The sequence below is a fragment of the Arachis hypogaea genome, chromosome 5 (assembly GCF_003086295.3).
Source record: "Arachis hypogaea cultivar Tifrunner chromosome 5, arahy.Tifrunner.gnm2.J5K5, whole genome shotgun sequence".
Classification (NCBI taxonomy): domain Eukaryota; kingdom Viridiplantae; phylum Streptophyta; class Magnoliopsida; order Fabales; family Fabaceae; genus Arachis; species Arachis hypogaea.
Genome location: NC_092040.1, coordinates 38,714,456 through 38,775,403, shown reverse-complemented (window position 1 = coordinate 38,775,403; position 60,948 = coordinate 38,714,456). Strand labels below are relative to the sequence as shown.

Below are 60,948 nucleotides of genomic sequence, written 5' to 3'. Positions count from 1 at the left end.
TTTTTCCAATATTTCTTAAATTTGTTCATCATCTTTTCTCCCATGCTCCTTAGAAGCTCATCTTCACTTCTCAAACTTCCCATCAAAACACATTGAATTTGATAGACTTGTAGAAAATACAAATTTAAAGTAAGGTAAGATGTGCCAGAAATCAAATTAGTAGTTTCATAAAAGGGGTATAAAAATTCACATATCTTTTCAGCTCTCCCCCATTCATCAACCGAAGGACAATATTTATAAGCATGGTCGGTTGCCTTCAAATACTCAAAGGCCTTCCGATACTTGATAGCATTTTCGAGCATAATGTACGTAGAATTCCATCGAGTAGTAACATCTAGATGCAACCCACTTGTAAAAGTCAAACCCTGAATCGCTGAAACACATTTTTTAAACCTTATCATTCTACTCTCTGATCCCCTCACATATTTCACACTTTCCCTAATCTTATCCAGTGCATCATGAGCAATTTTTAATCCATCTTGCACAATAAGATTCAAGATATGAGCAGAACATCGGATATGAAAGAACTCCCCATCACACAACAACCAATCATGCATATTTAATGTACTTTTCAGATGATCTTGGCATGTATCATTAGCAGATGCGTTATCTAGTGTAAGAGTCATAATCTTCTTTTCAATTCCCCATTCATTTAAAAGCTCAAAAATCTTGGAAGACAATTCAAATCCCGTGTGAGGAGGAGGCATATGACAAAAACTCAAAATTTTACTTTGCAATTTCCAATTTAAATCAACAAAGTGAGCAGTTAGGCATAAATAACCCTCTGTAGTGATGGATGTCCACAAATCAGAAGTCAAACAAACTCTATTAGGAATGGCTAATAAAGTACTTTTAAGCTTATCTTTTTCCCTTAAGTAAATTTTCAGCACATCCTCCTTAAGAGTATTTCTAGTAATTAGGCCTAGAGTTGGACTGATGTATTTTACCCAATTCCTAAATTTCTGATTATCAACAATAGAAAAGGGAACATCACAATCAATCACAAAGGCAGCAAACATCTCACGCGATACATGATTATCTATCTTGAGAGCCCCCATTTTATTTTGCATTTCTATCAAAGTTTGACCAATATCCTCGAAGTCTATTTTCACGCACCTGTCCAAATGACGCTTAAGTGTCGATGTCCCATATTGTTTACCACCAGCCTTAAACTTCTGTTTGCATCCATCACATTGAGCACGATCTATTCCATCATCACCAGGTCCAAGCTTTGTGAAATATCTCCACACATCAGATGTTGTTGCCTTCGCCTTTTTCTTTTTAATATCTTCAGTCGTTTCAGATATTTCCATATTTTCAGGATTTTGTGTTGTATTCCCACCATCAACTTCCATAGAGACAGAATTATCCATTGCAGAATCAACAGCTCAATCTAAATAATCTCAATACATAAAAATGTTTAAATCAGTCAAAAATATTCAAACAATAATCAAACATAATTAATAAGTAATTTAGCACTAACTAAATAATACCCAGTTGTAGAAACATAATCAAATCAGGCAGAAAAACAATATTCAAACATAATCAAACAATAATACCCAGTTGCAGAAACATAATCAAATCAGGCAGAAAAACAATATTCAAAGTTTCAAACATAATCAAACAATAATACCCAGTTGCAGAAAACTCAAATTAGGCAGAAAAACAATATTCAAACATAATCAAACAATAATACCCAGTTGCAGAAACATAATCAAATCAGGTAGAAAAACAATATTCAAAGTTTCAAACATAATCAAACAATAATACCCAATTGCAGAAAACTCAAATCAGGCAGAAAAACAATATTCAAACATAATCAAACAACTCAAATCAGGCAGAAAAACAATATTCAAACATAATCAAACAATAATACCCAGTTGCAGAAAACTCAAATCAGGCTGAACAAATTGACATGGAAAATGTAAATCACTTACTGTAATGGCAGAGCCGTCGAGCAGGAAGAGGAGGAGAGAGGAGCGATTCCAGGAGTCCGCCAGTCACAGAACCGCCAAGCAGAGGCACCGACGAGACAAAGCTGCCGACGGCGACAGAAGGAGAGAAAGGAAGGCGAAAGGCAGAGGCGCCAGAGAGGAGCGAGTGAGGAAAGGCCGCCGCAGGGAGGAGCGAGTGAGGAGGGAGCCGAGCTGCTGAGGAGTGAGGAGGAGCGAGTGAGGAGGGAGTGGGTCAGCGAAAGGTCTGGCCGGCGGGGATGTGGGTGTGGCTGAACTGAGTGACCGGCGTTACTGCGTTAGGTCGGGTGTGGCCGTGTGGATGTGCCATCTGCCGTGTGGGTGTGGCTGACAGGCTGAGCAGGAGGCACCGAGGCGAGGCAGCTCTGCAGTCCACAGTAGCACCGTGTGGGTGTGGGTGTCACGGGTGTGGGTCTGACGAGGAGTCGATGAGTGAGGGAGCTGAGCTGTTGAAGGATGAAGCCGGGGGTCAAGGTTCGTCGGTCTGAGGTCTCACCGTCTCTGGCATCTCAGGGAGTCAGGGTCGCCGGTCAGGGAAAGGATCAAAGGAGTAACTAGTAAGGCTGTAAGGGAAAGGGACGAAGGGTTAGGGGGCTAGGGCCGGCTGTTTGTGGGAAGGAGGAGAAGGAAAACCTAATTTTCCTATTTATATATCACTTGCAAATTTACGAAATTACCCTTAAACAAAAAAATATGTCAGCCCGCCGGGCCAGCCCGCCACGTCCCGCCTTGGCCCGCGGTTTTGGCGGTGCGGTTTTGGCGGGTTTTTAAATTTTGGCGGGTTCAAAATCTCGTCCCGACCCGTCGTTTTTGGCGGTTTTGGCGGTTTGACCCGGCGGGTTCAACCCGTTTCGCCACCCCTACTCGTGGTGACGTGTGAAGATATTTTTCTAGAAGTGCTAAGGACAAAAATATCTTAAATCTGTCTTCATTTGTATCTAGTAGTTTTTAGCCTTTATCTTTCTGCAAGTACTAATCTCATGCTGCAGTATTCTTCCGAGATCACTCGCATAAAGTTACAAGGTGATGAAAGTCAACGAAATGAAGGGGTGAAGCATTTATGCCTCATAGTCATAGTGTCATAGTTTAAGCTTTCTAATTGTCTTTGGTATACTATGCATTTTAAAATAAGAATAACTCAATTTTTGTTTCTAGTGTTTTCTTCTGTCTATCCCATGTTTACCCTTTTGTGGAAACATGATAGTTTAAGGTAAATCTGGAATCACAAATTGGATGAAATAGAGCACATGGGACCTTGAGCATGGGCCAAAACCTTGAATTGAAACTACCATGAAACGTAGCACTTGCAAACTTATTTTTTTTTTGTTAGATGGATTGAACAACACCCGATCCTAAGTACCATACAACAAACCCAAACACTTCACATTTAATCTCACGGTACGGGTTTTCTTCGGAAATCACTCTCATAAAGTTAAGGCGGCGACTGGCGATACTTTCGAGATCACTCGCATAAAGTTAAAGTCAATCTCATAAAGTTAAGACGGCGACTGGTGATACTTTCGAGATCACTCGTATAAAGTTAAGGTGGCGACGGCCGATAATCAACTTGTCCAATAGGACAAAAAGGTGACATATAGGCACAAAAACATTAGAGCCTCGGAATCATTCCTCAATGGTTAGTGACTTGCCTCACTCTTCACTTGGACTAGGGTTCTGAATACCTTCCGTTTGGTATTTTGGTTTCTAGATGACCACATTTAAAAGACTTCATCTTGTTATCTCTGAAATAAATATCGATGACAAAATCAAGTTTTCTTTTTAATGTATGATTTCAAAAGCACTTAATAAAAAAATCACTTGTGATCTATTCTTTCAATTTCTTTTCATTTTTAGTTTTGTTACAAATAAAGTATCATTTTCTAACTTCAAGAAGTCAGCAATTATTTTTTATATATTATATCTTCTAATATTAGATAGGAAGGAAAATTTAGAAGATAGACTTTGGGATAATTTTGTCTTTATCTTTTGATTGTTTATACTTTCAATAAAATATAATAATTGTCTTAATACTTGTGTAAAATTAGAATGAGACACTTAATATGAAATGAAAATATCTAATAATTATTTATCATTTGTCCCTCAATAAATCTTAATTAAGTAGTCACCTAATCTTATGTTTAATGCACTCTTCTCTACATGAAAAAATAAGTAGGCGGAATACAACTCAATAAGATTTGGTCCTTTCTCATCATTTGTTTACTAATCGTATCATATGATAATACATGTAAATCTACAGTAAAGTACAATCAAATTATTCAAGACATAAAATCTACCAAGTAACAAACTATGACTAAAAGAAAAAGTTCTGAAATCTACAAGTAACAAACTATGACTAAAAGAAATCCTTCGATGACCACAATGGCAACTCCAAATGAAATGGACTCAAATCAGATTTCTGATATCCAGGGATGTAGGTAAATTTCATTGTCTCAAGATTTGTAACATAAATTCCTTCATTAAAAGAGTACAAGTACACAGTCTCCCCTTCATGTGGGTGAAAACCCCCCACACGCTTATAGTAATCAGCACAAAACTCATTTGGCAAAAGTCCGGAGAAATCAACATGGTGTAATAATTCCCAGTCATTCGACACCAACTCCCAAACCTTAATATAATTGTGTCCAATTTCAGCAATCCTCAAGTCTCCACAAGAAGTTCCAAGAAAACCAAAGCTCATAATGTTCATTGGGTCAGAATCATAAGGGTAATCAAGTGTCTCACCATTAAGTCCATAAGGATCATAAACAAATATACTAGTCCTACCCATGAAATACAATCCTCCTTCATATGCAAAACTCATTGACCAGTGAGGAGCAAAAGCAAAACCATCATCTAATATCACAGTCTTTTGTCTCCAGTTCCCTGTCTTTGAGGACCAAACATCAACCTCGAATTCATAGCGTATTGCAATGAAGGAATTGATTCTTACCACCCTGAAACACTTCCTAGGATCAAGATAGTTTCTCCTTGAATCCTCTTTAGGGTCATTACAATAATATGGATCACATGTAAAGCCAATAGCATGAAGACACTCCTTCTTCACCTCGAGCGAAGGGAGCTTGAAGGATTCCTTGTTAATGGGGTCATGGAGGAAATAACCATAGCCACTTGTGTACCTGTTGTCACTACACAAGAAAACATTCATGGAACAACCACACACTGTCCCTTTGATGAAAACCTCAGGGGAAATTAGAATCCTTTTGTTCTGATGATCATGTTCTAAATCATCATCGTTATCACTATCATCGTAAGGGCCTGGAGGAAAAGTTAGCATGAGTTGATGTGGTGATAGAAAAACCAAGCTAGCACCATAGAACTTTTGTTGTGTCGCCATGAACTGGCCAATGAAGTAAGAAGTTGAAATCAATTCGAGCCAGCTCTTTAAGACGCATTTGCATATTGTTGTTGATCGAAAAGGGAGCCTTGTGAAGATTTCTGAGAGCAAATCGTTGCATAAATGGGAGATGCTGCTGCTGCTAACAAGTGTTGTTGTGCAACAACTCTTCTTATTATTATGATTGTTGTTGTTGTTGTTGTTGTTGCTGACCAAAAATGATAATGATGATGATGATGATGATGATGATGATGATGATGATGATGATGATGATGATGATGATGATGTTGTGATCTGAGACATATTGGTGATAGTGTTCTACATAGAGATAACAAGGATGTTTTACCAGTTCAAATTCAACAGTGGGTTTCCTCAAAGAACACCGAACCATGGAGTCTGATGGAGCAACACTGAAAACAAGGAGTCTTTGGATCATCTCAAACTCAACGATTATATATATATGAATCATTTATTACGATTATGTTACCTCTTAAAAAGTGTTGTTAAAATTAAAATAACGTTTTTTATAAAATTATTATAAAATATAGTTTTTTAAGGTACTGTATAAGTTAAATAACTCTAAATTTTAACTTTTATATTATTTTAGAGTAAACTACCATTTGTACTCACAAAAGTTGAAAACGCTGGCACATCTATCCATAAAAAAAGTAAATTATTATTTGTACCTATAAAATATGAGTTTCATATAACAAAATTATCCAAACACTAAAAAATCACATAAAACCCCAAATTATCCTTATCATCATCTGCATCATCTTTTTCCATCCACCACCACCACCACCACTAACCCCATTCTCTCTCTCTCCTTTCATTTTCTGAGTTCGTCGCCGCCGCCAGAGTCCGTCAACTAGTGGTTGTCTTCTATCCATTTTGAACATTCTCTCTCTCTCTCTCTCTCTCTCTCTCTCTCTCTCTCTTTCTCTCTCTTCCCTTCTGTGTTTTGCTTCTCTCTGTCTTCTACTTCTTCGAATGGTTGCGTGATGTAGGTTCAGTGGTCTCTAGGTTTGCAGATTGGGAAAGAACGAGTGGAACCGCGGACTAGACAGGGGTTGAATCGGAGCTCTGTGTCAACGAGAGATGGAGGGCTAGCTGGAACGAGTTGAGGCAGCGGTAGCAATCAGGCAGCGGCGGCGGCTCTAGGGTTGCGAAAGGCGGCGAAAACAGAAGGCGACGGTGGTCCTAGGCTCGCGGAGATGAGGCGAGGGAAAGAAGAAGAAAGAGAGAGAGAAAGGGTGGAAGAGGAAAGAAAGGGGGAAAGGACGCGGGTGGCAGCGAGTAGAGGTTAGGTGGGACTTGACAGCGCTAGTGACTGTTGAGTGCCGCGGCGGTGGTTATGCAGAGGAGCAGAGAAGGGAATATGGGTGAGAAGGGGTGAGAGAGAGGAAGAAGAGAGGAAATCGAGTGAGGGGTGACAGCTTGGTGGTCACCGGTGGTGGTGCGGTGGTCTGAGACAAATTACTTTTTCTATTGTTGTTGTTGTTGTTGCTTTATGTGAAGAAGATGATAATAGAGGTATAGTGGTGGTAGTGGTGAAGGTAATGATGAAGGAAATGAGGTGGTGGTGCCTTTGTTATATATATTATATACATAAAATTATAAATATAAAATTAAACAATATCATTTTTTATTATTGTTTTACTAACATCAGGAGAACCATAAAAGGTTGAAAATTTTCCTTCAATCTAATTAATATTATAGCAATCAATGATAATTATCCGTTGGCTTAATCTAAGTATGATTGTAGAAATATTATTTTACTAGGAAATAAATCTTTGCAATCTATTCAGAATTTCAAAACCAACCATTATTTAGTTTGCTTTTAATATACATTATTAAATTTAATAGGTAGGATCTCTTTTTATGCAACATTCATTGAATATATATGTTATTTATTAAAACTAATTTGTGGTTAACATAATAATAAAAGAAAAACAGATTCTTTTGATATGCCTTTTGTCCATGAGGAATACTACACATACAAGTCATTTGGTTTATAAGTCATACAAGTTGGGAGAAACTTAATAAAAAGCACGCTGACCCATATACGATTTCTATGGCGTGCTTCGCGTTCCTCCTTTTCCTCCTCCTCCTCTTCCTTCTTCTTCTCCTTCTTCTTCTCCTACTCTTCTTCTTCTTCCTCCATAAAAACGAGTTTCTTGCCAAATTTAATCTCCTTCGTGCGTTCTCTCTTTGCCTTTTCATTCATTGTTTTATCTGCATTTATCACCAATATTCTTGCTTCGTTTTTTTTCGATTTTCATGGTTTCTGAAATCAAGTTTTGAAATCGTTTTGAAGATAATGGAACTTCAGAAATACACCCAAACGATTACATAAATACACCCAAAGGATTACAGAAATACACCAAAACGGTTACAGAAATTTACCAAAACGATTATAGAAATACATCGAAAGGGTTACAGAAATATACCCAAAGGATTACGAAAATACACCCAAAGGATTTAAGAAATACACCCAAAATTCGTTGAAGTACACCTTATGCATAATTCAGAACTCTTTCTCTTTCTCCTCCTCATCTTCTACTGCTTCTTCTTCTTCAAAAACGATTTTGGAGCTTGATGTCAAAAAACAATGGAAATTGAGAATAACGAAGAAAGAAAACAGAGAGAAAAGCACGTAAATGAAGGAAAAAGAGAAGGCAAGAAATGAAAGAAAAGAAGAAGAAGAGGAAGAGGAAGAAGAACGTGCAGCAAGAAGAAGAAGAAGAAGGTGCAGAAGATGAGGAGGAAGATGAAAAACGTGCAGTCAAGAAGAACGAGGAGAAACACGACGATGAAGATGAAACACTTCAAAAACGAAGAAGAAGAAGAAAAGGAAGAAGAAGAAGAAGAGGAGGCATGGAGAAAGAAGAAAAAATAAATGACTTGTATGACTTGTATGGGAAAACGCTTGTATGTGGAGAATTTCTCTTTGTCCATAGTAGTCAAATTATCTGAATTGAAATTAATAAATATACGTAAATAAAAAAGGAAAAGGCCGCTGAAAACAAAAAGGTTTTGGTAATGAGAATAACTAAATTCGGTCCAAAAGAATAAAAGTGAAATGGATTGTGTTGATACGTGTTTTCTCATGAATCATAATAGTTAAAATATTTGTATTCAAATTAAAAATGTATATAATTAAAAACAAGAAAAAGGTCATGGTAATTAATAAAAGAGGATTTTCTTCTTTCTTTCGTTTTATAATTACGTTAAAAAAAACTACATTTTTTATTTAGTAAAATATTATCTATCTAAATCAAGGTATGATTTAGTTCACTTATTCTTGATTTGAATTTTTTATAATTTAAGCTACTTGTATTAGACACTTTAGGAGCAACCTTTCTCCAAACCTTACATTAACAGAAAATGCTCATGCACTGGAATCTAGATTATCCTTTTTTAAGTTTTATCTCCATAATAAATTCTCCTACCCAATTCAATGCTTTGCTTACACTCACTCAAAAGTCAAAACTCTGCCTTATCCTTCGTATAAAAGGTAATAAATTTAGGAGTTACTCTTTAAGAGATTAACCCAATCAAAGCATCCATTAAACAAAAGAACTGAGATGACATTATTAGTACATAGTATCTCAAAGTTGAACTTATTGGTAGGCTCTGAAATGAAAAATAACAAAGCCACATCAAACAATTGCCTGTTCTTAGTGGGTGAAAAACAGGATACATATATCAAAATTTCTACTGGGGTAGTAGTAACACCCCATCTCTATAGTTAAACATAAATTAAAAAATGTGCTCCTCCAAGCAATAATTACTTATCTAGATGTTGTAAAAGCCTCAGCTTAATTCAGCTGATATGGGGTAGTACACCCATTGCTTCATTTGTTTCTAAATAGGTGAGTGACATTGGGTTTGGAACACATTTGCCCATAACTTTGATACAACACTCCTCTGTTTGACGCATAACACCTTACCAGGAGTCACGACCGAACGGATTCTGAGTAGAATCCTGAGGGTTCCCTTCTATGTTTCTATGCATCCCTGCTTGTCCACCTTGTTCTCCAGGGCCTCTTTGATTGGTGTTAGGAGGCCTTGAGTATCGTGATCCTGCAGGAGGAATATATTGCTGCATCCCTTGTTCCAGGACCTCTATTGTTGAAACCTGTATTATTCGATGATGTTTGTTGGTATCAGTTTCTTAGCTCGGCTCTTTGGTATCTATTCTCAGTTGCAGCAGGAGGTGCTTGTGCATGAGATTGAACCTTGTTACCGTCAGCTCTCTTATACCTATTTTCTGGCTCAGGCGGAGACACCGAATCACTTGTGGTAATGTTTTGGTAATCAGAAGGACAAGCATTATTCCAGTCTCTGCTATTTTTCTCTGATCCTCCCACCTCCTCTGCAGCTTCAAACCCATATTTAGTAGAACTGTGCTTCCCATGTTCGATAGAATCACTAGAACTAGTTGTTAATGATTCCGCATTATCTTCCTGAGCCTTAAGAGCCATCTCCAAAGCATCTTGAAATTTTCGTGGAGCACCACCACCTTTTTTAGGCCCATATTTGGCATGTCTAACAATCATAAATACATCTTTTTTTGCCACACTTGGTCCACTTTCCACAACAATGACATCTTCTATCTGCAAAGATCGTTATGATTTATGAATATAGAATGGAAGGACAAAAAAATAGGAGAGAAATATACATAGTATCTTGTAAAAAAATAATTCAGATTGGAAGTCCCAGAATAAAGCCTGCACCATCATACCAGAGCATTTAGACGGGATAACGCTCCTGTTGTTTCCTGCGTATCACTGCCTGTTGCCCTGTACTGTTTTAAATGGACAAATAAAAAGGTATCATAAATTTATTCTGTCACATCATCGTTTTTGTTTTGTGATAATATGAGTGCAATAAATATATCTAAAAATTCTGTATTGCACTCTAGAACTAAGCACATTGAAATTAGATATCATTTTATTAGAGAACATGTGCAAAAGGGAACTATTGACATTCAATTTGTGAAATCCGAAGAACAACTTGTTGATATTTTCACAAAACCTCTGTGTGAGGACATATTCTGTTCATTAAGGAACAGCTTGGGAATGATAGATTTAAATGCTGTTGAGAAATTGTGAATTTTCTGATTCTGTTTGTTTTGTCTCGTAGGAAATCAGGAGACAAAATTAAGGACGTAATGAACTAGCATTGATACAAGGGGGAGACTCACTCTAATATTAATGATCATGGGCCCAACCAAATCTTCCTTGACCATCCATAACTCTAGCCCGTTCTTGTCCTTTTTGAGTTCCTCAAATATTTAATCATACTTTTGGGAAGTTGTCATATTAAATCTTGTAGAAAGGAGTTGTTGTCACATCAAAATCTTTTTCCTTCCCTCATCCCTTGATTCTAGGAGCTAACCTCTCAAGTTTTAATTTTAAAAATTCTTTCCTTGGATAACCGTGCCACTTAATGCCCATTACTCACTTAATCTTCCCTCTCCACTCAACATTAAATGTCCTCATAACCTCTCATCTCTCTTCACTCACTTCGGCCTCTCTTCATCTTCCCTCTCCATTCTCTATTTTTCATAACATGAAAAAGAAGGTTGCATCAAAGAGAAGTAGCCGAACCCCTCTCACAAAAAATCCTCCATTATCTTCTACCCTTCAAACACATACCCACATCCACATACACTCTACATCTTCCTCATCCCCTTCCTCCTACTCAACCGAAACCATGAGAAGAAAGGTTATTGCCCAGAGAACTTCATCTTGAAAGAAGATTGGAAAGGATAAAGAACCAATTGTGGAAGAAGAAGAAGAGGAGTCTTAATCATCTCTGCCTCATTCACCACCAAAGAAAGCAACCCCTCATGCTTCTGGTCATAGCTCTCAGCGTACCAAAGGCTACGTGCTTCGTAACACCAGGGAACCACCAAATCTGGAATCACTTGATTTCAAGAATAAATTCAACAAAGGTCACTCACACTTTGATCCAAGCAGATTTAATTCATGTGCTTCATATGAGTTTTATAATGAAGTCCTGAAGAAGCATCACTTATGTGCATCCCACATAGTGAACTTGGAATCCCTTGCTGCAAAAGGAATCAACTTGGTCACTCTCTTTGAAAATTTGAAATGGACTCCCTTGTTCACCATTCAAAAACCTGTGTACCCTGCCCTGGTTCACAAGTTCTATGGGAACATGAGTTTTATTGATAGCGCAATCCATTCGTATGTCAAGCGGGTTCACATGTCTCTGAACAGAGAAACAATCAATGCTGCCTTGGGATATGTTGATGAAGGCGCAGCTGCTTATATGACCAAAAAATGGGACTCGCAATTGGGGGTCACGTACCAGATTGCCTTGAATCAAACTTGCGAAAACTTCTCTGCTTTGGATGGCACAATTCTGACTCACAAGGCTCTTGGTCCTGAAAGAGCGCTTCTTCACAGAATCATCACTCACATTCTAATGCCTCAGAGCGGTTCATACCACAGAGTAACTGTTTCTGATACTTTAGTGCTTTTTGATATTATTACTTCATCTCCTATCTCTTTTGCATATCTCATGGTGAGACACATGTGGGAGTGTGTTAGAAGTAACAAAAAGGCTAATCTTCCCTATGGAATCTTTCTTACATGCATATTTGAATATTTTAATGTTGATTTAACAAATGAGGATGTAGAAAATAAAGTTTCCACAATTAAAGGAGGAGGAGTTTCGGGTTCTATGAAAGGCAACAAAAGAAAATGCTCTGTGCCAACTGCATATTCTGATAGTGATCTTGAAAGCCGCCCAGCCGAGCCAGCAAAGGTTGCAGAATCCATCAAGGAGGTCCTCACTGAGTTCTCCAATATGTCAAAATTGATGGTGCAATCCTACAAGGCTGCTCGAAAGCAAGCATATGAAAATGAAAAAGTATGGACCAAATGCAAAAAAGAGTAAATATGATGCTTCAAAATCTTGAAAAAGAAATGGGGCTGCCGATGAGGATGATGCATCTGGCTCTAAGTATAACATGTCTGATGATTGATCTATTTGTCTCTTGTTGAATTCTGGTTCTGTTTGGATTATTTTGGTATTTTGTAGGCTGTTGGATACTCTAGACCAATACTCTGGACCATTGTTGTTTTGTTAAAACCTTGGATATTCTGGTTCTGGTTCTGTTTATTGTACACCATTGTCATTTGTTCTTTGCAGGTTCCCCATTGATGACAAAAGGAGGAGGAAAAGTTAGAAAAATTGAAAAAAACAGGGGCCGAAATCATTTGTGATTCACGATCACCCATGAGCATAAACTCTATGTTCCAATGATTATGATCTGTTTTTTTGAAATATTTGCTATATTTGGAACTTAGTTATGTTTTGATAATTTCCTTGTGCTCTGATATGTTGAATGAATAATTTTGTTTGATTGAAAATTTTTTTGCTATGTTAAATGATAATTTTTTGTGCTCTGATATGTTTTCCTTGCTATAAACTGATAATTTTTGCTTTCATATGATGGCTGGAAAATGTTGTTTATTTAATCAAATGATTTGGCAGCAAATTTTTGGGAATTATCAAATGTGTTTTTGATTGTTATGTACTCTGTACTCAAGCATTTTGTTATTGAGCAGAAAATCATTTATATGATAACAAATTAGTTTTGTTTATCACTTCACTTCTGTTCATAAATCAAGCTGTTCAACATAATTTAAATATTTCATATATTAAATACATAGTTGCCTTAAACTTGATTTTAATAGTTACAGGTAAAGCTTTCCTTGGTAAAATGGCATATATTTAGGGGGAGATAGGTAACATTTGAAAAGGGGGAGGAATCCTAATCCTAAAAGGGAGTACTTTTTAATCCTTACTCTTTCCATTTCAATTTTTAATAATGTTTGTCATTAAGGAGGAGATTGATGAGTTTGGAAAACTCCAAATTAAATTGATGATGATCAAACATTATTAATATAATTAATTACAAAATTATTAATTTGAGATTTAATTTCATATTTGCTAATTAATAATTTTGATTATTTGCAGATTTTGTTTTGGGCCAAAAAAAAAGAAAAATTAGCAAGCCCAATGTGAATCTAATATTCAGCCTTGGTTCAAAAATGTTTAAGGTGTTATGGCTGAATCAATATTCTATTAATTGGGCCAGAATGAATGCAAACAAGCCCAAAATAAAGTCTTGGTACAATACCAAATATGCTTGGTCCGAAAATTGAAAGAAAAGAAAGCAAAGATTGCAATGCTTACAACGGATACCCACTTTCATCATATGGTGGATTTCAAAATTCATTTAACTTGTATTAATTGCCTTGATAACATGAAAGAGAAAAAGCAAAGTGATTTGATGGCATTAATTGAAGTTTACACGTTACTAGGCAAAAGCATGAGAAGTTGGTTTTAGTTGATTTTATTTTGTAACACTCATTACTTCTATAGCTTTGTTTTTCTTTCTACTCTCTTTTCTCTCTCTTCAGAATTCGGTCACATCCATCAGGAAAGATGGAAGCACAAACAAGCTATCAGAAGAAAGAAGAAGAAGCTAGGAGCAAGCATGAAGCCATTGTGATGATGGCATCAAGAAAAATAAAATCTGAAGTATGTTGTAGCTGAGATCTTTACCACAAAAGGAAAGATGTGGTGAAGTAATCTCAAGCTCTCCATACCCAAAAATGGAAGAGATCAACTTCGGTCAGAGGAAGAAGATCCCTTGGAAGCATGGCTCGTCTCTACTTTTGATCAACCATCAGAGGAGGTAGCTACTGTGGCTACGTGGAGGAGAAGGCAGAAGATTAGAGCAGGAGGAGCTGTCAAGCATCAAGGACGCATCAAGGGCTAGGAATCCGTCTTGGGGAGCAAGTCAAGATAGAAGTCCCGGATTGATGAAGCTTGGTATGAAGGGAAGACATAGAGGTAATTGCATGTTGGGTTTTACATTCGGTTTCCTCTCCTCTCTCTCTGGCCGAACCGATTTTTGGGTTGAAGAAGAAGAAGATTAGCTTGGTCCATTCAACCGTGAAGGCTTCTCCTTCTATAAATAAGGGAGAACAGCCAGGGCTTGAAGTAAGGAAAAGAGTGAAAGCACAGAGTTCTCATAGCTACTCAAGCTAATAGAAGTTCTTCTCCTTCAATGTGTTTCAAGTTGTATTTTTCTATTTAGTTTTGTCTGTCTTGAGTCTCATGGAAAAAGGCAAACAGTGAGGTTTGTATGAAAAAGTCATAAAGTGGAAAAAGGTAGAGTATACAAAATTAAAAGAAAAAGCCATACATGTCCTTAGAGGTCATTTATACATCTGTATTGTGTTTCATGATTTTGTGGAAATCCCTTTACAAGTTGGGTTAGCACTTAGCAGTTGAAAGCTTGGTGGGTTACCAAGTCAAGTTCAGGATTGGGTTAGATTCTGGACTTGTCCCAGATAGGAAGGGTAGTTCCTAGAGAGAATTGGTGTATGTAATCATGGTGATTATAGTGAAATTCCATCATTGTTGTGATGGAGACTAGATGTAGGCTGCATTGCACTTAGCAGCTGAACCAGGATACATCTTGGTGTGATTCTCTCTCTCTCTCTTCTACTTCATTTCTAATTCTGCTGCGTAGGAGACAAAACTGAAAAAATATCTCTTAGCTGGTTACGAGACAAAAAAAAAGTCTCTTGACTAGGCACGAGACAAAAACAAGAAATGTCTCCTCAAGTGTTCTAAAAGACAGCAAGTGTTACTAAGCGAAAAAAGGGGCTAAGATTCAACCCCCCTTCTCTTAGCTACTGAAAACCATTAGTAGATAATGAAAATACTAAACAATGTGAACAATGAATATATTGGATGTTCAATTCAATAGGTATGCAGATGCTTATCCTAATATTAAGATTTAGGTGGATAATTTGGAGGTGTAGTGTGTTTTTACTTTATTGGACCAATTTTAAAATTCATTGTTCACATTATTCACAAAAGCCATTGTTACCTAGCAAAATTCATAAAAAAATATGTAAAATTTTGTTAGGAACTTAAGATAATAAAATGATTACATTTTAATAACAAAGTATTTTATCATAAAGATTAAACGAAGTAAAAATAATATATACTTTTAGCATTGATGATTGTAGATTTGTAGTTTCTTTTTCTCTCTGTAATAATAATTTAAATTCTTAACTTTGTTTCGCTAATTCTTAATTGAAAAATATTATTTATAAATGAGTATATATAGAAATGAATGATCGAATTAGCAAACATAAGAGAAATGAACAATGTTGATTGGGAGGATGTCTGTACACGTAGTAAGTGCCATGTGTGAAGTCATGCAAGAGGGTTGGTAACAATCTAAGCCAGTGATTTTATTAAGGGTACGAATAGTACTATTACCGATTATTTGGTAAAAATTAGAAATCTAGTTGACTCACTTTTTGCAATTGGTTATGAGTTACAAGAAAATGATCATATTTAAGCAATTATTGATGAATTGCCTAAAAATTACAGTGGTTATATCACATTTGTTATGCTTTGAATGGGTACTTTTTTCGGTTAGTGAAGCAGAATCTTTCCATTTTACTAATGATGCCTCAAATTTGCTGTTCTCCTCACAAAGCAACTCAGATTTAGATAAACTATTTGTAGGTAATGGTAAAGGTATCTCTATTCAAAATCAAGGCTTCTCTATTTTAGTTGATAAAAATAATCTTGTTTCTTTTAAATTGTCGAATCTTTTACATGAAATAATTCAAAATCTTCTAAGTGTTTCAAGATTTGCCGAAGATAACCCTGTCTTTTTTTAGTTTTGGCCTAAACACTGTATTGTTTGTGATCAAGATTCCAGGGACATTCTGCTATAAGGCAAATCTAACAATGAAATTTATGTCCTTGATTAACTGACTATTCCAAAATCTGTTTCTACTAAAAATGATGATAAGAAATGTTTGTTGTTTTTTGTAAATTCTAATAATTGTAATTCTTCATTTTCTTTTGTGAATTATAGTACTTGTGCACAACAAAATGACAATAAACTATTTTAGCGGCCTCTTGTAATAAAGACCAAATTGTGAAATGCAATAATAGCAATTCTGACAAGAACATTACTTCTTTAATTTCTTACAAATCTAACTTGAATTCTCTTAATTCCAAATGTATTTATAATTGTGTTCAATTTGTGAATTTAACTGATAAGCACCCATTATGTCTTAATTCTGATTCTGCTATTTCTAAATACAATCATATTACTCCATCATGTTTAGAATCTGACTCTAGTACTCATTCTTTAAATCATTGCAAATCCAAATTTAATTCTCGTAATTCCAAAGCTATATACAATTGTGATCAGCATGTGAATTTCAATAATAATAATAATAACTCATTATGTCTTGTGTCTAAATGTGTTACTACTAGTCTAACTCTTTGCAAGTCTGATTCTGGTTTACCTAATATTGATTATTCATCTAAATATGCCTTATTATCTAATAAACAAAATTATAACCCAATTGAACTATGACATAAAAGACTTGGTCACACAGCTGTACGTAATGTTATAAGAGTTCTTAATGCATGTGGGAAGTCTGAATATGCCAAAGCTATACTTTTGAACTTGTGTGAATCATGTTCTATATCTAAAATACATGCTATCCTTTCTTGGTCAAATTATGTTTATACATCACCATTAGAACTTTTTTTTATATTTGGGGACCCTCTCCCAGCTCCCATCACTTCAAGGTCTGAGTATAGATATATATTTTATTAGCTTTATTGATGCAAGAGAGTGTCCCCAAATATTTGGACACTCACCTAATATTTTGGGAGAAAGTTGAAGCACCTCGAAACTCAAAAACCAAATTTGGTTTTATATACTTGTCTGCAATCCACACACAGCACACACGTCAATGGCAGTCATGGAAGAAGCATCTCCTCCTCCTCCAATACACATAGCCATATTTCCATGGTTTGCCATTGCTTCACTTCGAGAGGCCACAGAATCTCCTTCTTCGTCCCGAGAACAACAATCTCAAAGCTTCAACACCTAAACCTTCATCCCCATCACTGTTCCTCACGTCCATGGCCTTCCTCGTGAAGCTGAAACTACTTCTGACGTCCCCTTCTCTCTTTTTCCTCTGATCGCCACAGCCATGGATCAAACAGAGAACTTCAAGAGCTAAACCCGCAGATCTTGTTCTTCGATTTCCAACACTGGCTACCCAACAATCAACATAACTCGAAAACTCGGCATCAAATCCATGCAATACTGGATCCTCTATCCGTTTGCAATGGCCTACTTTGATAAAGGACCAAGACAGAGACAGAGTCAAGGGAATGATTTAACGGAATCTGATCTCATGAAACCTCCACCAGGGTTTCCCGCTTCATCGGTGAAGCTTCATGCACACGAGCTTCGCTTCGTAGCTTCCACAATGAAATGGGAATTCGGAAGCGGTGTTCCGATATATGATCGGTTCAGAATTGGAAGAGAGTTAGCAGATGCAATTGGGTTCAAAGGTTGCAGAGAAATCGATGGTCCGTACACTGATTTCTTGGAGAATTTTTACAAGAAGCCATGCTTGCTTTCCGGGCCTCTCTTGCCAGAGCCGTCAAACATTGCTTTAGAAGAGAAATGGAAATCATGGCTTGATCGATTCAAACCCGGTTCAGTGGTTTATTGTGCTTTTGGAAGCGAAACCCCTTTGCAACAAAGCCAGTTTCAAGAACTGTTGCTTGGTCTTGAACTAACCGGTTTGAAGAAGCATTACCAGAAGGATTTAAAGAAAGAGGAGTTGTGTACAGTAGATGGGTGCAGCAACAATTGGTTTTGGAGCACCCTTCTGTTGGGTGCTTCATAACACACTGTGGTTCAGCTTCCATAACGGAGGCTCTTGTGAACACGTGTCAGATTGTGCTGCTGCCACGTTTTGGATGAGTATGGAGTTGAAGGTTGGAATTGAAGTTGAGAAAGGTGAGGAAGATGGGTTGTTTACAAAAGAGAGTGTGTTCAAAGCTGTTAAGATTGTGATGGATGATGAGAGTGAAGTTGGAAGAGCGGTGAGAGAAAATCATAGCAAGGTTAAGAATTTCTTATTAACCAAAGATTTTGAGACTTCTTGCCTTGATAGTTTTTGTCGCAAGCTTCAAGATCTTTTGTGATTTTCTGTGTTTTTCTTCTAGTGGGAGCAATAGTTGTGTGTAAAAGAAATGAAAAAAAAAAGAGTGAAAATGAAAAAAAAAAAAAGAAATGTTAGTTAAACAATAACTATTTTGAACAATATGAACAATTACTAATTAAATAAAAATACATTATACTTTTAAATTATCTACTTAAATTTTAATATTAAAATAACCATTCGTACACTTAGTGAAATGAACATCTGATATATCTATTCTTCACATTGTTTAGTATTTTTATTGTCTACCTATATTTTTTTAAAAAAAATAAAAAAGACAACAAACAATAAAATTATAATTTTTTAATTTCTTTTGGTGGATTAAAAAAGTTATATTACCAATAAATAATTTTATAGTCATTATGATTGCGTTTATTTCTAAAAATAGAGTAAGACAATACATTAAGAACAAGACATAAAAAATAAAAATATAATTTTTTTATCAAAATAAATATAAAATATATTAATTTAATATTTTTAAATATAATATTTTTATTTATATTTTATTTACTAAATATAATTTTATGTTTCTATGTGTTTCGTCTTTATAAATAAATACAGTTTATATGATTAATAATATAAACAAATAAAAATCTAACTAACACAAGCATATATTTTCTAGTTTTTATCGGATGTCACCCAGGACCAGGAGTGAAGCTAACACAAAATTTTGAAAGAGTTTAAAATTTAATTTTCTAATATAAGAAAATTAAAATAAAATATTTAAACAAGCAAAACCAAAATTTATTTTTAATTTATTAAAAAAAATTAAAATTTAGGGAGTCATCGTCCCTTGGATATGAGAGCAGACTCCGATTCCGATGTCATCTATGTAGCCATAGTCCTCTCTAGAAAGCGTGCAACTTGAATATTTTCGAAAACAGAACAATCGCCTCGGAGCAAATCTTGAAAACAGCTTCGGTGGTAATGGAAAAAATGTTGAGAGCACTATTAATATAACCCCACCCTTTTTTTCTTATCTGTTTATTCCAATTCTCTATTTAAGTTATTTTCTTACATTATTGAAAAATTATATTTTTACCCTTATATTGATCGCCTAATTGGACCTAGTATTTGTACTCTATTCTTCTATGTGAATGGAATTTGACCTTAAAAAAAATAAAATATAAGGTACAGATCAAAGTTTAAAGATATGTTTACGTAGCAAAATATAAATCATATATTTTAAAGTCACACTTTTCACTTAAAACTGTAACTCTTCACAAAGAAAAGCGTCACCTAATGGAAAAAAGTAAATTAGAAGATTTAAGAGAAGAAATAATTAAATTATCAAAATTAATAGATCAAAAATTAATGATTTTAACCAATGTTAATTGTAATGACACCGAATTCTTAAAATCAATACAAAATGATTTTTCTCAAAATCTTTATTTTACTATAAGTTTTATTGAAAGACTTCAAAAACCTGAAAAAATTTATTTTTCACACGGAATTTCTAAAAAATGCTACCATAGAAATGATTCCCCACATCTTTATCATACTTTTAACCCACAATTAAATTCTATAGTAGATATGCTTGAAGAAATATTAGTATCCATAAAATTTCAAAGAAATAAGGAAAAAGAGAATCCCAAAGAAGAAAAATTTTAAAATATAATCAACATAACAGACTTAAAAGTAAAACCACCATTGAAATTATGAATATTGAAGAAAAATTAGAAGAAGTTACAATGCTTTTTAAACAATTAAAAATGGCTCAAGAAAATAATATTATGGAACATGGTTTTCAAATAGAAGAAGAATTAGTAAATTCTGAAAATATAGAAAATGAAGAATACATTCTAGATTATTCAAGTGACGAAGAACCAGCAATTCCAATACAAGTAAAAAATGAAGCTGGAACATCTAAGGATAATCAATCTCAATTTAAATGGGAAACAGGTTTTGATAATTATGCTTTTAAAAAAGGATTTATAAATAAAGATTCAAAATATACAAAAATACCATCAAAATACGTTCCTAAAATCTAGGAAATGGAGGGAGAAAGAATGCTTGACTGTAAAAAAAATGAAAAAGAAAATTTCAAAAATTGGTTGAATTCCTTTTTATTAGAAGCTTTTACTAATTCAAAGTTTAGTGAATTGTCTGGAAGAGATATTTGGAATTACACAGGGTTTCATACTAAAGGAACTATAAGAGATTATATGACATCAATAGAAAACCAAATAATAGAAGATTTAGCAACAAAAACAATAGCTTATGATAAGATATTATATATAATAATGATTCTATATAAAGAATTTTTTGGAAAAAAATATTATAGATCATAGACAAGAAGTCTATAATAAAGAATATCAAGAAGCAAAAAACCATTTAGCTAATATTCAGATATATGATCTATGTAATGTGGAATCTTATATATGCGAATATAGAATACATTATTACAAATTAAAAGAAGAAGATAAAAATCATTATCTTAGTATGTATATAACAAAACTTCCATATCCTGCTAATGAATTTATAATGGGAAGATTTATAAGAGAAATAAATAGAGGGACAATTGAAAATAATTTTGGTAGAGCAACCTCTGCAATAATTGAAAAGAACGTTGTATGCAAGAAGCAACTCAAAAAAGATTTGCGAATATAATTAGAATTTGTTGTCAGGATAATGAAGAGATACCCCAAAAATATGGTCTTAATAAAAATTTTCAAAGAAAAAGAAAATATCAATTTAGAAAAAGAAAATACTATCCAAACTGGAGAAAAAGAGGTATTTTAGAAAAAGAGATAACGATAAAAACAAAAGACAAAGAAATGACTATTACCCGAATAAAAAAGAAAATTGTAAGTGTGGACATTATGCAAATGAATGCCCGAAAAAGAAGGATAAAAAGGATCTTACTAAACAAATAGAAATTGCTAAGTCTTGTTTCATGGAACCATTAGAGGAATCCGATGATAACTTAGACTATATTTTTGAATATGTCTCGAAAACAGACTCAGAGACTGAGTAATAATACCACATTTATTACTATAAAAATAACAGAAAAGTTTATAAATGCTTTCATAGATTCTGGAGCAACACAATACTTTGCTAGTTCAAATATAAAACTTGATTGGAAAAAATTAAAGAAACCATTAAGAGTTAGAATAGCTGACAAATCAATACATAAAATTGACAAAAAAACAGAGATGGTTGAAATTTTTATTCAAAATTATAGGTTCATTGTTCCATCTATATATATGTTAGATTCTGGAATGGATTTTATCATAGGAAATAACTTTTTAAAGCTATATCATCCATTCATTCAAGAATTAACATATATAGTTTTAAAAGCTCCACACGATTCTTCAATAAATCAAAAATCAAAACGCATAAAAATACCGACTACTACTATAGATAAGATTTTAAAATTTAAAATATTTTCTATATTAGAAACATGTTATTTAAATTTATACTTTCAGATAAATATCCCAAAAAATAATCTTGAAATAAAGATAGAAGAACTTTTGGATAAAATTTGTACTGAAAATCCTTTAGATATTAAAAATACAAATAACGAATTAGTAAGTATTAAATTAAAAGATCCTACAAAAGAGATAAATGTTCCAAATAAAATTCCTTATTCCGCAAGAGATAGAGAAGAGTTTTCATTAGAATGTAGAGATCTTTTGGAAAAAGGAATTATAAGATTAAGTAAAAGTCCTCATGCATTTTTACAGATTTTTGTTTTTTGTGGTTGTTTATAGATTTAAAAGCGTATCACTAAAAGTGTTGCTTTTAGAGAGAAAGTGTTACCCTTAATCGTTAACTTGACTCTGATACCAATTTTTTTAAAATCGTCTTTTCTTTTAATTTCTTTTTCGAAATTTCTATTAACTCTTCGAATAAGTTTATAATAATTTGCCAATTCATAATAAAAAATATTGACCATATTACTATTATTTATAATTCTGATTTTATTTTTATAGTTTTTCAATCTTATTTTAGTTTATAATATTCTTTTTTGCATGGATTATTGTATATAAAATATTTTATCTGTTTGTCTTTTTCTTTAATATAATTTCTCAAATCCTCAAAAACCTCTTTTATTTCTACATTTTCTGTTGCTTCTAAATATCTTTTTAATTTTTCAACTTCATTCTCCATTTTTTCTTTCAACAGCTTTAATTCTTTTAAGTTATAATATGGTTTTCCAGGCATTTATAAATTTTTTAAGTTTAACTCTAACTTGTTTATATTTATTCTTATTTCTATCCTTTTTATTATAAGGTCATTAATTTCGATTTGAAGATTATTTAATTCCCTTTTTATACTCATTTATTTTATTTTTTAATTTTTTCGCTCTTTTTCTTTTTATTTTATTTTCTGGTCTTTCAATTTTCGTATGCTTCATTATTCAGAATTTCTGCAAATTCTATCATCGATTCATCACTATTTTCTAGAGATTCTATCGTTTTTTCTAGCTCTTCAACTTCTCTTTTCAATTTGTCATAGATTATTTTTAGAACTTCAAATGCTCTTTGATTTATTTCAGAAAACTGTAAATAATTCAACCGATTTTCTCTTTCAAAGAGCTCTTGTTTCTTGTCTTGATAAGTTACATATATTTTTTCTTTATTTATTGTCATAATTTAGTGTTTAGGGTTTCATTTAATTTTTTGACCTTTTTTGTTAATTCTTTTATTTCAGAATTTTCTTTTTTAATCTTTAATTTAGATAAACTTAAAGGACTATTAATTTTAGATTCTCTTATTTGAAAATTCGATGAAACTAATTTTCCTGATGGTTCTTTTAATAATAGAACTGGGTTTTCAATAGCTTTATATTTTGGTATTTCTGTCTTTACAATTTTCTGAAATAATTCATCGACATAAATTCTTTCTCTGTTTTTAAATATTATAATGTGGTGGCTATTTGTTAAAGCATAATTTATTGCATATGTAATTGAAAATGGTTAATCGTCTTGTTCCATTAGACTCTTTCTGTGAAATTTATAAGCCAAACTTATAGATTTTCCAAGATTTTCAGTTGATAAGGGTATAGCATATCCAATATGGGCATTGAATTTAACATTTACATTTGCCAAGTTTCCATGAACAATTCCAATTATTTGATCTATTGGATCATCAGTAATTCTTTTATCACAGATTGCTAAGCTTATTGGTGAATTAATTCCTTTCATATATGTAGATTTGATTAAGACTTGTATAGTACTAATATGAATCCATCCAATTTAAATCTTTTTTGTTGATCCTTAATTTTCTCAATCTGTTTACTTAATTCTTCATCATTTATCAAAGCTATTTCAAGTTCTCCATTGGCGGCTTTTATCTTTATAGGGGCTTCAAGTTGAATTTTTCCATAGTATATTATATTTTTTCTATTAAAAACTTCTTTTAAAAGATTTTGTTTATTAAAATTTTCATTTGATTTGAGATTTAATTCTATTTTTAGAACAACCTGTTTTTCATTATCTAATAAAGCAGTTAATATATAATAATCAGATTCTTCTGTTAATTCTAAATTTTCTAAATAATTCATAATTGAAAGACTAGGATGAAGATGTACCTTTCTGGAGAAAAACTTCCTTTATTTAGTATATTTTACATAAGATGTTTTTATCTCCAGAGGGGAGATTGTAGATACTAACTCCAGAGGGGAGTTTAGAACTATTTTCCCTAAGGGAATTCTTCTTCAGACTATAGAATCGCCTCGGCAGCTTCCTCCTTGCTCTCCTAGCATATGAGTACTCTTAGCCTCCTACTTTCTATTGTCTGATGCCTTCTACAATTGCCTAAGCAACCTATTTATAATAGTTGGGTTTGATGGACAATTTCCATCCTTACCCTTCTTATGACGTCATTGCTTACGTCATTGTTTGCTATCTTGCACCAGCTACATTGTTGGTGCTTTATGACCTAAGTGCTTACGTCACTATGCAATAATGTTAAGAGATGCTTCAGATGCACTGTCTTCCTCTTTTATCATGTGACCCTCAGATGCATTGTCCTCTTCTTTCATCATGTGAGTTGATTCCGTTTTATTATTGCTTTCTTCAGATAACTCTGAGGCACATAGCTGGCACTTGTGGTCTTCTCTGTCTTTTATCAAATAGCAGAGATTCCTCTTTATCCCTTCAAGGAGCTTTTCTAAAAGTCCGAATAAGTTGTAGAATGCTGATTCAAATTCCACCAAGAGTCTCATCTCTCTATCTTCAATTTCATTTCTTTTACTGGACACAAGCAAATTATTTCTACTTTTATAATTAATCCTTGTGTGAGATTCCTTCGTTATTTTTTGAGTTCTTTCAAAGATCCTTGCTAATGTGCTGGCTAGCCTTCCTTCATGACTATAAATTGTTAAGTCTTGAATCTGATCAATTGGTTGAAAATTTCCTGGGAAGACGGACATGAATATTACTTGGTGTGCTGGAACCAAGCATTCTTCTTCTTCATTAAAAATAGGTTGACCATTTGTAAATTTTAGGGATATATCCCTTGGATTTACATTGTCAATCATATTTTTAAATCTCTTTACTGCATCGACGAATCCTGCAGGAAACTCACTAATAATTTTTAGATCATTAAAAATTAAAATTGTATCAATTAATCCATACTGGAAAAACTGATAAGTATCAAATGGAGAAGCATCTGGAAAGATAACCAGCTTTGTTAACTGTTCTTTGGCAACAGGATAATATTCCAAAATTATCCTTTTTTCTTCAGTCCAATTCAAGACTATATTAAGGGTTTCTCTGAGATTTGATCTACAGACCCTTTTCTTTTCCTTGATCTCTGCCCTTGTAGGAATGTTTCTTATTATTCCTGTTCTCTGGGCTTGAACTGGAGCTTTATCTGCTCTTTTTAGGGTTTGCTCTGGATGAAGAGCTTCATATTCCCTGAAGGATTCCTTTGCCTCTTCTAATGTTAAAAATCCTCCTTTATGAATTATCCTTGATTGATGTGTGAATGGCGCTGCTTTTTCCCAGGCATCATATACTCCTTTCATGGGGCCATTATAGATTACATAATATTTTTTATCTTGGGTGGATTTTTTAATAATTTCAGCAATCGTTTTATTTTCTGAAATTTTTTCTTCACCTAATTTGTCCACCATGCTTAGCTGGCTGAACTCTGATGGTTTTGCTTGTTGTGTTGATTTCATTGCCTCAATGGCCTTCTTGAGGGATTGGATCTGTGTCCTTATTTGCTGACAATGCTTGCATTTTTCGAGCTCTTGCTCATATTTGTGAATTTCTTGATCTAATGTGTTGTAGATGAACTCCATTCTCTTGTTAATGTATCTGCAATAACATTTTTGTCACCCTTAATATATTCAATTTTTATTGGATATTGTAACAAAAATAATTGCCATCTTACCAATCGTCCATGATTATAATCAACTTTTAAATTATATCGTATGAAACCTGTTAGGTAACTTGAATCTGTCCTTAATGTAAATTTTCTGGGTAGTAAATCAATTTTCCATTTCTTAAGAGATTTAATTGCTGCTAGAGTTTTCTTTTCATGAGTAGTATATCTCTGTTCTGTTGGAGTAAAATTCCCTGAAATATACCTGCAAAGTAATTCCTTTGGGAAATATTTAGAATCTAGTGATTCTTTTTCTTGTTCCAAACTTTTTATAGCTTTCTTAGCTTTTAGACATCCTGACCAGGTTATGTCTGAAGCATCTGTTTCTACTATTAAGTAGTCATTTTCTTCTGGAATATAAAGTTGTGGAAGTTTTTCACATAATTTTTTAATCCTTTGAATTTGCATACTGTCTTTTTCATCCCATTTTCATTCTTTTTTAGTACTTATTTTTGGAAATAAGCTTTTAGTGTATTCTATTATATTCTTTAAAAATCCTTGATCAGAAATATAATTTATACATCCTAAAAATCTTTGTAATTGTTTTCTATCTTCTATTTTATTAGGAAATAAATTTACTTTTTCTAGGACATTTGGTTGAAGTTTTAGCTTTCCTTGAGTGGATAGAATTAATCCAAGAAACTCTATTTCTTGTTTTGCTATTCTTGCTTTCTTTTTGCTAAGAACTGATCCTTTTTCTTTACATCTTTCTAAAACTATTAATAATTTTTGAAGATAATCTTTTTTATCCTGTTTTGTAAAAATTAGTATATCATCAATGTACACTAAAACAAATTCATTTAACTCTTTTAGATTTTCTTCCATAAATCTTTGATAAATACCTGGGGCTTGTTTTAATCCGAATGGTAATACATTCCATTCATAGAGCAACACACTTGTTGATTCTTTTGTTGGGCAAGTAAAAGCAGTTAATTTCTTTGTTTCTTCGTCTAAACGAAGTTGCCAATATCCTGATTTTGCATCAAGAGATAAAAACCAAGTTGCTCCTTTGATTTTTTCTAAAATAGAATCTTTTCTTGGAAGTTTATGAGCATCACCAATAGTTGCTTCATTCATCTTCTTATAGTTAATAACCATTCTTCGTTTTCCCCTTTTAATTTCATTATTGTTTTCGACATAAAAGGCTGGAGCCGCATGAGGTCTTTTACTTAATCTTATAATTCCTTTTTCCAAAAGATCTCTACATTCTAATGAAAACTCTTCTCTATCTCTTGCGGAATAAGGAATTTTATTTGGAACATTTATCTCTTTTGTAGGATCTTTTAATTTAATACTTACTAATTCGTTATTTGTATTTTTAATATCTAAAGGATTTTCAGTACAAATTTCATCTAAAAGTTCTTCTATCTTTATTTCAAGATTATTTTTTGAGATATTTATCTGAAAGTATAAATTTAAATAACATGTTTCTAATATAGAAAATATTTTAAATTTTAAAATCTTATCTATAGTAGTAGTCGGTATTTTTATGCGTTTTGATTTTTGATTTATTGAAGAATCGTGTGGAGCTTTTAAAACTATATATGTTAATTCTTGAATGAATGGATGATATAGCTTTAAAAAGTTATTTCCTATGATAAAATCCATTCCAGAATCTAACATATATATAGATGGAACAATGAACCTATAATTTTGAATAAAAATTTCAACCATCTCTGTTTTTTGGTCAATTTTATGTATTGATTTGTTAGCTATTCTAACTCTTAATGGTTTCTTTAATTTTTTCCAATCAAGTTTTATATTTGAACTAGCAAAGCATTGTGTTGCTCCAGAATCTATGAAAGCATTTATAAACTTTTCTATTGTTTTTATAGTAATAAATGTGGCATTATTACTCAATCTCTGAGTCTGTTTCCGAGACATATTCAAAAATATAGTCTAAGTTATCATCAGATTCCTCTAATGGTTCCATGAAACAAGACTAAGCAATTTCTATTTGTTTAGTAAGATCCTTTTTATCCTTCTTTTTCGGGCATTCATTTGCATAGTGTCCTTCTTCTTGACAATACCAACACTTACAATTTTCTTTTTTATTCGGGCAATAGTCATTTCTTTGTCTTTTGTTTTTATCGTTATTTCTTTTTCTAAAATACCTCTTTTTTCTCCAGTTTGGATAGTATTTTCTTTTTCTAAATTGATATTTTCTTTTTCTTTGAAAATTTTTATTAAGACCATATTTTTGGAGTATCTCTTCATTATCCTGACAACAAATTCTAATTATATTCGCAAATCTTTTTTGAGTTGCTTTTTGCATACAACGTTCTTTTATTTTCTCTCTTATTGCAGAGGTTGCTCCACCAAAATTATTTTCAATTGTCCCTCTATTTATTTCTCTTATAAATCTTCCCATTATAAATTCATTAGCAGGATATAGAAGTTTTGTTATATACATACTAAGATAATGATTTTTATCTTCTTCTTTTAATTTGTAATAATGTATTCTATATTCGCATATATAAGATTCCACATTACATAGATCATATATCTGAATATTAGCTAAATAGTTTTTTGCTTCTTGATATTCTTTATTATAGACTTCTTGTCTATGATCTATAATATTTTTTCCAAAAAATTCTTTATATAGAATCATCATTATATATAATATCTTATCATAAGCTGTTGTTTTTGTTGCTAAATCTTCTATTATTTGATTTTCTATTGATGTCATATCACTACTAGAAAACTTGTTATTACAGACGGAAATTTCCGATGGATTTTATCCCACGGAAATACAGAGGGAATTTCAGAGGGATTTTTTGTCGGAAAACAAAAAAAATAAATTAACATAAATTACAGACAGAAAAGAGAATCCGTCGATAATTCCGTCGAAAAAAATAAATTTTTTTTCGTAGAATGATTACAGACGGATTTTCCATCTGTAATTAAATAGACAAAACGCACATTTTATTAAATTATTACAGACGGATTTTCCGTCTGTAATTTAAATGAAATCCGTCGAAAATATTGAAAACCTAGTTTTATCACACTCCATTCACACCGCAATCAAAATCCACCGCAATCCATTCACCGAAATATCCATTCAATCTCATCCCTCCAACTCTTCGCCCTGCACCCCGCCGCCCACAGCCACCGCAGTCTCTGCCGCCGCTGCAGCCACGCAGCCCCCGCATCAGCCCTCGCAGCTCCCCGCAACCCCCACAGCCTCGCAGCCCCTCAGCGGCGCAGCCACCGCAGCCACCGCAGCCGCTACACAGACACAGCCTCCACCGCCACCGTAGAAGATCCGTCGCCGTCGGATTCCGAGCTTCTTTTCGTTCCAGATCAGCGCTTTCTTTGTCAGATTCTCTTCGCGCAGCTGGTAGATTGTAAACCCTAACTTTTCTATTCGTTTGTATTTTGTATTTTTCTTCATCTGACGCTTCTTTTGCTCGTTACTCTCTCGAGGTTGTTGATTCTGATGTTGTAAGATCAACCATCCGGTTCTCGAGGTTGTCTTCTGCACTTGTTGAAGCTGTTAGCTCTCCCTCACTTGGAAGATTCCTCGGCTGTAAGTGTCCATTTCCCTCAATCGGATGAATCTCAGCATGCTCTATGTTCTGGGTTTTTCCTCAGCATGCTCTTAATAATTTGTTTCCTGTTGCATGCAAGTCGGCTTTCAAATGTTATCATTATAATGAAAAGGCTTGCTTGGCTTGAATGATTTCATATTCTCTTTAATGAAAAATATTTAAATAATTGATCAAAAGTTCATGATATTAATTATCATTACAAGTTACAACAGTGTGACTGATACTGGTTTGAAGTACTTACAGTGTGAAAGAATAAATAATTGGCAATGGAGAAATGGAGGATCTGTTAATTTTATTAATAAGTCCACCCATGTCCTGTTTCATTCATTTAATCTCAAGTGTCACACATTTTCTTCAATTAGCTCTGCCCATTTCACCATAATATTGTGAACAGCTCCTATTTCTCTAGTGTTGGATTTGGAATATATGTATGCTTATTACTGAGTGAATCACAAAATGCCTAGCTGGGTTTTGCTGTTCATTTTGATCATGCTTAGGTGTGTTTATGTGTGCTTATATGGTTTCATGATTTTTGTCTTTTAAATTTCAATTTGAGGAACCATCAAATATCAATTTCTGCAGTTTCCAGTGTGACAACAGGGGATTATACATGTATATCTACGTTTGTTAAGAATGAATATTTATCATTTTTATTTTTAATATATATTTTTCAATATTTTATTCTTTTATGTTATCTTTTGAGTGGCTTTCTCAAATATGAACCATACAAATATCTAATTTGCTCCCAAACAGATTGTCCTGCCCTTCAATTACTCCTTTTGTTCTTAGAAGAAAATAAAGAGAACTCTGCATAAACTAATCATGGCTTTACCTTATTCATTTGCTACTACTACTAAATCTTCAGTTTTTTCAAAGCTTCACAACACTTCTTTCTTCCAACACAATCAACTACAAAGAGCAAATGTTGGAAGGTACTTCAAACTCTTTCATTCCATTATTTTTACAGAGGCTCCTAAAATGATTAAGACTGCTGCTTCTGTTCCATGTCTTAGGGTTAATTCTAGTTTGGTCAAGCCTGGTGATGTTGGAAGGTACTTCAAACTCTTTCATTCATCTCTGCTTCTTTTAACTATTAATTTTCTCTTTTTATTTTTTATTTCTATGAATTGTCCAGATAAACTTTAGTTAATGATATTAGTTGGATAAAACTCTTTCTAGTGATACTGAATAATTTGAAACATACATTGAAAATAAAGCTTGTCAGAGTTTGTAGTTTAAGTTGGAGAAACAAGTAGTTAGAGTTGATGAACTGGCAGTGTAATAATTGTGAAATACTGATGAAAAATTCTTAGAAAAAAGTTGAAAATCAATTTTAATTTAATCAGAAATCATTCTATTTTTTCAAAAATACCGAAAAATGATTTAGTTTTTGTTTTAAGAGTTGGTAATTTCATTAAATTTTTACAAATATTAAAAAGGTGATTTTTTTAATTTATTTTTTAATAAACGCACCCCCTCTAATCATTCATTAGCTCTCATTATATGGCTTTGGATTCTTTTCTTTTCATGTTTTTTGATGAACATTGGCTTTGGATTCTTGTTAAGGCTAAACGGGTGTATTATATATCTTTAATTTCCAAATCTTAAAAGGGTAATGTATGTCACACATATTTTGCATATAGGGTAGTAATGCCACTAATGTGAGTGTGTCATATAATTATTGAGCATGTATTTATTTCATCATCACTATCTTACAAAGTAAGGATATTGATATGGCTCCATTATGTACTGTGATAATTTTTCATTGATGAAATAGAACACATAATAGACTAACACAATATATATCAGGTCAGCAAATTGGAACATTTTATAATTATAACCCTTTTAATAATTAAGCTTTTAGATGATTCAATTTTTAATGGAATAATTGTAGATAATTAATAGCAAATGTGGACATGTGATGGCTTGAGAAACACTCTTTGCACCTGCTGTCTAATTTTTAAGTTTATGCTAGATTAGAACTTATGCTGTGATTTGGGGCCTCTATAGGTTGAGCTTGCTTTGGATTCAAAGAATGAGCCATGGCTTTGTGTCTCTCAACGCTGATGTGCCTATATATATATATTTTTGGCAGGGTTGACATAGTCACAAGTTGATTCTGATGTTGTCGATCCATCTTTTGAGCCACTAATACTAGTAGAAGATTCCACTATATAGCTTGTAAGATCAACCTCAGCTGTAAGTGTCTATTTCCCTCAATCAGATGAATCCTTTCCAAATAATTTGGTAATGTTGTGTCTTTGTCCCTCTGGTCCTTGGCTGTAAGTGTCCACTCATTCTTCACAAAGATAGTATGTTATGTACTACCCATCACTCCTCCTTATCTTGGTAAGATTTTAAAGGTACATGCATGGAAAATTCTGTTTTCCTTGTGTTTTTTAATTGACACCATTTATTCTTATCTTCTTTTAAAGATGTGTCAACTACTATGGTTGTAAAGCTTGGCCCTGTACTGGACTTCCTTTGTGAGAATCAGAATGTGAAGCATCCAGATTTTATTGATTGGACCAAGGTGATATTGCTATCTTTATTTTAATTGTAACAAGGTTCTGATTTTTATGTTTATTGAACTGTGATGCTTTCTTTTTGTTTACTTTCAGGCAAAAAGTGTGCTGAAAAACCTCAGAATCAAGGTTAATAATCTTGAGTTTAAAATCAGTGGACTCAGTGATAATACTTGCAAGACTCAGAAGTAAGTAGTTATAAACAATATGGTTGCTTACTTGTTGAAGGAAGTCTTAAAATTCTCTATTTGCTTAATCCATTTTCTTTGTATAGTTTGTTACAGAAATAAGAAGTTAGGATATTTATAACAGAACTAATAACTTTTCTGCATACATTTATTGTTAGTTACCATGAAGATATCAAGCTCTAATTGGCTGAACATGTTCAAGTTTTGTTGCTTCATTGCTTGCATTGGATCTATCTTCATAACCCTTTTTCTATGTAGATGATGTAATAGTGCTATTGAGTGTGTGATTTACATATAATTAGCTTTACTTAATGGTAGTTTTTATTTATAAATGGTTGTATTTAGTGATTAAGAAACAATGAATTGTAGAAGCAAAGGGTTTTGACATAGCAAATTGGAGAAGGAAAGGAAGCAAAAATTAAGGACCACACACGCCCCTGACCTCAGCACATGAAAAAGCTTTTAACACATCTTCACTCTCTACTTTCATGTTTCATCATATCATCATTATTATTTTAATTTATTAATTTTATATAAAATTACGTTGGTGTCATAGTTGCCTTCTTTTTAAATAAATAAAAAAATTATATATTTACTACTTTACATAAAAATACAAATATTTATTATTTTATGTATTATTCTTTAATTTTGCAGCCACCTAATTTTTGTAGCCACTATCTGTAAAATAAAAAAGAAAAACTTTTATTTGCAATCTTGTTGGAACAGTCAACAAAACTAAAATAGTAGAAAATATATTAACTTATTGATATTTATGTTAAAAATTTTGGTTCATTAATATTTAAAAAATTATATCCTCAAATTTACTCAGCTGATAGACAGAACTTAGTTTATACAATTGAAACACAAAGCCAAACACCCAAAGTGAGATGGGTTTTCTGCATAGATATAATTAAATCTCCTCTCCCTTCACTACATATATATCTCTTCTTCCTTCATTACATAAATTAATGTATATTCGCTACCCTGTTTCAGGTGCTACCCTGTTATCAAGTCCATCTAACATTTTGTGTTCTCATATTTGTGTTTGCTCAGAGATTTTTGGTCTAATTCCTTCAACTTTTTGCTTGGAGTTAAGGTTAGTACAATTATTGTGTTATAAATTTCATTGATTTCTAGGGTATTGTATGATAAATGAAATAGTACTTGTGTTGTGTTGTTGCTTGTATTGCATTAAAAATATTGATATGATTAAATATTGATAGGATGTTGTATGATAGATGAAATGTTGCTTGTGTTGGATGATTTATAGGTACTAAAAATATCGAATTCGTAAGAAATGTCTTGACACCATCGAGTGTGGATGTATGATAGGTTGAATCCAACAAGAGGGGGTATTAAACCTGAGTTTTATGACAAGGTTGAGGAGTTTATAGAAACAATTAGTAAGTTAGATGTTGTGAAGTCGGAAGGAAAGTGTAGATGCCCATGCGTTAAGTGTAGATGCACAAATTATAAAGAGCTGAACATTATTAAGATGCATTTGTGGGAAAAGGGGTTTATGCCAAATTATTGGATTTGGACAGAACATGGAGAGATTGACGACATAGGGATTAATCAGACGAGATTCAATAATTGTGGGGAAGGTGGTTCAGGAAGTGGTGCAAATGTGGAAGAATGTGATATGTATGACATTAGCTGGGAAGACAACTCCAGAAGGTATCATGAAATGGTTTTCAATTCTGCTGGTCCAGAAGATCCTCATGTAGAGGCTAAAAACTTTTTTGATCTTCTTGAGGCAGCTCAAAAACCTTTGTGGGAAGGTTGTGTGCACTCTCAACTATCGATAGCTGTTAGAATGCTATGCATTAAGGCTGAGGGAAACCAATCACAAGAGTCATTTAAGCAGTGGGCCACCTTAATTAGGGAAATTGCTCCTGAGGGTAGTGCCATACCTAGGGATTACTATGAGGCTAAGAAGTTAGTGCAAAAGCTTGGATTGAAGGCAATCAAAATAGATTGTTGCTCAAACAATTGCATGTTGTATCGAAAAGACGATGCTGCTCTAACTAGTTGCAAGTTTTGTGAAGCACCTAGATTCAAGCCTATTTCCGATGGTGGTTGTAAGTCCAAGAGAGTTCCTTTCAAACGGATGCATTACTTACCCTTAATCCCTAGACTTCGAAGGCTTTACGCGTCAATGAGTTCAGCTCCGCACATGACGTGGCATATAAAAAATCAACGTGATGATGGCATGATGACCCATCCGTCACATGGGGAGGCATGGAAAAGCTTTGACCGTATCCAGGCTACACGGGTCTTCCTCCACCAAGTTGGCCTACTCCAGGATGTATGGGTCCCCCTCCTCCACCCCCTCCTCCAATTTCGATTCCTCCTCTGCTTCGCAATTCCAGTCTATTAGTTGATTCAGAGACACTTGGAAGCTCTAGTACATCTCCTCCATCAGAGACTGCATCGGTTCCTAATATTGTCACAAAAGAAAGATTAGTTGACAAGGTAAAATTTGGATCTCTCAATAATTAAAATAGCAGCTTCTAGTGGATTTCTCATACTGCATTACCTATTTCTCTTATTACTCTTCTACACAATTTTTACATACTGCATTACCTATTCCTCTTATTACTTTTTCAGCAAGCAATACTAATCACTCTTCTTCTTTTACTACTCCTAATCTAAATGTGTTTACTACTATATTTTAATTTCAAATTAAAGTGCTAATGACTTAAAACTATTTTTTTTAGTTTTCTAACTTGTCAATTCTTTATGAAATTATCAGTTGGTTACCTTTCCCTCTTGGTTCTCAGAAGATTACAGAGATCATCAAGAAACGATATGATAAACCATACAAAAAGTTTGAAGATGTCCCTCTTCCGACAAAGAAGCTTTGGTTTAAGGAGTGGAAGGTAAAAGTGTTGGATTGAATAAAATTATTTTGGATTGAATATTGTTCATGTGATTTGAATCTTATAAATAGCAATTTGATGAGTATGTGCAGAGCCACTTTCTTATTGATGATGATGATGATGAGTTTTTCTGGAGGGCTTTCAAGTATAGGACAAGTAAGCGATTTAGCCAAATGATGTCAGATATCCGTGAGGGTGTGGATACAACCCACGAATGGCTAATTCCTGCTTACAAAAAGGTGTTGGAAAGGTATTGGGAAACAGATGAGAAATGGAAAAATATAAGAAAAAAAGCAAGAGAGAATCGAGCATCACTCTTAGGTGGTTCTGTCCATTGCGGTGGTTCTATTCCATTGAGCTCAACTATAGAGAGGATGGTAACATAATTTAAGTGGCTTTAGATCTTATTTAATAGACATCTATTTATGTAAAATTTTTCTTATTTTGTATTTTATGTGGAACAGAAGAAGCAGTTGGGCCGTACACCAACCCACGAGGAGGTCTTCAAAGAAACCCACACACTTAAAAGTGACAAGTCTAAATGGGTGGACAAGCGCTCTCAAGACACTCATGTGAGATATAGCACAAATACTCCTCCTATGTCAAAATTATTAACTAATTTCTAGCTGTCTGGCATTAACATTACTGTATTTAGTGGTCCTAACTATGTTCAACATTATTATTATTATTATTATTATTATTCAGCTTTGTGCTTTGTGATTTTATAGTTGGTTTCTTTTCTTCCAAGTTTCTGTAGTCTAAGCCCTTTGACGCATCTCCTTATATAGGGTCTATTCAATTATTTACAATTTGATTCCATAGACCAACTTAAGAGATAATACAGTTCACCAATCTTAATCTTGTGTAGAAAGCATGTGAAGCATGCATTATTCTCTTGGAATATGGTAAGCTTGTCCCATCTCTGCCTAACATGTGAAACTTTTGCATCAAATTATTCAAAGTGAAATGGTTTTTGAAACTCTGAAGTTTATTATCTGGCATGTCCCCATTACTCATCACCTAATGTGTATATAATATAATCCATGCTTCTTCAAAGATTGTCTCAAAATCATGAGGTTGGAACTGTGCAACATGGATTAAATTACTCATCTTTGCAAAGTTAAGATCCACATTTTGTGATATGAAGAATGGTTTAATATGTGACAGATAAGTTTGTTGAGAATAAGAAAACATACTGATGAGCAGATTAGTAGCAGTAGAGTAATTTTTAAGTGTGTCCATGAATAACATGTGGTGTTCATGTCTCCCCTTCCTATTATCAGAATCTCCTTCATCATGTAGTATTAATCTTGTTTTTGCTTTTAGCATATCATAAAGAATGCTGATACTAATATTTAGCTCAATATTCTTGGGACTATTAAACTGTTCTTGCTGTTTGTTATATAAGATCATGGATGTTTGTGAAGATTTCTTGTGAAAATCCAGCCTCATTTTTGCTTGTGACTATTATTGGAGTTTTCTATTGTTTGAATTTATATAAAATTTGATTAGAAAAGTTTTGTGCAAAATCTAAAAGTTTTCTATTAAGTAATATGCATGGCTATTTGTCTTAATAATAATAATATAATTGATATAATCATTGTGCAACAGGAGAAGTTTATAAAAAAGTTGGCAGAAGTTCAGGCTCAACGTGCCGAGGCTCAAGCACAGGGAATGGAGCTACAACCAATTGATGAAGATTTGATTTGGGAGGAAGTGTGTGGTGGGCAAAAGAAGAATCGAGTTTACGGAAAAGGGTCATTCTTTTCTAGCTCTATCAAGTCTGGAACCACTTCTGCCAATTCTGTATCTGGAAGAGCACCAAGAAATCAAAATTCTGTTCCTGATTTGCGAGAACAGATTCATAATCTCAATGAAGAGCTTTTTCAGCGTGTTACTCAACAAACAGATGAGCGTATTAGTAAGTTGTTAGATACACGCTTGGCTCCTTTGGAAAAGACTCAAAAGAAATTAGAAAAGTTGGAACGGGCAATTGGAAAGGCCAAGAAGGAAAAGCTGAAACAGAAGAGATGGAATGAAGCTTATGTTAGCTATTATGAGAAGGTTAGAGCATCAAGTAGTTCTAGTGCAGTTCCACTACCACCGCCACCGCCGCCACCCTCAATGTCTTCGGATGAGGGCTATGATGATGATGAGGATGAAGATGACACTGAAGACTATAGCTGATAGTTTTAGTATGGTTGAACAATATACTAGGAATTATAGTTGATGATCAATACATTTTGTTTATGTTTTGAATTATATTGACTTACTTGTTTATAATACTTTTCTTTTAGTTTGATAATACGATGAATTTGTTTATATTTTGAAATATTATAAATATTCAAATATAAATTAGATAAAAATTTGTAATAAATTTATATTTATTTTGTATGAAAATAAGTTTATTTTGTAATTAGAAAAAAGTAAAAAAAAATTCTATTTTACCTTACAGACGGATTTTCTGTCTGTAATCATCATTTTCCAAAGCTTAAATTACAGACGGAAAATCTGTCTGAAAATTCGTCTGTAATTACAGACGGAAAATCCGTCGAAAAATCCGTCTGTAATTACAGACGAAAAATCCGTCTGAAAATCTGCCTGTAATTACAGACGGAAAATCGGTCTGAAAATCCGCCTGTAATTACAGACAGAAAATCCGTCTGTAAGTTTGTCGCCTTCAAGAAATGGAGAGAGAATTTACAGAGGAAAAATCCGTCGGTAAATCGTAAAAATCCGTCGGTAATTTTCCGACGGAAAAAAAATCCGTCGGTAAATAATTTCCGACGGGGCTTTTACAGAGGGACAAAATCCGTCGGTAACCAAAAATCCGTCTGTAATAAAGACTAAATCCGTCTGTAAATCTGTCTGTATTAATCCATTTTCTAGTTGTGTATAATCTCTTATAGTTCCTTTAGTATGAAACCCTGTGTAATTCCAAATATCTCTTCCAGACAATTCACTAAGTTTTGGATTAGTAAAAGCTTCTAATAAAAAGGAATTCAACCAATTTTTGAAAATTTCTTTTTCATTCTTTTTACAGTCTAAGTCAAGCATTCTTTCTCCTTCCATTTCCTGGATTTTAGGAACGTATTTTGATGGTTTTTTTGTATATTTTGAATCTTTATTTATAAACCCTTTTTTAAAAGCATAATTATCAAAACCTGTTTCCCATTTAAATTGAGATTGATTATCCTTAGATGTTCCAGCTTCATTTTTTACTTGTATTGGAATTGCTGGTTCTTCGTCACTTGAATAATCTAGAATGTATTCTTCATTTTCTATATTTTCAGAATTTACTAATTCTTCTTCTATTTGAAAACCATGTTCCATAATATTATTTTCCTGAGCCATTTTTAATTGTTTAAAAAGCATTGTAACTTCTTCTAATTTTTCTTCAATATTCATAATTTCAATGGTGGTTTTACTTTTAAGTCTGTTATGTTGATTATATTTTGAAATTTTTCTTCTTTGGGGTTCTCTTTTTCCTTATTTCTTTGAAATTTTATGGATACTAATATTTCTTCAAGCATATCTACTATAGAATTTAATTGTGGGTTAAAAGTATGATAAAGATGTGGGGAATCATTTCCATGGTAGCATTTTTTAGAAATTCCGTGTGAAAAATAAGTTTTTTCAGGTTTTTGAAGTCCTTCAATAAAGCTTATAGTAAAATAAAAATTTTGAGAAAAATCATTTTGTATTGATTTTAAGAATTCGGTGTCATTACAATTAACATTGGTTAAAATCATTAATTTTTGATCTATTAATTTTGATAATTTAATTATTTCTTCTCTTAAATCTTCTAATTTACCTTTTTCCATTAGGTGACGCTTTTCTTTGTGAAGAGTTACGGTTTTAAATGAAAAGTGTGGCTTTAGAATGTATGGTATATATTTTGCCACGTAAGCATATCTTTAAACTTTGATCTGTACCTTATATTTTACCAATATAAAATATTTGTTTTGATTTTTTTTGTGTGCATCGTATTAGGCCTTTTGTTGTACTAATATTCAACCGGGCCTGTAGTTTTTGAACCCATAATTTATGATTTAATATGGTAAAGGTGGTTTATAATAATAATAATAATAATAATAATAATAATAATAATAATAATAATAATAATAATAATAATAATAATAATAATAATAAGAGTAAAGGACATTTTCGTCCCTGACCTTTTTTTTTCGGACATTTTCGTCCTCAAGCAACGGAAAATACATTAAAGCCCTTGACCGTTGAAAAACGTGGACATTTGTGTCCCTCCGTTGATTTGAGCCGTTACCACTTGACGGAAAAGGCTGAGGTGGCACAGCTGGCGCTGAGGTGGAACGTAACGGAGGCCAACGTGGCGTTGGGGGAAAAAGTTATAGGACATATAAGTCCCTGGAGACGAAAACGACGCCGTTTCGTCTCCTCCCCCAATCTTTGAAATTCGTCTTCCCTCATCCTTCGTCTGCACAGTCACGGCGCAGTGGGTGTAATGGGGAGTTGTGGCAGAAAGGAAATTCCTCCTTCCATGGCATCTGAAGGTGTATCATCCAGCTGGAGAAGAGGTGGAGGTCAGGTGGGCTCGAGCTCGTGCCCTAAGGAGAAGGACAGCAAACATGGCGTCTCACCAAAGTGCTTCTGTGGAGAAAACGCAGTCCTTTTCATGTCGAAGACCCGGAGCAATCCGGATAGATTGTTTCTGGGCTGTCCCTTTTACAAGGTATGGAAACGCAATGTGATGCAGGTTTGGTTGAAGCTGTGTTAGGGTTTCTATTTTTTAGGGTTTGAATTATGTGGGTTGATTTGCTGCAGGCAAGACAACCGTATTGCAAATTTTTTGTGTGGCTTGATGAGCACGTTGCTGGACTTGGATTGACAGCAACAAAGTATATGGGAGAGAAGGAATTTGTAGATGCAGATGATTATCACAGGCAGCAGGACATGGAAATAAGGATAAGTTGCTTGGAGAAGAGGATATTAGCTCTAGAGATGAAAAGAAAGCCAATAAGATGATGTATCTGTGTCATTGTCATTGTGTTGATTTTTGTTGTTCTAAGTTGTAAGAGTTCATAAAAGAATGAAAAAGTGTGTAACATTGTTGCAGCAATTATAGGTGAATTCAGTGTTATTTATATGAATGATGATTGTATTGCCCTGTACGTGTTATGTAAGATGTGGAGGAAATTAAAATAGGTTCCCTAATGCATAACATACCATTGCATTCCTCATCAAAAAAAGTTGTTTACTTAACATCCATGGTTATCTGACCCACAAAGGGTGTTCAAAAAGTATGGGAAAGAAACCTAAATTGTTTGAACTACTTGTCAACAACCATTACATAGACAAAAAGTTATCACAAAAAACACTTAATGACAATAGTCTTCATTCTTTGGAGTCCTTTGTTTTTGGAGAAGGTGGCAAATTTTGGGGTGTAGCATCTTGATTTGGAGCTGCAGATGGGATGGCAGATGGAGTTGGCTGCTGTGCACTAGTGTTGGTTGTGGATGCAGCGATTGGTGCCGGCGGCCTAAAGATCTTCTGCTTTGGTCTGAACCTGGACTGTTGTGGGCGAGATGTGTCATTGGATTTCGCTGAAGGTTTAAATGGACGGCCTATAGTTGGAGCTGGTGGCCTGGTTTGAGTAGTTGTTGGCCCTGGAGGTGATATGATAAGCGTGGATCTTGTCACCCTTGTTGGAGCTGGTGGCATAGGTGGATTAGTTGGGGCAGGTGATTCCACAACAGTGGGGTTTGGGGAGCTGCCTGGTTGGCTGCTGGATGCATCCTGCAAATATGCATGGAAGATGTGAGCATAGTTGTATTATGAAGACATATAAGTCCCTAACCTTAGCAGTACTAATACAAAATAGTCCCTAGAGTTATCAGTAATTAGACATGTTAGTCCTTAATAATTTCCATACTAAGACAGATTAATCCCTAACTTTAGTAGTACTAATACTAAGACAGATTAATCACTATAGGGTTCTTACCTCTGAACCTGGAGCAGATTGTGAGAGTGGAAGCACAATCAATGACTGGATTGCTCCTCAGTATTTCCTCACAATAATCCCTGGATCTCTTGTATTGTTCCTTTTCATTTCCTTGGATCTTCTCCCTAGCCTCCTTCACTGCCCTATAAACCATTTTAGGATGGGGACAGAGGGCAAATTCCTCTTTAAGAAAATCAAAAGCCTCCTTTGTATTCATGTGTGGTTGGGTGGACATCCGCTTCTCAATCTTCTTACTTAGCCAGTGTTGATCAGCAGCGTTGCTGCCCAAATCCCTCGCACAAGTGTGTTCCTGATGGTAGGTCTTCACTTGATAACACTGCAGACTTTTGTTGTATGACAAATGAACCAAGTAAGGGCACTCCTTATCCCCACATCCAACTCTCACTCTCTCTTTGTCATTTTTAATCCATTTCACTTCCCGACCCTCAGCAATGAAAGAATCTTTAACTACCTCCTTGAACCTGTCTACAGTGGCAAACCTAGTTCCTAGCTCAAACCTGCCCTCACCATGATTATACTCATCGTTAAACTCTGGGTACTTTTCACCTCTGCCTTCATCATCAGATGATATGGGAGTATGTAAGTCTTCAGACTCATACTCAAACATTATCTCCTCCACCTCCGTTGGGAGCTCACTAACATAAAACCCACCCCCGAATGCATAATCCGGCTGGACATCAGGTTCTTGATCCCTTGCTTCACCATGTGTATCAGTCCCATTCCCACTCCCTTCCCCTCTTTCGTTGACCCTTGTACGAAATTGGCTTTTCTTCTTCCCTTGCTTCTCTGGTGTAACAACCTTCTTCCTAGGAGTATTTACCTTTTTCTTAGGACTAACTACCTTCTTCATCGGCGTAGCGACCTTCTTCTTACCCTTGACACCTCTTTTCCTCTTTCCAGCAGTGACCCCACCAGTGCTGTCACTCTCACTGCTATCACTCTCAATTCCAGCCGGTGGAGGTTTGTACAAGACGTCCTCTGTGCTCTCGTACCCGTCATCAGATGAAGAGGAAGAATTCACTTCCTCTGCAGTTTCATCCACCTCCCCTGCAGTATCTCTGTCCTGGGCAGCATCCTCAACAACCTCCGGCTCGTCGACAGGATGGTCAAAGTATATATGGAACTCACCTCGCCCTGGGTGCTTCATTAGGTTCTCTCGCATTGCATTGATCCCGACATCCCCAGTCAATATGTTCATGCCGGCCTCAAAATCAGTGCTTGATGGATCATACCAGTATACTGCCTTGTATGATTGGTAGCCCAAACCCTTAAATAGTGTCACTAGGTCTCCGAAATTCACGAAGTCTAGGTCCATCTCAGGGAACCTCTCCTCCTTTCCATTCTGATAAACCATTTTTCCACCAACTCCTCTTACGAAGTTCCCTCCATGATGAAACACCGGAACCACAAACACGTCAACCATCTGAAATTGACCAGTGCAGAACTAGGATTAAAAAAGGAAACAACACACCATATGAAAGGAACAACATTTTCCGAACACAATCCCTCCCCCTTATCCTACACAGCACGCAATACACCCCATTTTCCCTTTCTTTCTTACACTGTAAACATGCAAACACATTGCATTCCTAGCTAAGCATAACAATCTTACCTTGTGACGAAGACAGCGGCCACGACCTCAGACGAAGCTTCTCCTCAGCCTCTGCCACCAGCGATCACCCCTGGCCTTTTGCTCTTCTACGTGTTGTATTTTTTGGAGGGAGAAACAGAGACGAAGGACTTTGATCGTTTTTGGGTTAGGGTTTTCTGTAATTCTCTCACTCGAGTATGGGTCTTCTGGGTATTGTGTATGGGATTCAACTGTGTTGATTGGGGGAGGAGACGAAACGGCGTCGTTTTCGTCTCCAGGGACTTATATGTCCTATAACTTTTTCCCCCAACGCCACGTTGGCCTCCATTACGTTCCACCTCAGCGCCAGCTGTGCCACCTCAGCCTTTTCCGTCAAGTGGTAACGGCTCAAATCAACGGAGGGACACAAATGTCCACGTTTTTCAACGGTCAAGGGCTTTAATGTATTTTCCGTTGCTTGAGGACGAAAATGTCCGAAAAAAAAGGTCAGGGACGAAAATGTCCTTTACTCTAATAATAATAATAATAATAATAATAATAATAATAATAATAATAATAATAATAATAATAATAATACACTCTTTTTTGTTAAAAACAAGTAAGATAAATAATGATATTTTAAAATTCATATTAAAATATTTTTTAATAGAAATATGATTTTAGAAATATGACATTTTTGATTATATTAAATACAAAAATATCAAATAGTTTTAACTTTAAATTTCTTGTAGAATAATCTCTAATAATTTTATTATTATTATTATTATTATTATTATTATTATTATTATTATTATTTAGTATATATATATATATATATATATATATATATATATAAATCTAATGAATAAATTTATTAAATACAAAAAATTATGGTACAATATTATTATGCAATTAATAATTATAATAATTTTATTTTGGGTAAAGTACTAAATTAGTCCTTTACATTTGGACGTAATTCTGTTTCAGTTCTTAAGGTTTAAAGTGTCATATTTGAATCCAAAAAAGTTTCATTTTGCTTCAATTTAGTCCCACGGTGAGATCAAAGTTAAATAATTAACTAAATGTCCTACATGACAGCAGTACAAGAATAAGGTCGATAATTTCAAGAATAAATACAAGCTCCAGAGGCACAAAATCAACTGTGGATGTATCAATACATTTATTTATTATTCTCCTTAGTTCTATAAAAAATATTTTATCTAAATTATAAAAAATAATAAATAAAACTATTGATGCATCCACAATTGATTTTGTGCCTCTGAAACTTGTACTTATTCTCCAGATTATCGACCTTGTTCTTCTACTGCTGTCTTGTAGGATATTTCATTAATTATTTAACTTTGACCTCACTGTGGGACTATATTGAAGTTAAATGAAACTTTTTTGGATTCAAATAGGACATTTTAAACTTTAAGAACCACAACAGGATTACGCATAAACGTAGGAGATTAATTTAGTACTTTACCCTTTTATTTTATTTGTTTTTAGACGGAGGACTGTTATGTCTAACGGAGAAAAATATTGGGGATTGATCTGTATATTAATTTTTCTTGGGGACTAAAATGTCTGTTTTTAAAATCCTTGAAGACTGATCTGGGTAATTACTCTGCCGAAAAATAAACTGGAGATTGATTTATCTGTGAGAGTAAAATTTTGGAGATTAATTTGTGTATTAATTTTTTGGGTAATGCTAGGTAGACAAAAAAAAGCCAGAATTTGCCTTATTTAGCATTAATTAATTGTCGTAACAATTAATGAATAATGAATGCTAAATAAGATAAGTTATGACTGTTTTTGACTGATTTTCTTTGATTATCAAACATTTTCGTAATTTTTTTTAGAACTAAAATATCCACTTTTAAAATTTTTGAAGACTAATTTAAATAATTACTCATATTTTTTATTCTTACATCTTGCCTTCAATAGATTGTAGTTACAAATTTGGGATCCGATCCATATTGGTCGTCGATTGGTTTTAAAGTTTTTAATTTTCAGTTTTTTTAATTTTTGTAATTTTAGTTTTTAGTTTTCATCTTGTTTTAAATATTTTTTATTTTTATTTTTTGTTGTTGGAAGCAAATATATTAGATTATTGGTTAGTAAGGCCTATCTGTCTAAAAGGGAACAATATTAATAGGACATTAAATAATTTATGATTAATCAAACGGTCTTTTTTAAAATCATAAAAAACTAGACAGTAAGACACTTACCTGTGTCAGAAGTACAGGGTGAAATTCTCCACTTATAGCCCCAACCCAAATGTTGAAGTCAAAAGGTACATAAGTTGTCTTTCAACGTGGCATAATTCCGGGCTGGCACACATTTCCAGTTTGCATGCATGCAAAACTTTTCCCATTGAATAAAAAAATGAATCTCCCTGGATAAGTTTCAGAAACACAAAAACTAATAATATTTGTTAAAAAAAATTATTCAAAATTTACTTTTTTTTTTGTTGTACTTTAAATACATTTTTCTTATGTTAAAACATATTATTTTTCATATTTTAAAAAAATAAGAACACTTGCCAGCTGGTAGAACTTTTGCTAATTAATTCTAAATAAAAATAGTTAATAATCAATTTAAATATTCCTGAAAAAAGTCTACTATCTATTTTCACCTTCTATGCAATTCTATGAGGTAGCATTTATTTTGAGATATTAAAACAGAGATTGAGGAACTGAAATTTAGTATCATATTTATTGGCTTAGAGATTGATACTAAAATTTTAGTCTCTATCTCCAAAATTTTAGTATTTCAGTACTTCTAAAAAGTGGAAATACAGAGAACTAAACTTTTTTAGAATAAAGACTGAAATTTAATAATATTTTATACCTAAAATTTCCTCATTTCAATTAATTAATTCTAACTTTACTCTTTGTGCTAATTAAATTAAAGTTTCATCCTTATCTTAGTTTCTATCTTTCATTTTACACCAAATACAATACTAAAACTTATTCTATCTCTGTTTTTTAATTCTGGTCTCTCAGTGTCAGTCTCTCAGTCTTTATCTCTCTTGCAAACGCTAGCTAAGAGACTAACAATTTCTCTACCGTGCCATAAATATTTGCTTCATGGACATAATTATTCGCTAAAAAAGGCCGTGCAAAATAGTAAAAAAAAAAAATTTACACTCTTTTTTACTTTTTATTAACACACCGAAATTTTTGTCATCTTAGATTCTAAGTATTTCAGGAATTATATAAAATAAGATGACTAATTAATTTATGTTGTAAGCATGCACTTAATGTGATTTTAATTTATTAGAAATGCTAGATGTACAAATAATTTTTAACCAAATTTCTCCCTAACCTTTTTTTATTATTTAAAAAAGAGCCACTTATTAGCTTCCAATTGGGATTTTTCTGTAGCTTCCATTCCAACATTAGGACTAACCAGTTTTACATCAACAACACACTCAATGCACTCATCATCTGTATCCATATAATTCCAATCTCAATAACAAGTCACACAGTCATGTTCCCCATGCTCTTTAATTTTAACTACACTCCCACTTTTGAAAACGGTGGTTTCTTCCCTGTAGAGCTCTGGACGTGAAATTCGGGATGTGGCTCTCCAATGCATTGTGCATGCTTGACAATGCAAGAGCTGGAGAATGCATTAGATATATGAGAAAACCTCCATCCCAGTTTCTAATTATGTGTCTAAAGAACTTAGCGTATTCAAACGAACATAAAATGATTTTCTGAGGTTTATATATTCATTCCATTAGATAATTAAGGCTTTCAGTAAGAATTACGTTCAACACTTAATAACACAATCCTGCACGTATACACTGAAAGTTAACTATACTTCTTAGATTGCATCATTAAGAGTTGATGGTGATTCTCATAGAGGATCTTAGTTGTCTACCAGAATAGATAGACAAAAGTTGAAAAATCATTTTTTTTTATTAAAAACCACTAGTTAATATTAATAAGAACTAAAGTGGATTTTATTTCATTAGATATTTTTTTTAGTTTCTACTGTTAAGTAAGTTAAAGATTAATTTATCGTGAATCAAAATTTATTTAAAATTTTTAATTAGTACCGAATCCTACTAAAGAGATAATGGAAAATCTAAACAATGTGAACAATGGACTGCAGATTTAGTTCAATACATGTAAAAAATAAAAAATACTCTACAAATTACCTAAATAAAAAAATTCATTTAGTTATTCCAAAAAAATAACCATTTCAAATCCTAATTTACCAAAATATTTCACTCCAATATCCTCTTTTTTTTCAATCGGTTGTCACCCCCTGACCCCTACCTTTATCAATAATTATCCCACTTCACGGTCATTGCTTGGCTTGCCACGCCCCGCCACTAGCGCTCCTCACCCGTAGTAAAAATAACCATTCACTTATGGATAAAAATAATCATTTGCATATTTAATGAATTAAACATCCAACGTATTTTAATTATATATAACGAAATCCAATCCAATTAAAATAATCATCTACATAAGAATTAAAATAACCATCTGCATACCTACTAAAATGACCATCTTAAACTGGCCATTGAAATAAAAGAAAGAGGAGAGCGACCATGATCAAGCTCCCTTCACTCCACGTAAAGGGTGATGAATGTACCAAAATGCAGCCATGTATGACAACGTATGTTGTTCGGATCTATCGTGGAAGGCGACGTTGTCGGTTGAAGGATGGACGGCGACGACTGGCGTCTGGGCGGCAGCGGAGGAGCATGCACGGCCGGCGGCGGATAGGCAGCGAGAAGAAGGCTGTCTGGGAATTGTGCGGCGCGATCGCATGTTCGCGGAGAGGTGTGATGCTGTCGGCTGAAGGATGAGCGACAGCTAGGGTCTGGGCAGCAGTGAATTGAGGGAGAGGCTGCACAGCCGGTGGCAGTTGGGTAACAAGAAAGAGACTATCCAGGACTTGTGCGGCACGATCGGACGTTCGCGGACAGGTTGGGCGGCATCGGCTGAAGGCTGGGCGGCGGCCGCGTCTAATCGAAAATCGAAAAAGTGAAACAACAACTAGATTACTCTGTAGACCGAAATTTATGAATAGAGGAAGGAAGTTAGCGTGATAACGAGTATAACTGATATAGTTTAATTTAAAATTTTTATTTTTTAAATTTTAAAATTTAAAATAACTAATAATTAATTAAAAGAATTTATTCTATTTTTCTTTTTTATTCCATTATTTACTTTGTTTATCTCCCTCTTTATTTCTCCATACTTTCTCTAACCAGTACGCCAATTTAAATTGGTTTTTTTCGTTAGATATTGTTAGTGTACTGTGTTGCATTATTGTCTGGGCTTATTGTCGGAAAAAAAAAAAGGTATTTCTTCAAAAAAAAATCCTGACCTATGACAAAAAAAAAGGAAGTAAGTACTGACCAAAAGAGAATTTATAAAATAATTTATAAAATAAGTAATAGATAACTAAGCTTAGTATAATAAACACGTACAGTACTTATGACAAAATCATTATTTTTAAAATAAAAAATTATACAATAACAACAATAATGTCTGACTCGCACTCTCATTAGATGGGTGGCTAACATAAGATAAAAAAATATAAAATAAAATAATCAGATCATACACCTATTCATTTAATAGTTTATTTATAGATAAATGTTAGAACTCAATTGATTATATAATTTATAGTTATTAATTAATTATTAATTATTAATATTTTTAATAATATAAATTATATTTAATAATATAAAATTATTTATTTTTTATTAATTAAATATTAACTAAATTTTAATAAAAATACTGACTCTTAAATTTTTTATTTATTTATATGTATAGACAAATAAAAATGTAAAAGTAGGTGCAACTTTGCTTTATGAAAAATAAGTTATTTTGAATATCCTTCAGACGTTTTGCATTTATGCTTATAATAATACGAGGAATAAAAAAAAGAGGCGAGTTATTTGGAGGTTAGAAGATTTGTTATCATCGTTACATCAACAACGATATCATAAAGAAATCACTTTAATAAAAGATATTAAAAATGTCTTTTTTCTTAAAGATATTTATATGTATCAGATTATTATTATTATTAGACATCTTTATTAAATTGGTTAATAATTTAATTTTTAATAAATTAAAATAAAATCGGTTTATTATAGCAACAATAATAAATCCAATTATCTGCGTTATAATTATTAGATTCGGTTTTATCTGATCAAATTATACCATCTAAATTGAATATCTTTAAATTTTTGATAAAAAGATAAATATATCTCAGACTTTTTGTTTTGCAGACATTTGAATTTCTAAAAATTTAAAAATACAATTAGATCCCTAAAAAAATTCGATTTATTGTTATTGTTATAAAAAATCGGTTTTATTCTAATTCATTAAAAAATTCAAAAATAATCGGTTGATTAATACGTCCAATAATAATACGGCACATAAACGTCTTTACAAAAAGACGTTTTACGCGTCTTTATGAAAGCATTCCCCTATCTATAATCTGTTAACTTTGCCACTTCTATAACAATTTTTTAGTAAAGATTGGAAATTCTAATTTATTCTTTTAATTATTTTTAATATTTAAATAAAAGTGTAAATATATATTTTTTTTAAATAAAAAATTTCATAAATTTTATTTAAAAATTAAAATAAAATAATTAAAAGAATAAATTAAATTTTCAATTATTTTTTGTTCAGTTGGTCGGGTACCGGACAGTTCGGAGATGACTTCTGGGTGTAAAGGTGGGTTTCAGCCTCGTTCTGGATCTGGGCGTGAGAAGTGGGAGCGGCCGACTTCCCGAGCTCTTCAAGAGGAATGGGGGTGCCACCTGCAAGGACAGTCCGACGCTCAAGTCAGAAAGATGTGCAGGCGGTATGAAAGTAAGAGATATGGTGACGTACACGTACCTTGGGGGAGGGGTAGGACCCTCCCCTTATATATCCTGTCAGTAGGGCACGCCCCACAGAGGAAGGCCTCCTTCCTGAAAGCTTCCTTCCTCACAACTGTCATGCAGCTGGTAGCAGAGGTGTGTGTATCCGGGTCGCAGACCGGACGGGTTGTGCGCGTGAACCCGACCGCGCAGATCGGGTTGCCTGCGGGCTGGGTCAGCCAACGTGCCAGCTGGGCTAGGTCGTAACAGTGCCCCCAATGCGCCAGCCATGGCCGTGAACACCGTGGTTGGTGCGTTCAATTTTCTTGGGTGCGTGTTGTCGCTTTGCCGGCCACTCGTGCTCGGGACGCGCCTTCCATGTGCGTGAACTTCTTTAGTGCAGGGGTCGCCGCTTGATGCTTCGTTTTTCGTGCTGACCATTTAATGCTCATAATGGTTTATTTAAAATCCTGTGTGGAATGACCGTTCTACCCCTGCCTTTCGCGCTTCTTGGGTTAGTTTCTTAGTTTTCCATTCAGTTTTTCCTTCCATTTCTTTACTATCGCCTCATTTCTTTCGCACTCACCTTCTCCATTCCCAATTCGTTGCTGCAATTCCCTGGTTTGCTCACGCCTGCTTCTGCTTCTGCTTTTTGGGCTCTTCAAATCAGTACAATTGCCTTGGTAGGTTCTATTCCTCAATCTTTAGTCTGTATAGCTTTATTTTGTTGTTCATGCCGCTCGCTTTCCTGTTTCGCTTCTGTATGCATGTTGTTTTTCTTATTGGTTTGCACGTTAAACGGCATTTGAGTTAAGTAGATGTACTAGGGGGGTTACCATTCCAGTATGTTGGTCTTTAGGATTTACTTTGGCCATAGATTTATCCCCTGTTTGGCTGTAGTCATCAAATAGGCAAACTGTAGTTTCTGGGCCAGCTCCGATCTCCCGATCTTAGACTAACTGTGAGTGGTGCCCCACTGTAGGTATGGCCTAACGTCCTGTTGCACGGGCTCCCGTCACGAGAGCGTCTTACAACCGGTATGTCTGGGTAACTTTCGACGTGAAGGAGTCCCCTAACCAGATGGGTGTAGAGGAGCTTACCGAGTTCCGTCAATCTGAATACTTGTGCGGTGGGACTGACAAGGAATCCAATTACGAGGTTTTTGTCTCTGCCGCTCACGAGCGGATATACGAACTCAACCTACACTCCTCCTGGATTGCCGACTGAATTTGGTTCTATAAGGCGATGTTCACCCAATTGGGGGTTCATATCCCTTTTTCGGCCTTTAAAATGGCACTACTCAACCGATGTGATGTGGCGCCGTCTCAGTTGCATTCAAACAGTTGGGCTTCTATCTGCTGTTTCGTGTATTTACTATTGTCCTTATCTATCCGCCCGATTTGACGACTAACAGGCTTCTGTGTTTTGTTGCAGTGTCAATGTCTGCCGAGGTAACAGGACTTGATGCTTTGTTCAACACATTCCTTGCTGGCGATAGCGACGATGAACTAGTTACTGACAATCAGGAGGTGCTCCCAGAGAATAGTGAGAATCAGGGAGTGCCTCCCCATAATGCTACCGAAGTGCCGCCCCATAATGCCGCCGAAACTCAGACTTCGTCCCAACCCGCCCAGGGTGAAGTGGTCGGTACTGGCAGTGGTTCGGGTCCTCAGCCAGACTTCGAGGATGATGAGGTGATTGTCGTTAACAACCCAAAAAAGAGGAAACTGTCTTCTAGCCCCGAGGGAGTTCTCACGGTAATGGAGAAGAACTTCGATGCCGAGAACTTTATTGATTCTCAACTGCTCTCCGGCACGGAGGACTTCTTCCATGGCGGGGATCTCCCTTCGCAGGCGAGGTGGATGTATCGTACCCTTCTTCGTGGAGCCACCATAGCGAGGAAAGCGGAATTTGCTCTAGCGGGGACGCATTCGCTACAGAAAAAACTCGAGTCCTATGTTCAAGCCAATAATAAATACAAGGTTAAAGTTGAGTTGCTTCGGAAGCAGCTAGCTAGCGCAGAGGAAAAGGTCAAGACTGCCGAAGAGAAGGCCAAGACTGCTGAGGAGAAGGTGAAGACTTCTGATGCTGCCGTTTCCCGCCTCACCGAGCGAGAGCTTACTTTGGAGGGCCAGCTCAACGCTGCTCAAGGTCGGGTGGCCGGGTTGGAGAAAGAGCGCGACAAGGCCGTCTCGTTGGCCAAGGCTGCCCAGGCTGAAGCTGCTAAATTCAAGAGGAAGCACAAAGAAACTATAAAGCAGGGCAAGAACGCCATTTTGATGACCGATGAGGCTCTTAAAGCTCAAGTGAAGTTGGTGGCTCCTGACTTCGACACTTCGGCCATTCGAGTCTTCAAGACCATTAGGGATGGTAAGATTGTCGATATGCCGAAGAAGTAACTTCGCCTCTCTTGTAACTTTTTGTAAACTTTTGATTAGTGTTTTTAGGGAATATGTTTCCCGTTTGGTCGGCGTGTAACAAACTGTTTGTTTTCCGCTTTGTCGGTAGTCACTTTAACTTTATGCTTTCTTACCATTTGTTGGTAATAAGCTAGTTGGTTATACTTGAATACCGTTTTGCTGGTAATTAGTGAAAATAGGACGTGGTTCGTTTGGTCGCTTAACGCACTGTCCGTAGCACGAGGGTTCCCGGGGTGATCAGTCCTGGGATACCGTGTCGTTTTGACGTTAATTATTTGGCAAAAAATTTATGTTGGTTTGAACAGAATTATAACGAAGCCAAGAAATTACGACTTATCGATAAACAGTCAATTAAAGAAAATTTGATGACAAACGATAGCATAATAGTATCATGAGGTAATGCCAAACAAAGGGTAATGACGAACATGAAATAGCACAAGCCTTACTAAACAAGTTCGGTCACTAGGAATAGAATCTCCTTAAGTTGCTCGCGTTCCAGGTCTTCGGGACTTCCTTCCCGTCCAGCCGTTCTATTTTGTAGGCGCCATTGCCGAGGACCTCCTTCACTCTGTATGGGCCTTCCTAATTCGCTACCAGCTTTCCTTCCCCTGGGGTCGGGAGTCCAACGTTGTTTCGCCGTAGGACTAGGTCACTCAGTTCAAACTCTCTTTTGAGTACTTTGGCGTTATAGTGTAGGGCCATCTTTGTTTCAAAAGGACATGACAAAAACATACGGTTTTGGATCCTCTAAATTTTGAATTTCACTTTAGAAAGTAAAGTGTGATCTCTCACCATGAAATAATTTATTTCATAGGTGGGACCAAAAGAAAATATGAGAGAGAAACTATTCAAGGGTGAGAGATCATACTTTACCTTCTATAGTGAAAATTCAAAATTTTGAGGATCCAAATTCAAAACACTACTAAACAAAGCTTTCTGATATAGAGTTTGATAATTTTGAGATTATAAACTGACTTGAGCGTTGGAGTCCTTTTTACAGGTTCTCCGCACTGCTCGGACAAAAGAGGAACCCGTGGTGCAGCACAAAAGAGGACAATGTTACTGGTGCTCTTTCCATTGTGGATGAACTACACCTCGAAATCCAGTTTCAGACCAGAACATTTGGCACCCAGCGTGGCTCAAATTGAATAACCCCACCTTGATCTTTATTATTGTTTTGTAGGACCATGGCTAATGACACTATTCCTCCACCTCATCCTCCCACTCACGATGAGCTTGTGGCGATGAACATTGCCCTCCAGGCTGATGTCAAGAAAATTACCGATCTCTTAGCTGATGGAGCTAATGGGAGTAAAAATGAAGGTGATAGGAAAGAGGCTGAAAAAGAAGATGATCATAAAGAGGATCAGTCAAAAACAAACACAGCGATAGATACAAAACCGTCAAAACCAGCAAGGAAGAAAATAAATCCTTTTTCAAAGGACATCATGAACTTTCATATGCCAAAGAACTTCACGCTTCCGACAACACTAAAGCCATATGAAGGAATCGGTGACCCTAAGATACATGTTACAAAATTTGAATCTATGATAATTTTAAATTGCGCCTCTGATCCCATTTTATGTCGTTCTTTTCCTACATTTTTGGACAGGGTTGATTTACTTTGATTTTCTAACTTACCTGGAGGTTCAATCAACAACTTTGATGAGTTTGCCGAGTTATTTATCAACCACTTTGCAGCATCGAAAAATTATGTTCACGATTCTGACTACCTCAACACCATCAAACAAGGACAGCATGAAAGCCTCAAAGATTACATGACGAGATTCGCTAATGTAGCAATTAAAATTTCCGATCTCAATCCTGATGTGCACCTACATGCCTTGAAAAGTGGCATCCGACCTGGAAAATTCCAAGAAACTATCGCAGTAACAAAACCAAAAACACTGGCCGAGTTTAGAGATAAGGTGACTAAGCAGATAGAAATAGAAAAACTCTGAAAAACTCGCAGAAGTGAGAGACAACTACCAAGAAGGGACGAGGATAAGCACGGAAAGTCGAAACTACAATCAAGATTAAAAGAAATCGTTCAAGCTAACACCTAAGTTCGACTCTTATCCACATTTCAACACAAAAAGAAAAGATATCATCAAAGACATTCTGCATGCGAAAATAATAAAACCACTCAGTAAAGCAGGAACATATCAGGATCAAAAGTATGCAGACAAGACCAAACACTGTGTATTTTTTTAGAAATTCGGACATAGATTAAATAATGACAGCTGCCGTCACACGTCTAAATCATCTAGCCAAATTGATATATATGTTATTGATGGTTTCGGGACAATAATAAATTTGCATGTACCGATATAATAAAAATATGATATGTAGATTATATTATTCACGTTACTATTTAATTTTTTTAATATATATTATATTATTATTTTTATTAAAAGATCTTTATAAGTTGGTAAAATAAAAAAGTATTTTTTATTTAATTTACAAAAAAAACTTATATATTTTTATTTTTTATGTTAGACAATAATTTTTTTTTAAATTAATCAAATTTTAAAATTCAACTCACTTAATTTTATATGTATAAATTTTAAATAATTTAAAAAATAAAACAAAAACACGTCTAAAAAATAAAAAGTTGTTCTTTGTTTTTTCTAAATTTTTCCGTGTTTTTCATTGGATTCTTCTCTTCTCTTGTTTCTCTCATTAAAAAAAAAAAGAAATCATCTCCCAATTCCTCTAAAGTATCCTCAATTTTCTTATGCTTTTACTAAATTTAGTTTCTCAATGGCAACATGAAATTTAGTAAGTCTTTTATATTTTTTTGTGTATATTGAGGTCAAGTCATTTTAAGCCATTTCAATGCTTTAACAATAACTTTCAACTTTATCTGATGAAGTTTGTTTAGGTTCTTAGCTTATTTTTGAATAATGTAACTGTCATTTTACAACTAAGTAATAAAGTAAAACTAATGATCCAAGTAAATATCAAAATCATTAATCAATAAGAGGTTTATTTAAATCACCTACAAAATTCTGTGCAACTATCTTAGTATGGGAGTGGATCCTCTCCAGTGACAAAAAAACTGGATGCTGTCTAGTGTTCAATCTAATCTTTCATTATTTTTTCTCTCTTATTTAATTTTGGTCACACTTAAAGAATTAAAGGTGAAAGATCACACTTTATTCTCTCAAGTGTTTTCTTCACTGGAGAAGATCCATTTCCATCTTAGTACTAAATCTAGATGAAGTATTTGGGTTGAACTTCGGACGAGAGTTGAAATGTGGGAAAATTTGGGTTTGAAAATAAGAAAACTAAGACAGTTTAAAAAAAAAAGAGAAAATTGAAAAAGAGAATAAAAATATACTTTTTTTTCTTTTTCTAAATCTTTTTCTTTCTACCAATAGTGTGCTTCTTGCAGAATTTTTTTTTAAAAATATCTAAAACACAACAAACAAATGCATATAATGTTGTAATTGGATTCTGTGAAAGGATAAGAAAATTGGTGTTGCATCAGAAAATTTGACAACATACCGTGAAAGAATTGGAAAAGTACTCCTTTTTATGGGTTAAGTATGATTTTGGTCCCTAACGTAGGGGCTGAAAATTTATTTCGTCCCTCGCCTTTTTTCGCTCAAAAATGGTCCCCAAAGTTTCAGTTTGTTTTAAAACCGTCCTTCGAACCAAAATGCCCTTATCCCTTCTTCCCCAAAATTATGCAAAGCACCAGCACCACCACAACCATCAACACCCATCACCTACCACCTACCACCACCACCACCACCACCATCATCATCATCAGAACTCAAAATCAGAACAACCACCACCACCACCACCACCCCCCATCCACTGCCACTCCATCACACCAACCAAAACATCAGAAAATCAACATCATCATCGTCATCCTCATCAAAAGCCAGAACTCAGAAAATCCAGAAAAATCAAACAACAATAATACTCAGAATCAGAAAATCATCATCATCATCAAGAACCCAGAATCAGGAAGAAGAAGAAGAAGAAGAAGAAGAAGCGGCGGGCGACGGGCAACGGCTCGACGGTGGTATCGGCGGGAAGAAGAAGAAGAAGAAGAAGAAGAAGAAGAAGAAGAAGAAGAAGAAAAAGAAGAAGCGGCGGGCAACGACTCGGCGGTGGTGTCGGCGGGAAGAAGGAGAAGAAACGGGCGGCGGTGCGGTGGCGGGAAGAAGAAGAAGAAGCGACGGTGCGGCGGCGGTACGACGGCATGGCGTCTCTCCCCCTCCCCCTCCCCCTCCCCCTTTCTTTCTTTCTCGGCCCCTCCCCCCTTTCTTTCTTTCTCTCTCGGCCCCCACCCCACCCCGCTTCTGTATCCCCCTTTCTTTCTTTTTTCTTTTTTTATTTATTTATTTTATATTTATTTTATTTTATAATTTTTATAATCAAGGGTAATTTGGTAATAAAAAAATATAATTGGTAAAAATGACGATTTTAAAACAAACTGAAACTTTGGGGACCATTTTTGAGCGAAAAAAAAGCGAGGGACGAAATAAATTTTCAGCCCCTACGTTAGGGACCAAAATCATACTTAACCCTCTTTTTATTTACCAGAGAAAAAGAAAAAAAAAAGAAAAGTTCAATACCGAACACGAAAAAAATTAAAAAATATGAAGAATAATTTTTTGATTTTTTTTTCACATGTGTTTTTGTTTTGTTTTTTAAATTACTTAAAATTTCAAAATATAAATTAAAGTTAGTTAAATTTTAAAATTTAATTAATTTAAAAATATATTTTTTCTTCAATATAAAAATAGAAATATTTAGATCTTTTAATAGAATTAAATAAGATGTTTTCTATTTTTATTAAATTATAAAGACATTTTAATAAAAAAATAATATAATATATTTAAAAAAATTAAATATTGATATAAATAATATAATTTATGTATTATATTTTAATTTATTTATATTTTTATTATATCGATACGTATAAATTTAATATCGTATTAAAATAATCGCCATATATAGTTTGTTAATGCAGAAAAATGATATATATATATATGGATTTTTTCGAAAATAAAATAAAAAAATTAATTATTTTTTCCAAAAAAGAGATCTCAACTTTATTTTTAAGGATACGATTTTTTTTTTGAAATAACAACAAGTTCGTCGCACCTTCGGCAAACTCTATAATTTATATAAAATTCGCTGTACCCTCGGCAAACTCAATGTAAATTTTGGAAATAAAAACAGACCTATTGGAGAGTAGATCAAGGAGCCACAATTTTTCTGTTTACTTTCTTTCTCACTATTAACATGAATTTTTATTCATAAATAAAATAAAAAAAAATTAAGTATTTCCCAAAAAAAGAGATCTCAACTTTATTTTAAAGGATACGATTTTTTTTGGGGAATAACAGCAAGTTCGCCACACCCCCTGCGAACTCTATAATTTATATAGAGTTCGCTGTATCCCCGACAAACTCAATGTAAATTTCGGAAATAAAAGCAGGCCTATTGGAGAGCATATCAAGGAGCCACAATTTCTCTGTTTACTTTCTTTCTCACTATTAACATTGTCGCTATGATGTCAAGAAATCCATTGTTATCCATTCATTACGATGGTGAAATAGTGTATGACGAAGAAGGTTCAATTGTTTTTAGATCGGGCCAACCGATAATTACCAATATGACACCGGAAGTCAACAGTTTAACAGCTTTGAAGAATGTGATATTGCATTCCGTTGAACAGCAAGAATCTAAAAGGGTAAAAAAAATTACTACAGATATCCGACCGAAATAGATGGTAATTTATTTTATAAAAGGTATATTACAGTTGTATTGTCTTTGTCTCTGTTACTTTTATATTTATCAGACCATTGTTGTGAGAGATATTTCTATTGTTTTGAATTAAGTACCGGTTGCACGACTACGAGGACGTACGGCTTATAAGGTTGTGGCACAACCGATGGCCAAATATTCATCTGTTGGAATTATACGTATTTTTTGTTGACTTCGGTGGCCAAGGATCATCTGCAGATACTGTCGATGATAGTCCAACAAGTAGAGTTGTTAGACGAACTATCAGAAGGACGATGGTAGATTTAAATATGCCACCTGAGGGTAGTCAGGAGGGGTCTAATGTTGAAGTTCGTAACGTTGACTTAATGGATGACGGTCTTAAAAGTCATGATGGTTTTGCTATCAGAAATTCGATGATGAAGCAGTATGAAGTCAACCTCGATGATGGAGATGATGCTGATGAAGAACCACCCGAAATTCCCGATGATGGTGACGAGGAAGAGGAGATGAACTACTACGGTGACACACAGATTTCTCTGACACAGATCCAAGCAACGAGTTTGAGGTTGGACAACAATTTGGGAACAAGGAAGAAGTCATGTTGGTAGTTAAGCAGTACAGCATCAGGAGGACTGCGGAGTACAAAATAGTAGAGAGTGACCAATTGAGGTACAATGCACGATGTATCCAGTTTGGACCCGGTTGTAATTGGAGCATACTTATATCATATCGTCGAAAGCAAGAAAAGTGGGAGGTTAGGAGATACATTGGTCATGAAACTTGCATGCAAACTTCGATGGGGTAAGATCATTGTAGGTTGGATTCGAAGTTGATTGCGCAACACATTTTCACGATGGTCAAGGCCGATCCAACAATCAGTATCAGGGTTCTACAAGGAGGTATGGAGAATCACTTTAGTTACAAGGCGTCTTACAGAAAGGTTTGGCTTGCAAAACAGAGAGTCATCGCTAGAATATATGGCGATTGGGAGGAGTCGTACAACGAGCTTCCTCGTTGGTTATTCGCCATGCAGATGTACTTGCCAGGTAAGATTTATTTCATGTTTAGTTATTTGATATTAAATAATTCAGCCGTGTAGAAGAAGCCCACTAATGTATTTCTATTTAGATACTTGGGTGCAACTAGTGACACAACCCTAGTCTGTCTCCACTGACACTGTGATGTTTTATCGGGTCTTTTGGACGTTTTCGCCGTGTGTTTGAGGCTTTCAAGCATTACAAGTCACTTATCTCCTTTGATGACACTCACTTATATGGTAACAGAGAAAAGACAGAAAAGAGTAATATAAAAAATTTGAAAGAGAGAATGGAAGAAGAAATGGACAAACAAAAATGATTTCATTAAGTTTAAATAGTGTGCCAAACTCATCGTAGAGTTTGCCAGGGGTTCGACAAACTTGCTGTTATTCTTAAAAAAAAAAATCGTATCCTTAAAAATAAAGTCAATATCTCTTTTTTAGAAAAATAATAAGTTTTTTTTTATTTTATTTACGAAAAACATCCATATATATAGTTAGTTAATGCAAAAAAATACTACGTGTAAATATAGTAATATTTTGTAATTAGGGTGATTTTCGTGTACACTTAGGCCATTGACTCCCTATACTTTCTTAATAAATAAATAAATATATATATATATATATATATATATATATATATATATATATATATATATATATATATATATATATATATATATTGATGATGATGTGGGATCAGCCCACTATAAATGTGTGATGGCACAAATAACTACATTGGATAATCATAATTTGATAAATGTATCATTATTAATTATTATTAAAGTATTAATAGACACTAACTAATTTATTCTTTTATTTATTAAATATATGTATAAAAATAATAAATATAATATTAGTCAAAATTATAAAAACCTCACATTCTAATTAAAAGAAAATATGTTTAAGTACGTATAGAAATAGCAAAATAGGAAACTTATACATCAAGCTTTATTACACACACATATATATGTATATATATAAGTACAGATATTTATATTGATAATCCTAATTTGATAAATGTAACATTATTAATTAATGATCGTATTTGTATTAAGCAAGGTTGCGAGAACCGGACCGATCAATAAACCGGTGAGGTCACTGGTTCAATAATTCATTGGTTCGATCGGGGTTCAACCGGAGTTCAACCGGTTTAATTAAATATTAAATAAAATTCAATAATTTATAACTTAATAAAATTTAATATTTCACATAATAAATTATCCATTACTTAAGATTAGAGGTTCACAAACAACTTCAAACATCAAAATTGATAACTAAACAAAAAATAAAACAGCAAAATTCATGAAACAGCAACTCAAAATTGAAGCAGCAAAATTGAAGCAGCAAAAATTGAAGTAGCGAAAATTGAACTCAGATTCATGAAGCAGCAAAATTCATGAAACAGCAACTCAAAATTGAAGCAGCAAAATTGAAGCAGCAAAAATTGAACTCAGATTCATGAAGCAGCAAAATTGAAGAAACAGCAACTCAAAATTGAAGCAGCAAAAATTGAACTCAGATTCATGAAGCAGCAAAATTGAAGCAGCAAAAATAATCCCCAGCTGCCTTCAACGCATTATAATAGAAAGCCAAAAACAGATTCAAGATTCATCAAACAGAAACCAAAATCATGTAATCCAGATAAACATGAAGTAGCAACTCAAAATCATGTAATCCAGATAAACATCAAAGAGCATGTTTTCTGTGATAGAGAGGAACAGAAACATGAACAGAAATAGGAACATGAACTCAAATAGGAACAGAACCATGAATAGAAACATGCCCGCATACATGAACCGAGGTGGAAGGCAGAGTATTACCGGCGACGACGGTGGAGGTGGAGAGTTGGGCGACGACGGTGGAGGTGGCGAGCTGGGCGACGGCGATGGAGGAGAGGAGCTCCGCGACGGCGATGGAGGAGAGGTGCGACGGTGGAGGTGGCGAGCTGGGCGACTACGATGGAGGAGGTGCGACGGCGATGAGGGGCTGTGGGAGGTTGAGAGGGTGAGAGTTGAAAGATACTGAGATACTGAGGGTGGTGGCTATTAGGGTTCGTGCATAGCTGATAGCCCTTTTCTTTTTTTTTTCCCTTCAAAACGACGCCGTTTTGAAGTTTAATATGCAAACTAATAAATCGTGAAAAAACCGAACGGTTCTCCCGGTTTACTGGTTAACCGCCGGTTCGACCGAGTTTTTTAACGATTTTTTGCTAGTCGATTTTTGACTTTATTCGGACCGGTTAAATAACCGGTTCCCGATTTTTTTAGTTGAACCGGCCAGTCCAGTTCGGTTTTCAGAACCATGGTATTAAGTCTATATATACTATCTTATTTTATCTTGTAATATACAAATACAAAGCGTGTCATTTAATGGGATATAGAGGTATTGACT

General features: G+C 34.3%; 1 protein-coding gene and 1 pseudogene across 1 annotated transcript; both read left to right on the top strand.

The window, feature by feature from the left end:
• The first annotated feature begins 17,072 nt into the window (after positions 1–17,072).
• LOC112801335 (cyanidin 3-O-galactoside 2''-O-xylosyltransferase FGGT1-like) lies at positions 17,073–18,654 on the top strand (annotated as a pseudogene).
• Positions 18,655–32,208: 13,554 nt separating this feature from the next.
• LOC140184690 (uncharacterized) lies at positions 32,209–37,298 on the top strand. The gene is made up of 5 exons (XM_072237165.1): positions 32,209–33,146; positions 34,806–34,932; positions 35,025–35,309; positions 35,397–35,504; positions 36,544–37,298. The coding sequence occupies exons 1-5, from the start codon at positions 33,019–33,021 to the stop codon at positions 37,117–37,119; spliced, it is 1,224 nt and encodes a 407-aa protein (XP_072093266.1). The 5' UTR covers positions 32,209–33,018; the 3' UTR covers positions 37,120–37,298.
• Positions 37,299–60,948: the final 23,650 nt, after the last annotated feature.

Bases quoted from the DNA above. Each gene is read 5' to 3' on its own strand.
- LOC140184690 (XM_072237165.1), top strand. From the start codon at position 33,019: ATGTATATTCGCTACCCTGTTTCAGGTGCTACCCTGTTATCAAGTCCA. The intron at 35,310-35,396 runs GTAACATAATTT...TATGTGGAACAG, and splicing joins GCTCAACTATAGAGAGGATG to AAGAAGCAGTTGGGCCGTAC. The intron at 35,505-36,543 runs GTGAGATATAGC...ATTGTGCAACAG, and splicing joins AGCGCTCTCAAGACACTCAT to GAGAAGTTTATAAAAAAGTT.